This window comes from Haplochromis burtoni, unplaced genomic scaffold (genome assembly GCF_018398535.1).
Source record: "Haplochromis burtoni strain Fernald_Lab_line unplaced genomic scaffold, NCSU_Asbu1 Contig_278, whole genome shotgun sequence".
NCBI lineage: Eukaryota > Metazoa > Chordata > Actinopteri > Cichliformes > Cichlidae > Haplochromis > Haplochromis burtoni.
This window is the reverse complement of record NW_024582639.1, coordinates 74,622-145,472: the sequence shown is the minus strand read 5'-3', so window position 1 is coordinate 145,472 and position 70,851 is coordinate 74,622. Positions and strand designations below refer to the sequence as shown.

Sequence of the window (70,851 nt, the reverse complement as noted above, 5' to 3'; positions counted from 1 at the left end):
AGCTTTCCATTTTTCTTTGGCAATTGATGTGTTTGGTAAAAGCATCTTGCACAGCTCAGACAGCTCCGTTGCTATCGTGAAAAAATGAAGAAATACAGTTAGAACAATTACACCTTTTTGTCCAGCAAAAGCACCTAAGACAGAAACAGTTCAATCAGGTACTGTGAACACTCCAAAAAAACGAGACACTTGACTTTTTTTTATTATTATTATTATTAGGTTTGCAATCATAGCAGCAAAATGTGGTTCAGGCTGACATCTGCCTTGTTAGCGCTTATCAGCTAATCAGTAAATCAGAAGATATTTATGAAAGGCTCTGGCTGGAGATCATCTTTCGTGCACATCGATGTCACATTAGCTACATATTTAGAATAGGTGTGGTGAAGATAAACCAACTTAGTCATTTTACAGCAAATATTTCTTTGTTTCCCTGTCGCTACAGGCAAAAGACGTCAGGAAAAACAAACCATCTGTACCAGCTTTATTTTACACGTCACTGTTTTCTACAATCGGTGCTCATTTTTACTTCATTTGAAATTTTTGACATTATTACGTCTGTATTGATAGTTTAACTGTAAAGTTTTTACGCTATACTTTATGCATTTTTTTGTCTTTGAATCTTTTACATTTTTGGAGTGATAATAATTGTTATCAAGGCTGTATAAACAACCATATTATAGGACTTTTGTCATTTAATTTTTTTAGCCCAAGTTTCTTATTAACTATCCTCCAAAGGAGTGCCATTATATTTTTTTTAGTGACATGTGTTGGGGATGTTTCTGTATTTCCATGAAAGGACGTGTACACGTGCTGTCATCCACGCCATGTCCACTGCTGAGATCGGTGACTCTGATCTCTCAGACCGCTGACCAGAGTGAGCTAAACTGGGAAAGGGTGAGGGAAGTTCCCCTTTATGGGCAACGGATTTATATGAAAAGAGGATGTTTGTCGCGTTTGTGTGTGTGCGGTTGTACCGTGGGTGCATGACACTGCACGATTTTTATGGCTTGTGGTCTGACCTAGAGTATCACTTTGACTGGAAAACAGAAGATGACACACACAAACACACAGCTGGTTCCCGCCTATGTGGTATGTGTATCAACAAGCAAGGAGTGGGATCCCATTCCACCAAAACAAATCCCAATTGTCAGACCGCGCAACTTTTGACAATGTCACTTTGTTGCTGCCTACACGCACATTTCAGCCAACTCTCATCCGACACAGCCCGCCCTTCACAAGCCCTCAAAACCCATTCCACCCCTTCTTCACCTCTTCCTCTGCAGTGTTTCATCTAGATGTTTCTGGGCTGGACAGTGACATCGACCATTGTTGCCGTTTGCGTGCATCCTCCCCCAGCTGTGACAAAAGCTTTCCTGACTCACAGATGCTTTAAAAAAGACAAACAATTGGAACACCTTGCCTCTGAGACATCCTGTCTGCAAGACCTGCCAACTCAGCAAGAGATTGAGTCACACCTCAAAATAGAGCTGTCAATTTGCAATAAGGAATTACAAGGATGCACATCTTACCAGCACAGACTCAAAAGTAAAATGCAGGATGGAAAAAAAACAAAACATCTTCAGCTTTCTTGTTCTCATTCATACCATGCATATTTTAACTTGCACTGTGACTTTTATTGTTTTTCCCCTCTAAACACACCCTGAACTGACAGCCAGATGTCATCCGAGCCAGTGTGTCTGTGTGTGTCAGTCTACCGTGCATGGCGGCAGGCCTTTAGTTGTCTATCTGGGGTGTGAAAGAGTGTGTACAAGTGTGTGTCCGTACACTGCATCGGAGCAAAGTTGGGAAAACCCCAGAAACATTCCTGTAATTCCTCTCAGCACCACCCCATGCAGGAAGAAACTGGACAGGAATGGAAATTTAAAAAGGAAAAAAAAGGATTGAGGGAGGAAAGCTCGTGGTGTGACATATTCTGCGGTTGAGATTCAATCCCCCCCCCCCCCCCCCCCCCCACACACACACACACAAACCCATTAAATTTCTCCCTCACTTTCCCCATCCCTTGTCCTCTCTTCAGCTCGCTCCCTCCTTGTCTCTTTTCCCTCTCTGGTGCCACGTTGCCCTGCAAAATGCAGGCGACGCCGCTTCGTCCCGAGGCTGCTGAGGGTGAAGCTCGGTAAGCAAACACTCCCAGAGCAGAGGCTTTGGGTTCACACAGATGATCTCAAACTGCTTCCAGTCTCTTAGCTCTCACGCTAACAGAGTGGAGGTACACCCTTTGAGTTTGTATAAAGTGGATTTTGGGGGAGATTTAAACCACAAAGTTCATTAAGGTCATCATTAACTTATCAATAAGTGTCACAAATGCACTCCTAACTCCTCACAGTGTTGCAGAGCAGAACATTATGGGGATCTGACCTGAGTGTGTTTCTATTTTTAAAAATAATAATTCTGAAAGAAGACATTTTGGAGGTCTAACATTATCAACATGACATGGCAAAAAATATGACAATGTGATCTGTAAGTGTAGAGCCGAATGTAGTGCAAACTGTCTGGGCCATGGCCTTGAGGAGCAACACCCCTACCACCACCAGCAGCACCTTCAGGCTTTCCAGGGTTTCCAGCAGCTTAGTTGAGTCCATTCAACCGTGGCCAGAGGATGGGCTAGTTAGCTGTGCAGGAGCCTGGCTCACTGCACGAGAGGCCAGGTAAACATAAACAAGAACAACATAAACAACAACAGCAGCAGCAGACCCCGCGGCTGGACTCACCTACGTCGGCGTTGCAGAACGCCTGTTGCGGATGTACCGGAGCGCAGCTGCACGCTTCCGCGAGCTCCTCCGCCCGCCACAGGACCAGCAGCGCGAGCGTGCAAAGGATGCCGTTAACGGAAAACGGCATCGTGGTAAACACTGATGGCGATGTTTTTCAGCTCCTGCGTGGATGTTGTGCTCTGCGCAGATGCGTTGCAGTGTGGCTCCAGCGGCAGCGTCCCCTCTCCGTCGTTTTCCTAACGACACACACGTCAACGACAACACACGGGCGCGCGCTCAGCTCCAGGTAAAAAGGTGAAGTTACACGGTGCGTTTGGTGCCCTCCGGATTTCCCCCGACTTTCCGTTTTCTGCAGCTGTCTGTCTGTCTGGACTGTTTTTGTTTCAAGGCGTTTTATAAAGCTGGCCGTGCGACTCCTCCCCCCAGTGCAGGGTGGTCCTGCAGAGGGCGCTGAGTGCTCAGTCGGACCCACCGGACATTTGGATTTTTTTCTTAAAGAGGGTCCCAAAGGAAATTTGAAAAATATTGCCCCTGCGCCCTCATAATATCATAATACACGGTATTGGTTGAAAGGTGGGCCTGCACTCGAGTGTAAAGCTGAAAAATTGTTGCAACAAGTATTTAGACAGAAAGAAAATAATATAAAATCATTAAACTTGTATTACTGGATACAAAGTTGTGATAGTTCACACAAACTAATCTAAAAGTGACATGGAAAAAAATGTTTTACTTAAGTAGAGCTTATCAATTCCAAAAAGATTAAAAAAAAGGTTTGGGTGCTGTGGAAAATATCTATAATCTCACAAACTCATATTTTATGCACATAGGATTACAGAAAACATATCAAATGTCTCATGGAAAGTAGTAGCTCATTTTGATTCCGTTGGCAGTTGCCAATAAAAGGCTTAAAAACTAAGTGGGATTAAGAGGAAACTGTTGGAGGAATGCTTTGCAACTAATTAGGGTTGTTGGCAACAGGTCTCTAACATGACTGGGTATTAAAAAAAGCTTTACAGAGAGTTTCTCAGAATTAGAGGTGGACAGATGTTCACTGTTCTTCAAAAAACAAAATGTGGAGCACGTTCAGAATAATGCTCCTCAGTGCAAAATTGTGAAGACTTTAAATATCTCCTGATCTGAAGTGCAAAATATCATTCAGATTCAGAAAATCTGGAGAAATCTCTGTGCGCATCAGACGAGGCTAAAAATCAGTATTGGATGTCTGTACTGTTCAAGTCTATATGCAACAATAAATTAAAAACAGGGATGATTCTGTCATGCAAATCACTGCATGGGCTCAGGAACAGATGCAGGTTGGAGTCCTCACAAAGCTCATTTTAAATGGACTAAAGTGAAGTAGAAGTAGTTAATATTATTTCTGGTTTGTTAATAATGCTCAGTTCAAAAACCTGCATCTGTGATGGTATGGGGGTGCGTTAGTGCCCATGGAACTGGCATCTTACACATCTAGAAAGGCATCATCAGTGCTGAAAGGCTTATACAGATTTAAGAGTAACATATCCAGATGTCTGTTCCAGGGAAAGCTTTCCATCTTTCAGTATGACAATGCTAAAATGCATACTGCAGCCATAACAACAGCACAACTTCATAGTAGAAGAGTCAGAGAGCTGAACTTTACTGTCTCATTTTAAACGTGTGATGTTTTCTTTGTTCTGTTGTGAATAAAATACGGACTTATGAGTTTTTACAAACGGTATTTTGTTTTTATTTACATTTTACTGAGCGTCCCAAATGTTTGTAATAATACTTTTTGTAATAATTTTACTCTTTAGTCACAAAGATAGTTTTAGGCTTTGTGATTTTCAAACACAAACTAAACTGAAACAAATACACTGATTCTGTAAACTAAGGAGCTATGGAGGAGTCAGGCAGGAGAAAAGGGGAAAAACACAGAGAAGATTCATGGATGTAGTGAAGAAGGACGTGCACAGTGTTACAGACGAGTGACAGGGTGAGATGGAGGCTTACGATCCACTGCAGCGACACCTAAAGGCAGCAGCCGCAAGAAGAAGAAGTCTGTTTGTGTATCTTTGCACTCCTTGATCCTCTCTTTGCTTTCCCACCAACTCAATCGGCTCCCTTCCCTGAGGCCCAAATCTACACCCTCTTCCTCCCCACTTTCAATCTACCTGCCACATTAAGTGCTTTAAACCAGCTGTTTTAAACCAGCTAGTCTTAAGTGAAAGTGGATTATTAAACCTTCCTTAAATAAAACACGTAAAGGTGCAGAATCTGTTTTTCGTCTGATATGGAGGAAAAGCTGCAGGCTCACAGAAAGAAGTCCCAAGTGATTATTTCAGGACTGTCACAATGGAGCTGTTAATGTTTGATTTTTAATGTTACAGAGCAAGACAGTCAAAAGAGAGCAAAAAACGATTTTGAGATGTGGGAGCATTTTGGAAGTTTTACTATAAGTGCCTGAATGAAAATGAAGTGAAACAGGTAGATATTCAAAAAAGGGATGGACATGGCCTTAGTTCTATGTGACAGCAGTCACTGCAGATGCTGAAGGGTGAGGATTGGTGCTTTTCTATTCAGCCGCCCAACTCTTTATTTATCAGCGCCCCATTGCCATTTGTGTTCAAGAGAAAATGCAAATGATTCCTGAAAGATGAGATTATTTTGTAATTTTAGAGCAAAAATTATATATAAAAAAGGGGTCCTTTAGAGCTGTAGAAACCTGGGTGATAAATGGTTAATTAAGAGAGCTTGTAGACTCCATCAGAGGGGGAATGTGTAAAGGCCTGACTGGGATTGGCTCTGTCAGAGGTCTCGCACTTTTTCCATGTTAAATTCAGAATTACATTATATTACTCACATATAAAATCTTAAATTTGGGACAGTCATATGTTAAAGACCCCAAAGTACCTTATTATTCTAACAAAGCACTTCACTGTCAGACTGCAGGGTAAAAGCAGAATGGGAGGCAGAGCCTTCAGCTATGAGGCTTTTCTACTATGGCACAAACTCCCAGGTTGGATTTGGGAAAGACTTTTAGTTCTGTGGGTTCAGCCCACTGCAGGACTTCTTTTCTTTCATGTAGCTGCAGAAGAACATTTTTTATTAAAGCAGCACTGATACTGCTGAGACATGCAGTGAGTTCTGGCATTCACATAACTCACATAAATGTGTCACAGAAGCCACTGAGTTTGCCGTTTTTCCTCACATGCTCCGGGTGCAGCTGAAGTCATGAATAACTTTCTCCATAAAGTTTGTTAAAGTTTGAGCATCTTCCACACGATGAACGATCACTGGATTAAATAAACACCACTGTGAGGAGATGTGCTTCAATTGTGTGTAGTTTTATTCCAGCTTACAGAGGTCAGAGTTGACACGGTGAAGGGATCCAGCTGTCAAACATCTCAGATAAATCACAGAGACAGATCACACATTTACCTCTTTTCTGGCAGAAGAGGGCAGCAGCCTCCACTGAACAACCTCACTAGACTTGACTCATGCATAGAGGAACCTTTTCTCTTTTTTTAAGGTTTCACAGTTAAGCCATTAATGCCTTCAGTGTTGCTTCTCTCCTACCACTTTGTAAAAAGGCACAGACTGTAAGAAGGTTTGGGAGACCCCATTTTCCAACATTGAGACAGAAACAATGGAAGCAGCTACAGGAGAGCCACACTCCGACAAAAAAGCAAACAGATTTATTCTGACGTGCTGTTCCTGAGAGTAGATCATTTGGTTTCTCAGCAGGAATCCAGACTGTTGTGATTAGAGTAAGAATTAAGTGACAGCATTGATCAAAAGTCCCACAGCAAACATACAAAGACAAGCACCAGTTTGAAAATGTAATGAAAAAAAAAAGGAACAAAGAAGCATTTCATCGTGACTAATAATCACAGACTTAGGTCACGATATCGAAACACATGAGTCTTGTGCGTCGAATAGAAAACTCTAATCAACCCTCTTGACCTCAGAGGCCTTTGTTGAAGTAGACGTGTCGTATGCTGTCCCCATATTGAGACCTGATGGAGTCTCTCAGCTCAGGCTCCAGCTTTGAAACAGCCATAGAGCTGCAGGAGGAGGAAGAGAGGACAGAAAGGAAAAGAGGAGCACAGTCAAAGGTTTGTTTGCATATCAAGGCAAAACAAAGTGTTGTAGTCAATGCTAATGAAAGTGTAGAGGACAACACACATTTTTGTCAGTAAAAAAAATAATAAAATCTACTCGGGTAATTAGGAAAGCAAATTATTATTTGACATGTACTTAATATTCATTGTTATAACGTTGTTATTACAGCTCTTCAAGGCCTCAGTAAAGAGTTATAAATGAGTTTTACAATACAGGATGCAAAATACATTTTAAAATGAGCAACATATTAAAGTAAAAAAGTTGCACTATTCTACTGTAAGTTTATAAAATCTCGGCAGGTTTTATTAAAGATAACTAGACATGTGCCGGTCTTTAGCACCGTGTGTGAACACTTTACTTCCTGAACCTTAAGGACGAAAGAACAGGCGATTTTAGGTTTATTCTCTCGCTGAATCGTTCAAGTTCTGGCTTAATCTCAATATAAAGAAAAGTGAGTCTTATGCCCCCAAAATTTTTAAAATAAGAACTGCATTTTACTTTACTTTCTTTAGTGTAAACTTACATTAAACATGGACAACATTTCATATAGACAGCAGTGTGCATGCTTTTACTCGTGCAAAAGCTTAAAAAGAGAGTGAACGTAAAGGTGGAAGCCAGTTTATGAGCTAAGGCCCAGTTTAACATGACTGTGAACCGTGCACAGCTGCTCCAGTAGAAAATATAGAAGTGGTCAAGTAGAGAATAGATACTCTTTAAAGTTGAAATACTTCCAATGGGGGGAAAAAACATGCTCTCCAAACTGAAAATCCATGAGAAAGTTTTGTGTTTTTACCCTAAACACCAGCTAAACCATAAGTCACAGTGAACATCTGGAAAGCAGTTGTTAAGCGTCTTCATTCCACGCTCGCTGGTGCTGCGTTTTAATTCCACTCACCTCACTGACATTTCATTTTTTAGCTTTGCCTTCAGAGAACAATGAGTTATGGACTACTGATCTGATTGTAGACCATTAGAAGCACCTGTTAACCGCACACTCATCAATAATATTTTTCTTTTATAAGCATTTTATATTTTTATGAAACAAGAGCAGCGGAGAGAGATGAGAATTAAACAAAGGGAACGGCATGTGGTACGCATCCTCACCATTTTACTATCGGGTCACTCCCAAACCTAAAATTTAAGGCGGTAAGTCCAGACCTGGGCTGCACAATCAGACTAAACCAACATTTAAATCAATGATCATAAGTTCCCAAGAGGGCTTACATTATAATTTATATTTATAATTTGCTGGTAAGATGGAAATAAACTTGTAAAAATATGATTTGCCACATTTTATATGAGTCTTTCAAAACAAACTAACATACAGATAAGCTGCATCCTTATTTGAAAATCTAACTTCAGTTGAAATTTTTTCCCAAAAGTTAATTTTCTCTGTGAGTTTTAAACTGGATCTGAAGACTGAGATGATGAAATATGTCTGAGCGAGCTTGAGCGAACAACACGTTTGAAAGCTGATTAGAGGCCAAGACACTGCAGCAGGATTTATTGTAACTCCAGGAATTCCAGCATTGCAAATTAATCCACCAGCTGCACTAACACGGACATCTTTTATCGGACCAAAGCCACAAGACTTGAAAACCTGAGCTTTCTGCTTTGGATTTTTAACATCTAGTCGATTAGTGTGGACTAGTTTCTGTAGCAGAAGCTGATTGTGTGAAACAGCTACAACTTAACTTAGACACAGGTCTTGATAACCTGCCTCCTCTTATAGAGAAGGTTCTACAAAAACTCTTATATTTATGATTTATTCCTAAGTTTTGTCACACAGCACAATGTTTTACTTTGATTTTTGTCAATTCGAACATATGTGAGAGAGAGCATACCATCTGAAGCTGAAGACAATGTGTCTTAAAGTGTTTTAAGGGCTATTCTGAGGCAACTCTAATGAACTCTTTTGATTACAAATACTATATTTCTACAGTACGGAAACCAACTCCACTCCTCCCTTCATCTAGAACTTCTCTGAACACTTTTCAGATGAGTTGAAGATCAAAAATTTGAGTTGAGCTTCAAAAACAGAACCAACCAATGAGCATCTGCGCTGTAATCCTCCATCCTTTATATACAGTCAATGTTTATTTAAACAAAGGACTTTCTTTTTCCCTATTAATGTAATTGTGTGCAGTCCTATGAAAACTAAATACACCCTTACTGTTTCCACAGAAATTAAGAGAGTACGTAACAGCCAGGAGCTGCTAATCGTCAGCAGGTGTGGGAACCTCTATAAAAACAGAGGTTTTGGCAGTTTGCTGTTCTGGAACATTTGCCACAGTCCCAGCAAATTCATCCCAAAGTCAGTTTGTGCTCAAACAATCTGCAAAAAACCCAAGAGCTACATCACTGACTCTGCAGGCCTCAGTACAAAGAAAAAGACTGAACATGAAGGGCTTGTTTCTCAAGGTTGCCAGGAGAAAGCCCTTTCTCTCCAAAAGGAACGTGACAGCACAGCTTACTGTGAGCACGGCGGTGGAAGGCTGATGATGTGGGTTTATTTTGGAGCCACATGATCTCTACATCTTGTAGTCATTAAGTTAACCGTGAATGCCTCTGTATACCGAAGTATCCTCAAGTCAAATGTGAGGTCTGAGGCTAAAGCTTGGCTGAAACTCTGTCACGTCACAGGACAACGATCTTAAGCGCAACAGGCGGATAAAGAAAACAATTGAGGTGTTGCAATGGCCCAAAGTCCAGACCTCAACCTCATTTAAGAGAATAAATGAATGCTCACAAACTTCAACAAACTGTAAAGAAGAGTGGGTCACAATTCCTCCACAATGACCACCAAAGCACAGAGAAAATGTACATAAATACGCATGTCAAGAAACCAGGCTGACTAAAGCTAATTATTTCTTGATGCTCCTTAAAGTCCACAAACTTGTGTGAAAGTAAAGAAACAGTTTCATTACCATCTCTGAGGGAACAGGGAGCAGGCAGCCGGCACCATGAAGATCAAACTTTGGGAAAAAAGGACAAAAGTTACCACTGAAATACTCCAGAGGACATTATAGTACACCTGACCCTGTAAACTCTCTGTACTTACAACCCTCCCACCAGCATCACTTGAATTGGTCCATGGAGAAATGTGATTCTCTGTAAAAAGCGAGAAAAGCACAATGAGGACAAATGCACACATTTAGCAGGAGAACGGTAATGAAGACGAACATCATACCTGCATGAACTTGTATTTTTCCAGCCTTTGCATGATGATGGGGAGGACAACTGACAAAAGGAGAAGAACAAGAACATTAAGTGAAGAAGAGAGAGAGGATTTACCACATCTTCATGACATAACTTTCTCCGAAACACTTCTTTGCGTACTCATTCCTGGTGCGGCCATGGTAACCCGAGAAATGACCACCTGAGCGATGCCTTTTACTGCTGCTTTCTGCAAACAGAAAAAATGGAGACAATTTAAGACAAAAAAACACATTACAAAGTGCTTTAAAGTGCCTTAAAGTGTGTCCGGACCGTAGAGTGGCCCAGTTTGTTGCCATTTTCATCTGTGACGGCGATGCCATTCAGAATTTCCCTAAAAAAACAGAGAACATGAAGATGAAAAGACTAAAAACAAAGAAAAAGGAAACTGAACATGAATAAGTGTTTCTCTTACAGATAAGAGGGGAATGTGTTTATTGTGTTGTTTTACTCATTTATTTTGGATTTATTTTATAGCTTTATCTGTGCAGTATCAAGTACTGCACAGTTCACAGTAAACACTCTTTTATTGGGTCGCTATTCTGACTTCACTTCATCTTAAACCTTCAATACTGAAAACAAAAAAAACAAAAAGAAGTGTAATAATCTGTAACGAGAGAGGATCTGTACTAAAGGCCCCAGACCCTTCCCTGTGTCTCATTCACCTTCAGTCTCTCCCCACTTTCTTAATAAATGCCCCAAAGCACCAAAATTAAGCTTTAAAAGGATGAAAAGTGCTCTCTCCAAATCACGAATGTCACAAGCATCAAACTGGAGAACAAAATTGTGAAAATGAGCCAGCTCCTGTTTTTCTACCCGTGGAATGCAACGATCTCTGCTGAGATTTCCAGAAAAAAAACTAAACAAAAAACATTAAGAGTGTGTAGAGTAACATTAAAAGTATAGATTTCTTGTTTTTGCAAACACAGAAACTTATAAGCAGCTCAGAGATTACACAGATGCACACAGAAATCAAGGTAAGCTAGTTAAAGATGTTAACTTTATGATATTTCAGCAAAATGCTAATATCTTGAACTACGACTGCTGCGTCTGTTGTGCCAACTCTACACAAACACATACAGAAGTCCTAACCATCCCAGTTTAGCAAGTAAATATGCCAACTTTAAAAAATTTGTGCAACTGGTTTGGCAGGTAGTTAATTATTGCATAATGGCCATTCAAAGTAAAAGTTAAAAATAAGCTTTAAGGAGACGTGATGTTCCGAGAAACAAACACATTTACTGAAGTTAAAGCTGGAATTTTCTTTGCGTTTACGAGCCTTAATTAATCCTAAAAACTCAAAATCTCTGAAATTTAAACCACAAATTTAAGGAGAAAAAGCCAAATCTGCTTTCAATTTAATTTAACAAATGATATGACTTCACTTTGTGAGGGTGGATCATCAAACTGCAGGCAGATGGTAAACAATGACAGCACACATTAGTAAGAAGGTGCGACAGTAAATGACACCATCGGTACGCTGGAAAATCTTTCTTCTGATAATCTGGTGATTCAAAGTTAAAATAACAAGTATTTCCTTATTGCTTTAATTCCGGCACAAATAATTATTTAATTATACAATCGCTATAACATCTGCTAGTTGTTACTTTAAACCCTATTTTTCTTCTACTTTTTTTTTTTTAAATCTGTGTCATTAGTACCAAGGCTTTCTAGCCATTTTTATTTAGAAAAGCATTTGATTAATTTCTTCTTATGCTGTTTTTATAGTTTTATTGTTTTACATTGTTTTATTTACTGTTATATTGTTTTTATATTTCCATTTTCTGTGTTGTAAAGCACTTTGTGATTTTTATCTGTGAAAAGCGCTATATAAATAAATTTTACTTACTTACTTACTTACTTACTAAATCTGTTCTTTCCTTCTTATTTTAACTTCAATGGCCCAAATATGCTGTGATATAAAACAAAAGGGTGGAGACAGCTAAATTTCTGACTTCCCAGGGACCCTTGGTAGATAAAAAAGGTCTACCAAACTGAATAAATATAGTCGTGCTGCAAGCATGGACATGTGAACCAAATTTAATGAGATTCAGTGAAATAGTTGTTGAGATCACTGAGATAATTAGGATTCTGGTTGAGTATTGGTGCACTTAACCTTCCATCAAGAAGATGTTGAAATATAAAGTAGAAGTTTGTTTGAAAACGATGCTGGTGGAGCTAAAGGAAAACACGCAAAGACCGAAGGCTTCATCATCTGGAAACCATGAACATCTGTGCAAAATTTCACGGCAAATCATCCAATAGCTGTTGAAATATTTCGGCATGTACCAACTGACCTACATTACCATCCCCTGAGCCATAGCTAAAAGAGATTTACACATCACGCCACTATTTTAAGATCAGTAATTCTCCAGAACACCTTCTCTCAGGATCTAACACAGCAAACACTGCTCTGTGGTTGAGTATCCTCAGGAAGCCTGCCCTTACAGAGTCGCTGTGTTTCAGCAGACATGGCCAAAAAAAACCTGCAGTTCAAAGAAAAACGCAGGAGGACTCACTGCTGCCTCATCATGGGAATGTTAACACAGTTGGCAGCTGCCACAGCTACAAAAGGGACCCAGCGAGCCACGAGAGGAGGAGCTTTCTGTGGGAAAAAGCAGAGAAAAGTCATCATGAATATCATTGTAATACCTGTAAAGATCTGTGCAGCTGTGACTGGGTTAAAGGGACATTTTCAGCTTTTGTTCCTGTTGGTTTTTGTTCACCAACAGCAACAGGATATATATGACAGAAACCAAGAAAAAGCACAACAGGTCTGACCCAAACTATTATTTATAAGTTGGTTTGGCCACGATTTTAAACATAGGGCATAAAAGTGATCGCATCCAGATAAGTTTGACGACAAAACACTTCTTAAAAACAGTCAGCGCTGTATGAGTTCCTGCGTGCAGCATTTGTACCTTTGTGTAGAGGTTCAGTCCGACCGCTGTTGCTAAAGCTGTGCTGGTCGCTGTAATGTAGGCTACTCCAATCTGTCTGAGAGACACAACAAAGGCATCGAACAGCAGCTGCTATTAGAAAACTGTTTTTTTTTTATGTTTACATAAATAGGCATATAAAATAGCCAGCATTCAGTATGTGGAGCTCTCACACGTTTTGTTTTGCATCCAGATAAAATTAAGGTGTGTTTAAATGCACCCATGTTTATATTTATCCAAATACTGCAAGTGTGCATTTGGTTAAGCTTCCACTACATGCCATTTTTATGATACACTGTGGAAGGGGTCATTTCCTGCTTTGTGCTAAAGGTTGGAAAGGATAACTCTAGAAAATATCTCCCATAATTGTCCAAAGTTTATGTGTGAAAACTGCTTTACAGGTGCATGGCATGATATCCACCAGCACACACCATGCACCTGATGGCTGGATATGAAGAAAGCTACCTGTAAATCAATCCAAGAAGACAGGATCAAATCAGTTTGTTGTGCAGACCACTTTAGAAGCAAGTTTGAAACAATTATTACCGATAAGGTAAAAGTATCTGACGAGAAGTCTTTCCCCGTGGTAACCTAGTTACCATGGGGGAATGGAAAGTGGCAGTGAAACTTGCTACTGCTCTTTTTACCTCTACTGATGCCCTCAAAAATTTCTAGTTGCTCGCTGATGCTGTGAGAGTTCACTGCATTCTTATCTGGAGGATGTGAAATGACAAACTTAAAGTCTTAAGAGCGCTTACTTGGGAGTGATGGGGGAGGCAGCGTTGCGGTTGGTGTAGTTGACTAAAGCGTTGAAGGACTGATTTACCCACTGCCAGAACACCACAGCAGGAACTGTCCTAGAAACAGACATGAATTATGAAACCTGTAGAACTTCCTCTGCAAGAAAGTAGGATGTGGTAAAATGCAGCTCTGCCTGTTCGCTCTTCTCTACCTGTAGAACTGCAGCATGAAGCCGGTGATGGCCATGCCTCCGGGTACCTGGAATGACATGCGGCCGATGAGGTTCATGCGGTCTCCTGTGTCTGGGTGAAAAGCTGAGTCGTAGAGCTTCTTAGCATAGTAGAGCTGCTCTGCTGTGGTGCCGGGAGGGATGGATCCCGCTCTGCAAAGCAACAAAAAAACACACTCAATGACGCTGGCGGAGCCTTTCGTAACTACAACACAGATTTATAATAAAATCTGCAGAAGCACGGTTACATCACAGAGAACAGGGTATGAAGCAAAACGTTGAAGGTAAAATGGGAATTTCTACGATTTTGCCACAGACGTGACAGGTGGTTTCCTTCTTTACTTAAACTACTCTTCTGCCGTTAGTTTTGTGTTCTGCATGTGAATTGCAATTATTTGATTGCAGAATGCTCTTTTTTTTCCAGGATGAGTATTAGGACTGTCCTACTGTGGCTGTCTGCGGGGGGGTTTCAGGGTTTCCCCTCTATTCTGTGGAATAGAGGGGGAAACCAGAGCTCCTAAAACGAAACCCACTGGGAGAACATGCAAACTGCAAACAATCTTTCCATTTCCAGGTTTGAACCCAGGATAGAGCAAGCCAATGAGCCACTGTGCCCTGAATGTCTTTTATCAAAGGAAACTTGAGGATGGTCACATGACACGAGACATTTTAGAGCGTGTGCATTCATTATCTCACCTGCAGCTTTCTACTAAAGCTTTGGCCTCATCTAATCGCGAGTCAGGCAGGAGCGCTGTTCGGCAGTCGGTGATGTTGAAGAAATGTTTTAGTCTCCCCATGAACGTAGACTGATCCCATCGAGGTGCGTCGATGTCAAACGAGCTCAGAGCCATTGCGTCTGTTAAAATCCAGGTGCAGATTAATGCATCAAAAAGCCTCGCAGCTTGTGTTCGTGCGGGACGTCACTCAGCAGCTGCAGTCAGATCCTGAGGAAAAGAGGAAGAAAGACATTATTACAGGACAATCAAAGAGTTGGTGAATAGTTAATGCATGCTCTTGTCCTCCTTTGAGCTGATATAACATTAACAGATTTTTGTTTTTTTAGCTCAGCGGCTCAGAGACACTAGTTTTCTTTACCTTTGAACTCAACGTCCCACATGCAAAGGTGTATGTTTATAAAGCTGAGACACAACACAAAACTTATTTGGATAATTAACATCCAAACAGTCTCTTCGGTTTCCCTAATCTAAGAATTTCATAACACTCCCTTGGGTTTGAAAATAGATGTATCCATAACAAATCTGAAAAGCTGTGAGCTTTACTTTAGTTTCTAGTACCAGTCCAACGCTTCATTCCATTGTGGTTCTGGATGTAAGGAGTCCATGCGAACACGTAATCACCCTTTTAGCCTTTCTGCTTCCATAATGAAGGATTGACTGGACTCATGGGGTCACTTAATTAAATTTGCGAGAGCTTTGACAGTGATGTCAGTGTCTAGAGCACCAAACCTACAACAGCAGAGTGAACCCAGACAGCTGTTTGTTATATCAGCGTACATGCTGAATTTGATGCTCATGACGGTGATGTTTAAGAGAAGAAAACTGAGCAAATGTGCAAGATACAAAAACAGCTATTTTAATATTATTGATTGATTCATTAATAAGTTTTACAAGCCATCATTTCTTACAACAAATGAAGCAGATCACACATCCGGAGTTAATTCAAAGCCTTGAGTTTGTATTTGATAGCTTTTAACTGTAATTTTAAATATAAGGTCCAAAGGAATGCAAGTGCAAGTGAGAGAGACTTTCATTAGACTAAAAGAAATAAATAAATAAATAAACCCATCCAAGAGACAGCAAAAACTTCAGGAGTGGCCAAATCAAGAATCTGGTATATTTATAAGAAGGAATGAGACGGCCAGCTCAGCAACACCAAAAGGCCTAAAGACGTCAAAGTCTACCTAGATCACCTTGAAGGTGCAAGCCACTGGTTACACTGGTCTAGAAGTCCAGAATAGACTGTGCCAGAAAGCATCTAAAAGAGCCTGCATAGTTATGAAAAAAAAATTAAAAAACTGAAAATACTAATCAAGGTAGACGAGAATGATGGGAAGAGAAAAGTATGAAGAAGAAGAGAAACGGCTCATGATCTGAAGTGTAAATGGTGGAAGCGATGTTATGGCATGGACATGTATGGCTACCAGTGCAACCGGGTCACTGGTGTTTATTGATGACGTGACTGCTGATAAAAGTAGCAGGATGAACTCTGAAGCATGCATTACTCTCTGCTCAGATTCAGCCAAACTATTGGAACGGGCTTGCAAATAGATAATCACCCAAAGAACTGCAACAACATTCCTTTGCCTTGAGTTTCTCAAAGCAAAGAAATGAGATATCCTTTAACAGCTTTACCAGAGCAGGCTTTTCATTTATTAAACCAGAAAGGTACAAAGACCCAGAAAAGATCCTTGACTTCAAGCTGAAAGTCTGCACTTCAGTCACAGCTAAACTACTAAAATTGTATCTTTATCCAACAAATTACTGACCTGACAGTATAAAATGCTTTAAGTGCAAAGAATAAAACCTGTGATATAAATGTGGTTTGTATTGTACAAAGGGATTTCAGAGCTCAGCAACTTGCCTTCCTCATAAAATTATGGTGGTTATAGCCACAAAAGTAACATATTTAAATACTTTGCTCCACATCTCCTAGAGGAAACGGTGCCCATGTTGGCATTAAACACTGGTAAACATACTAACTTTCGTCTGTTCAGCATCATTCCTCCAACCCCTGCTGCGATATCGTTGCTCTGACTATCCTGTAGCTTTGTAGCTCAGGCTCTCTAAAGTTAGGCTGTTGGAAACATCTGCTCTTGGGTTTAAACCAAACACAAACTGCCTAAAAACCCTCAAAGCCCAAACGTCTACTAGAAATCATCAACCACCTCCTGTTAATGGGTCCTCGGGTAGTGATTTTGAGTTTTTTGCAACTGCACCATTGTGCTTGCTTTGAAGCAACCGGGGGATCCAAAACGTGCTGACTACAGCTCAGCCTATCCAAATGTCCCACAGTTCATCTCCATTAGGCACTTACTGTAAGTTTTAGGTAAGTTTTGAAACAGGTGAAATGTAAGGGCGAGGAGAAGAGGATATCAGCGGTCTCTGAAGGTTCAGCCTGGTTGGAACTGGATTATTTCTGAAGCTGTTTGTTTACAAAATAGGTCAAAGGTCTGTGGAACATGGTCGAGAATAAGTCAACGTAGGTCCTATTACCAGGACATATAAATAATAATATTAAAGAACATATGTAGGACTGCATCTGAAAAAAATTATTACACCTTCATAACTCTTTATTTTGTTTGATTAAAGATTCAGTTTACAGTTAATTTAAAACAGAGAGAACAACAAATCTTCACATTTAAAAGCTAAAACTAGAAAAGACTGACCTTTTTTTCATGACAAATTATTAAACACTTAAAAAAAGGTGATGAGGACAAAAAGCCTTAGCAGCAGAGCACGTATCCCGAAAATCTTGATGTAGTGCTTTAACTACATTTTTAAACAACTTATCAAGCCTTTATCAAATATTTCCACCTGGACCAAACCAAATAATGAAACTGTCACCTGTAGTGAAGGTCAGCAGGGTGCTAATCAATTTGGCCACGGTCACGAAGAACATGATTGATTTGTTCATTGATAAATCAATAGGGAGGCTGACTGATTATATTGTGAATAATAATAATGGATTGCATTTATATAGCGCTTTTCAGGGCCCTCAAAGCGCTGTACAATTCCACTATTCATTCACTCTCACATTCACACACTGGTGGAGGCAAGCTACAGTTGTAGCCACAGACTGACAGAAGCAAGGCTGCCATATCGCGCCATTGGCCCCTCTGGCCATCACCAGTAGGCGGTAGGTGAAGTGTCTTGCCCAAGGACACAACGACCGAGACTGTCCGAGCCGGGGCTCGAACCGGCAACCTTCCAACCTGCCAACTCTTTGAGCCACGAATAAGACACAACATTGCAAGAAGACCTAAATGTTTGCTGCAGGGCAACAGCACAGCACAGATCCCATAAATTATTGATAAGAGGAGCAGTTACTTGGGTAAAACTGCAAGTATTGCACTTTAGTAATGCTCAATTACAAGTTCAACTCCCATAGATAAATCACTAAAAGTACTAAACGAAGCTAAATAATCCCTGACAGATATGATTATGTAATAAAATGATAATAAGCAATGTTTTGCTGTAAAGCAACATTTCACTGCTGTAGCTGGCTAAGACGAGGCTTGGTTAAAGTGGACCAACTATTGAAACAAATGAAATATTCACATATAAGGGGCTGGAACTGTATGGGTTTTTTTTTGTTGTTGTTTTGTTTGTATATTTTGAATGAAAAATCAGTGATTATTAGTGAAGTAGTAGAGTCAACTGATCGATCAACCAATGATTACTATTTCTTCATCCATATGGTGGAGTAAACGAAATAAGAGATGTAACGTGCAGAGTACTGCAGTACAGGTAGTTACTACTGCTGACTAGCAGAAGGTTGCCAAACTGGATCTGTAGGCCAGAGCCCTCGTAACATCTGGATAAGTAGTAGCACGTGGCTGCTAATGGTTGAAATGTTAAATTACTTACATGCAGTTTGTGGAGAAGAGAAATGTGTGGAGACCTGTGTGAAGACAACCGACCAGAGTGCTGTGAAAAGAGTGAAAACATGTCAGTTGGGGCTCACTGACTGATGCAACTCAGTCCTCGCGTTACCAGCTGGGTCTGACGGGGGGGGGGGACCCCCAGCAAAGCACGAGCCAAAACACCGACACACCGGCTGCTAACACCGCCCTTTGAAACCGAAAATATACCTGTGTATACACCTCCAACGGACCAGCAGAGCACGAACCTGCCAGGTGGTCAGCTCAACTCCCGTGCAGGCACAGTAAAAGAAAAAAAAAAAATGCGCACGTGGCAGGTTGTCCTCCAATCAAAGGCTGGAGCAGATAGGGCAGATCCTTGCGTTTAAACCGGTGGAAACCGAACCTGATATTTGGCTGAAGACTAAAATTAAATCAGAAACTGGGGGCGGTTCCAGATGTTGAATCAACCCCCTCCAGTTTACAGCTACTGTTAGTAGCTAGCTAATTACTTCGGTGACATTATATCCGGTTTGTTATGGTAAAAAGTAGTAAAAATGTATGTCCGTTGACTTATTTTAACATTATGGACAAGAAGAGTGCACAAAATGAGATTTCAAAGTGTACTGTCTAAAGACAATTAAACATTTAGCAGGTAGCTAACTAAACTCGTCCACCTTAGGTTTGGGTTTAGCGATGCCTTCATGGTACTTTGTTTAAAACAAAATGTAAATAAGGAACACCCGTTTACCCTGGTCTGCTGCGATAATGACCACTTAGTCACGAGCCGCTACAAGAATGAATAACACAGGGAAATAAATGTTAATGAACAGAATGTATACACTTCGATTACAAAAGAAAAGCATATCCCATCAAAACAGTATCAGAGTCGGCATTTTTTATTTTACCCATTTAAAAAAATGTTTCATGAATGCAACACGACGCGGAATCTGTGCGTATCTCTGCGTCTGACGTCACTCCCCTTAGTAACCCTCGGCGGCGTCTCCAGGAGAGAAGGCAACAAGATGGTGAGTTTTAATTTATCGCAAACATTAGCGCATAACCTAACACAAACTTCCTCGAGTGCTCATACTTTTACACCTTATCGTCCATTTTTAGTTATATCAATTGTAATAAATTCCGTCACCACCAGGTTGACAAAGAAAAAAAATCGACTGCCTTGTTGCTTCGTTCAGTTATCAGGGGAGATTAGCTTAGCACGTTAGCTGTGTTTAGCTCCCATTTGCGTGCCGTTATCTAGCCCTGCCTGGGAAACAAATTAGCCGTAAGGATCAAGAAAGTCAAAGCACAAGATCTGACTTGCTGCTCAGAGGATCTGTTACCGTTAGACGAGTGCTTGTACATCATCAAAATCCATAGAGGGTGCTAGAAATGGCCTGTTGGTGGATGGAAAGAAGAGATGTGTTTTTGCAATGGTGGTTAGCTGCAGCAGTGCTCCCCCTGTCCCCCCGGAACAGTAACACCACGCTGCTGTTTTTAACTGCTTGTTGTAGGGATTGCTGTCCATCCTGCGCAAGCTAAAGAGCACACCAGACCAGGAGGTGAGGATACTGCTGCTGGGTCTGGACAACGGTGGGAAGACCACACTCCTTAAACAGTTGGCATCTGAGGACATCAGCCACATCACGCCCACGCAGGTAAGATACAAAGGATGTTTGTATACAAAGCGTAGTCGTGGAACTTTCATGCGTTTCACCTCCTCTTACCGTACTTATTTTATCTTCTTCCTGCAGGGATTCAACATTAAGAGCGTGCAGTCTCAGGGGTTTAAACTAAATGTCTGGGACATTGGAGGCCAGAGGAAGATCAGGCCGTACTGGAGGAACTACTTTGAAAACACAGATGTTCTGGTGAGGAGATGATGCACCAAATGAAGCAATATGACCTTAATTTCAGTAACATGCAACTCTTTCACACACTAACAAAGAAAACTTTTTGTTTCAGATTTATGTCATTGACAGCGCTGACAGAAAGAGGTTTGAGGAAACGGGTCAGGTATGTAACTGTGTATAAGGGTTTGGGCTCCTCACCAAAGAAGTTTCAGTTTCCTACCAAATGAACTTTGATTAAAAAAAAAGAAGAATGGGACTATATATAGTTATAAGTGAATTATAAGTAATTAGGGTTATTCCATTTCAGATCTTTGTAGGTCTTCTGCTCAACCTTGTACCATTCTTCGTTTCTGGATGGTTCTCTAATTATGACTGAAAAAAATAGTTAAATATATGCATATTTAAAAATTTTGAACCTTCCTTTACCTACCGTTTTGAGAAGTACTGCCCTGGAGGAGTCTTATAATTCAACTTTAATTTTTAATGTACTAAGAAGTGTTAAAAATGTCAAAAAGGATTCTACATGCTTTATTTTACAGTATTGTGAAACTCAACTCTATACCAGTAAATGTCACTAGTTGTCTTTCACATGTTTTTACTGGTGTGTGTTCAAATATGGGACTTTACACAACTGTTTGAATTTTGTTTTTAATATTTTAATTACCCAGTGCTCAGACATTTTTTTAATGTATCTGTCCCAGATTATACATACTGGTTCATTTTATGGCAATAAAGCCAATTATTTTATTTATTTTTTATTAAACAGCTGATTATTTCCCCCAAATCATTTGTAAATGATACCAAACCAATCCTAAAACTTTTAAATTAATAAGCAAGAAATACATTTTATTTATAGTTTTTTAATAATTACAGAAGCTGAGGATATAGTGTTTAAGGTGTTAGGCTATATAATATATATTTTATGTTAGAAATAGAGAAAACATGGATAATTCCATGTTTTGCTTCTGACTTTAAATGTGGCTAATGCGTTCACCTTACACATGAAAAATACCTGGTTTGATTCCGGGAGGAGACCCAAACCAGCCTCAGGATGTACAAGCTAGTGCAAGCCCCAACCCCGGATAAATTGAAAGGTTGTGTCAGGAAGGCCATAAAACATAAAATCATAAAATCTGACCCAAATCAAATATCCAATATATCCATGTGGCAAACTCCTGGGAAATAAAGTAGCAGCTTAAAGGTCTTCTTCTTCTTAAGGATCTGAACCCTAGAGCTGTTTTACATTACAGTACAGTTGAAGTCCCTTCTGGTTGTGTAAGTGTGTGTCTGTCATGTTGTGTAGCTGACAGATGTGTGTGTCTGTGTGTGCGCTGCAGGAGCTGGCTGAGCTGCTGGATGAGGAGAAGCTGAGCGGTGTTCCTGTGCTGATCTTTGCAAACAAACAGGACCTCCTGACCGCCGCCCCAGCCTCCGAGATCGCAGAGGGTCTCAATCTGCACACCATCCGGGATCGCATGTGGCAGATCCAGTCCTGCTCCGCCCTCACTGGCGAGGGGATTCAGGTGAGCAGATGAACTGTGCTTCACCTTTGTTGCATTTAAAAATTATACATATATCTATATTTTCCTTCTCACCCCACTGCTTCCCCTAAATTTAATACAGGAGGGCATGAACTGGGTCTGCAAGAGCGTCAACTCTAAGAAAAAATAGCTTTGCTTGTAGTCTTCTACTAATCAGGAGGACCAGCAGCAGCAACAGCAGCAGCACACACGCATACACTGACACACATTGCACCCTCCTGAGCCTTAGTACAAGGGATATACCTGTGAATGTACACACACTACTAATCCAACATGGACTTGGAGTTTTTAACCCCTTTGCATTCCCGCATCGCTGATGTTTACTAATCTCAGCACATCTTTCTGTGCTGGCCTCTACAACGAGGAGGGGCATTTGCCTTCAAAAGGGAACCCAAACCAGCATATCGACCCCTTCCACCCCTCCGCCGTCCACCCACGTCACCATCTCTGTCCAACCGCAGCCACCCATGCGCAGCCTGTCACAGCCTCAAACATTCCCATTAAACTGCTGTCTTTCACTGGAATTCCAACATGTTCTTTAAGCTCTTTCACACGCTGTCCTGGAAACCACCCCCCTCCCTCCATCTCACCCCTATGTCGTGACAGTTTTTGTTGTTTTTGGTTCTTCTTCATTCCACAAAAGGCTGTAACGCGCTTTTCCTGCTATGGCTCTGTTCAAAGTGACGTATATTTTTGTAATTGTCTTATTTATGGTGAAGTAGAGTGTAGAGTGCTTTTGAACAACAGCTCATGCAGCGTGTGTGTGTGTGTGCGTGTGTGTGATTTCAAGGATGTTTGAGAAACAGTCCAACTCCCCCCACTACAGATAAAATAATACTCTACATGTTAATATGTAAAAAGGAGGCTGAAATTAAATGGTTAAAGACATTTTTCGATCAACTGTAAATAGCTCAGCTCTGTGTTCATATGTTACGTTATGCACATGTTATAGAGTATTTGTTACCCTGCTGTAGTCTATAATGTTTGCATATCTAATGTATGCCTGCAGATCTGTAACAGAGGAATAGGTACTGTATGTCCCAGTGCATTTCTATGTGCAGGTAATTCGCTCCTTTTGATATTCTTGAATGTAATCTGTCCAGAGCTGAAGATACTGTATGTGAATAAAAACACGAGAAAAATGTTTCACAAGTCTTACATTTATTTAGTTTCTGGATGCAGTAACATACTTGGATACTGACGACTTGGTCACATAAGCAGGTGGAGTCGTGTGCTTAATGACAACAACCACCCTCTGTGGAGAGGCCGCTGTGGGAGCTGATGGGTGGGGCGCAGAGCATTGTTTTCACTATCAAAATGTGGATTTGACCTAGCAGTACGATACCCTACTTGTATGGAACTGCAGCACACATTTGTCCCTCTTGTGTGCTGGTATAAGCCTGCGTCACACAAGATTATTATACAGTGAGATAATAGGTGTGGAAAAAGCAAAGATTTTAGTTAACCAAAACAGAAATAACTAGACTTTTATGGGGGGGAGTGTTCACTGGGACAGTGTGCATGAGTGTGAGTCAACTGCCTTCATTTAGTGTTTGTGTTGAGAGTCATGACAATATAAAATCAAACAAATCTGTAAAAAGGCCTCCAGAACCTTTCAGAATGAGCTGATTGTTTTATATTAAGTTTAGTACATTTAATGACCCATGCAAAATTTTACCTTTCTTCTGGGATTTCCTTCTGAACTACCAGCCCTTGAATTATATAGGCATTGCTATAAGTGTTCTGCTTTTCAAGTTGCCTTATGTCTTCTAGCATATTTGAGCTGTCCTAATTTTTCAAATACAAAAGATATCCACATGAAATTTCCAGGGCTGAAAGACACATTTACTGAAAAACAGCAACCAAACCAGTTTTACACGTTCCCCATGTGTCACGATCTCATTTTTGTTCTATGGGGAAACTTGAGCACCAGTATCATGGGATATATGACAGCTTCAATAGCAAAACTGGACCACTTTAATGTCTAGGATGTTTTCTCTGTTTTCTGTTAATTCACTGGAAAAGTTCAAAAAGTATATATTGGGTAAACTTACAGGGGTTATATCACCATGTGTGGTCGATGACGGTTAAAACAAGGTTTAGCATATTATAAAGGTCTGATTTCTATCTATATTTTAATACTGGGATCATATTCTAGCCATGATTTGTTTCTAATATAGTCCAATTTTGCATGAATTAAATCCAAAACCTGAAATTCTATTTATTCAGACAATTAAAACCATGTTAATGTTGAATAAGTGAGCTTTAAACATATATTCAGCCATCAATCATCTCTTTAGCTTCTCTAGAATAAAAAATAAATGAATAAATAAATAAATAAATGCTGATGTTTAATAAAATATTCGTTCTAGATTTTCTTGAAATTCCATATTATTAACTAAAAACTCAGAGGTCTCCTGAAGGTATTTTCAAACTCTTTGCATAATATATAACATAAAATCATAAATGTTGCACTTGCATAGGTGTACAAGGTCAAACTGTGAAGGATAATATAACATTAAAAATTTGACACATCCACCAACCTGTTTGAAAATCAGTGAACTTGTCTGTAATTATGATTACAACTAAAAAAAAAAAATGTATAAAGGTAAATTTAACTTCTTGTATCTTGAAATAAAATCTTAACCTGTTTAAAATTAGGGGTAAGGTTTAGGTTTATTTTTAACTCCTTTATGTGCACGTTTCACCTAGTGCACACAGCACATACAAGTGGAAATGTTATAACTGATGTACTCAAGAGCTAAGATGCATGTGTAAAGGAACTGATCTGAAAGCTAACACCTTCTAGTTTTAGAAACCATGTTTGTTTAGCATGCAGCTAAAATGCACCCTCACCCACATAGAGCTCTGCCTGTGACCTAATGAATGATAAAGCTACAGTAGCTCAACCTATGACATGGAAAAAACATGTGCTTATGTTTCCAAATATCTACAGTTGTGGTAAGAAATTTTTATGCACGCATGAATGTCATGGTAATTTTAAGCGTTGAGTGATTTCTTTGAACTGCTCTTTTTACAGAATGGAATGACTGTACGCCATACACCTTTAATGATTCTAAAAGCAAAAATTGGGTTCATAAGTTTGAATCGACTCTCCTCCGCTTATCCAGTTCAGGGTCAACAACCTTCAGGCATACTTCCAGCTGTATATTTGACCGCTCTTCTTTGCAGAGTTGGTGGAATTGGTTGGCTTCCTGGTACACCCCCGGCTTAAGCATAAATTTTCAATAGGGTTGAGGATCAGGGCTTTGCAAAATCCCTACCAGAAGCATACTATTAACTTGCTTCATCCAATTCCAAACCACTTTTGATATGTGTTTGGGATCATTGTTGGAACACAATTGTGTTTGACATTTGAACCATCTAAGCTGCTGATTTGACCTGAAGTTAAAAAAATGTAATCTTCCAAACACTGTGGCCAAATAGCTCAATCTTTGTGTCTGACCATAAAACTTTTGTCCAGAAGCCATTTGGCTTGTCCAAGTAGGCAGCTGAAATTTCACTCACGCATGTCAATTTTGGAACAGGAGCTTTTTTATTGGTCAGCACCCTCTCAGTGCATGGTAGTATATGGTCGTTTCACTGTGGACACTGACACTGGTGTTCCAGTGAGTGTTGAAAAATAAATAACTTTTATGCTACCAAAGAGGAAACTGACTGTTATAGTCAGTCGTGATCACTAGTAGGAAGTGAATAGAAGCTTCAGCACCTTATTAAAATATTTAAATCAGTATATGTATATATTTGAGCTTGTATTTGATGCTGTGTAGATTAGAGAAAATCCAAAATAAATTCAACCTTGTTATCTAAATTGGGGTTTTTAAAGGCATTAAATATGCATGCTGTATAATCATTCCAACCTGGAAAAAGAACAATTCAAAGAAATAATTAAAACCTCAAAATTACCATGACATCATGCTCATGATGAGCGTATGCAAATACTGACCACAACTGAATGTTCTTTTCCGAGATGCTACAGGCTCAGCCTGTCCTAAAATGCAGAATGACAGCTGTAAGATACCATCGTGATACATCTGGAAAATTACTTCCACTGCTGACTTGTACAAATGACTTATAAATGTCTAATCACTTATAAGTCATCACTGATGATGCATGCCTGTGTTACTCCAGGTACTACTGGTGAAAACCAGACAGTACTACCTGGAGAGGATCAATGGCTTCCTGTGTTACAAAATATTGTGTCACAAAATCATGTCGTTCTTGTGAATATGTATTACAATATAACAGTTGCAGTGTCAAATCAAATCCTGACAGGTTGTCAGGTTTCAGGCAGGTGGTGCTGCATCCACCGGTCTGGGTAAGTGCCTGATGTCCTGGGGCTGCGCTTGAGGAACCGTTGAATCTTCTCCCCCGAGCTGTAGTGACAAATATCAGGAAACAAATACACCTCATCCACCCACAAAGGCCCCTGTTTAACTTGAGAGCACTTAACTGTTACAGACGTGAGCGATAAACAGTTGTATGACACTGCAGTCTTTCACCTCCACCCAGTAGTTTTAATATAACTACGCAAAACTATTTAACCTTCAAATGACTAAGTTGTATAATTGGAAAAAAATGTTTCATGTCATGAATTCTACTTCTACTTTTACATAACTTTTATAAGAACTGTTTTTTTTTAAACATTTGTTGTCATAAGTTTTGGTAGTGACAACTTTTTGATTGCTACAACTTTCAGATATTTCAGTGATCTCAATATTTGAAGAGTTTCAGGAGTTTTTCTGCCAAAGTAAATCACACGCCCACAAACATGATGTGTGCTTAGGTGTTGTTTGAAACAAACCTTGTATCAGGTCGATGGCTGAGTTTTAAATAATGAACAGGAAATAAACTGAGGCCCAGAGCTATGGAAGCTTGTTTCCACAAGTTAAAATATCTTTAATTTTTTTTGAAAGCCAGACCTAAGTTAAAATTTTGAGCTATTACCTCAAGATTTTGACTTACTGACTGAAACTTCTACACAAGTCAAAAATGTTAAGATAACCAAACTAGAATTTTGACTTATGGATATATTTATCTTTTTTCTTTTGTAAGCAGCAGAAACGACAACAAAATGCAATCTATTTGACTATTACCAAGTTATGCTACATTTCAGAGATAGTTTTCTTGCTTTTGTTTAGTTTCCACTGGTTTTTGCTGTTATAATAAGAAATCTTTTTATCAGAAAAGGGATTTAGAACAGGTATTACCACACAACCACAATACTTTGTTTGGCAGCTCACTGACAGTCATGCAGACATCTCAAGTCTCAGTAGACAAAGCCTCATCAGACTGAAACTACAGCAGACATTTCCTGTTTACTTTTATTTTATTTTAGTTATTGTTTCCGTTTTTTTATGCCTTGCAGCAAAAGTTTTGTTTTGTTTTTTTAATTTTTTTTTATTTCTGTTAACTAAAATTTTTCCACTCATAATTTTATTTTATTTTTTCTAGTTTGGTTTTAGTTAACCATGGCAACGTTGCTCGGTTACCCTGACCCTCTTTGATTTTACATAGAAAACCCATGAATGGCTCATATTTTCTGCTTAAGTGAAGGCAATCACTGACTGCAGGAACCTTAACTACAGCACTGAGTCCACTTACTATATAACTGATTACTCCCAACCCTGAGTCATTTCATTTTAAAGCTTAGAGAAGCAGCATGTGTTTGTTATTACTCAACCCTGAAGTACACTCAGATCCTTAATACTGACCCAGAAGAAGATATTTGGAGGTATTACATGTCTAATAGTGTGTTCCGGGTGCAGAAACAGTGTGCTATGTGTTTTACTTTATGCATAGCTTTGTATGTAACTGATTCAGAGGGCCTTGGAGGCCTGAAAACAGCCTCTTCTTGTCTTACAAAGATTCTCATTGTTCAGTCTTCCTCTCTGCTCACACAGACAGAATGTGCAAGTGTTGTTCCTCATTTCTGGCGCTTAAACACCCAGTTGCATTTAAATCTAACAAAGCACTGCGGAAAATGTGATACGCCGCGGGAGTCACATTTAGAAATATGAAGGCGTTGGGGGAAACAGTCTGGGAAAATATCTTTTTGCTCTTTGGTGGAGAGTTGGAGATAAGTTGGTCGCACTAAGACTGAAAACGCTGAAACAGCTAGCATGGCCTGACTAATTCACCTGCTCAGGCTTGTTAATTTGCACAAAGTGCTGCTTTAAGGGGGTTTGAGTGCTGGAGATTTTTTGCTGGGACCAGTTGTCAGGCAGCTGTGAACACAGACATGTCCCGGCAAACTGAATTACTGGTATTGAATAAATAAACCTGATGAAATGTAATTTAGTGAGCATGCCAGATGTTCCCAGTGTTTATGAAACCTTTCTGTGGCACCGTTAAACTAATATACATAGTGCTATCAGTATTTTAATCTACTACTTCTTTAGCTGGCACAAAAATGGTTTTGGTCTCTACGGTGAGTGTCTTTGAGTCTTTGAATGTTGTGAATTACAGATGCACCTGATTAAGCAAGCCAGTTAGCAACTACACATTATCATATCCAGTATACAAGATGGCAGTGTGCTTCCTGATATGAAAACCAAAGTTAAGAGTCTATGTGTCTAAGTCTGTTGGTTCAATTGCTGATTTTTGAGCACGACTAATAAATGATGGTACTTTTAGAGGCAGAAAGGCTAATGTAAGTCAACCACAAGTTATTAGCTAATGAGGATCCTGGATATTGTTAGTCAGATCTTGGCCAGTTACAAAACACTAAGATGTTGACAGCAAAAATGCTCAAGTCAAGGCTTCCTAACAGGAGTTTAAATTAAAGTAGGTATGCCCATCCTTTATACTTTCTAGCATCCAACCAAAGACAAGATTTTTAAAGTTTAGCACCTTTACAGCCGCTGGTTTTTGTAAAGCCAGAAGTTGCCTTAACATCCATTTAGGATGTTTTTGCATTTTAGGGCGACCAAGTAAATAAGGCCCAGTCATGCAGGCCTAATGACCAATCAACCACCTGTCAAGTAGGAATAATGAGTATTCCCCAACAAACTGTGGGGAATACTCACTGTTGCTGGAGGTTGGTGGGAAAATGATTATTAACAACTGGAACTATGGATGAGACCTGGCAGACTCCAAGTCAGTTATCCAGATGGGTAAGTTACTAAATAATTGTTATGTAAGGAAAAAAATCCACAGGAGCCAAAACCACTTTTAAAGTTAACCATTTTTTATGGGGAAGATTGACTCCACTTAACAGCCAACCTCAAGCATCACCTAGGGGAAGTGCAGTTTTTGCCACTTAAGCTGCATATGTCTATGGACCACCTTCCCACCTAAAAATGGTGTCAGGGACCAAGCAGTAAAGCACAGAGGACACGTCGCATTCAAAAAGGTAGGTTTTTATTGATCTAAAAATATGAAAATGACAAACAAATCCAAAACTTATACAGGCAGACCAATAAAAGAGGTCAATTCAATAAACTCAACTCCAAACAACAACTAAGAAAACGAGACATCAGGGAACTTAAATACTGGCTTAGCTAAACAATATGACACACCAGGGGAAGACAAAATGGCTGCCATATAGCAAACTAACACAAAACAATGAAACAAACTCCAAACACCCCCCGGGCAATGAAACATGTGGTTCAGTCCAATGAGGCTCTAATCACTACTTTAGATCCCTCAGCCCTTAGCCACACCTTTTGCAACCAGGAAGGAGAAGCCATGTGCCCCGGGTAACTCAAGCAAAGGAAGATGTATTAATACAACATTAAAACATGTTTTGTAACGTGTGATGGAAAAATAAACCAATTTAATTTAATAATGAAAAAATATATTTTAAGGACTGACTGCAAAGTGAAGTAAACTAGTGGTGAGGTGTGGCTTGCCATCACATGTGGTCACGCCTAATTAAAAAATATCAAATTTAAGGCTCAAAAACATCCAAAAACAAATTTAATTCTACTTTTTCTATGGTTTGTATGACAAGTTTTGTTGCCTTTGCCCTGTTAAACATAGCGCTGCAGATTTACTGCACATCCACTGTAGGCAGCATTTTTTAACACCCACAAACAAAGTCAAATAACTGACAAATGAGAGAAATTTCCTTTTAATCACTATAAAAATAGAACACACAGACAGAAAAAAAATAAACAGAGGATTTTCAATATCAGCAAGCTAAGAGCTTAAATAGTAGGTTTTGGTAGCTGGTTGTTTTGCATTATTTTAAACTCAACAAATCTGTGTGTATAAATGATAAGTTTTATCAAGATTCCTTTTATAATAATTACATTTTTTAAGCTCTAAAGTGACCATAGAAACATGAAATCAATAATACTTAAATGACAAATATATCAAAGAGTCTGCTTTCTTTTAATGCCATATTTTTAGAGTTATATCTGTCTTTTATGTGTCTGTTGAAGCTTCAAATGAGAGTACAAAAAGTTCTGTGGCTGTTTTATTGGTGAATAAAAAACCCTGCTGTGTGTGGTGGTAATTCTAAAGTGGCTCACAGTGTATGCATGTGTGTGTGTGTGTGTGTGTGTGTGTGTGTGTGTGTCATAGATGCATATCTGAGAGGTAGGCGACCGGATTCTTCTTGTTTCTCCTTGTGGATCAAGCAGCTGTTCGGCAGCTGTGTGCGCAAGTGTGAGAAAATGTGTGTCAGGAGAGAAAGAGGGGAGTGTTTGCTAATGTGTGTGTGTGTGTCAGCAAGAGAGAAAGACTGAAAAGCAGCGCTGTAATTTATGCTGCACCTCCGACCCCACAGCTCTTGGCTGCCTGTCTCTGCTGAGGTTTGCTGACGTGAGAAAAAGAAGCAGCACATCAGACCTCTGCTTAAGCTTGAAAGGGAGAAGAAGTGGGAGGAAGACGAGGGTGGAGCAAGAAGCAATGTGATTTTAAATGTTTGTTTTTACGTGTATGTTAACCGCTGACTGCTGCTGGAGGGAAAGAAATGGCATTCAGACATTGAAACTGACATATAATGAGTAAATATCTCATAAAACTGTGAAGAGAGTTCAAAATGTAGGTTTATTCTTTACCTTGGAAGCTGTAGTTGACAAAACAACCTCAACGTGATGTTGATTTTGTAGCTTTAGTTGTTTTATGAATAAGACGGGTGCCACTCATACACAGTAGCATGGCATGGGGTAAACTTTTGAGGAAGCCAACAGGACCTGCAGGCACCTTGTTGCAACTGATGCAAGACTTTACAGCTCACAGCTCTCTCATAATGAATAAAAAGAAACCTTCATTTCTAACGTAGTCAGGGCATGTTTAAATTTTCACTTTCACATCATTAAGTATCTGTAGGCTACATATTTAAATTGCTTGATAAACAAAAATGCTGTCAGTAGTTCCTTGGTGTTTCAAACTTGGTCACATATTCAGTTCTCATCACAACGGACTGAAAGCAGAACCAAGTGGTTAACGACCACAATCTTACCTGGTAACTTGCACCTTATGTCCACTGTTCTCATTTTCTGTTTGGAAACATTGCAATAAAACTACTCCTTCTGTGGACTGACACATGCAGTTACAGTCAGTCATGTAAAGTTCAAATATGCAATTCAGTCACATTAATAATGAATGTGCAGTCGTGGTCATGATGTTTCCATGACACTCGTAATGTACGGGATTTCTTTGAGCTTTTCTTTGTCTTGTACCGGATACATAATGACTTTTTAAAATAAGAATTGTGTGCACATTTGAATTTATTTTGGATTTTCTCTAATCCACAAAGAGTCAAACGTGTGCATACAGGTTCAAATATAGACACCTCCACTAACATTTAATTTCCTTTAGCAGGCTGCACCTGGACCAGACACTTTTGGTAGCTACTGACAGCCTTCAGGCATACTCGTGATTGGACGTTTGACAGTTCTTGGCAGATATAAGTTGGTTTCCTGGCCGGACTTTAAGTGTAATTAACAAATTTGTAATAGAGTTGAGGTGAGGGCTGTATTTGAGACAAATGTCCTGTTGTGGACACCCAATTGTGTCCAAGTTTCAAGTGTCTAGCTGTTCATTTCAGGTGGAGCTGAAGACTTTGGTAGTTCTCCTTCATTACTCCATCCACCTTGTGCAATTTACGAGTAACCCTGGCAGTAAAACAGCCCCAGAGCACGAGGCTACCACCACCATGCTTGACAGCTTGAAAAACCTCATCTTAAATCCTCAAAACATCATTCTACCCTGGAAAATAGAAGAGTTTAAAGAAATCATTAAAAGACCAAAATTACCATGGCATTCATGCTCCTGATTGAGTGTATGTAAACTTCTGACCACCACTGCAGCTTAGCACAGAGCCTAGAAGAAAGAAGCATTTAGTCCAGAACAACAAAATCAGCCAAAACCAGCACCTCTGCAGATGTCTCATTCGTAAACTCTACATAAAAGATCATTGTAGCTGCCACAACAACACCCAGAGGTTTAAACTAGCCTGTAGCTTTTTATTTTATACGTTACAGTCCTGTGGAGTTATCAGTTAATGCTGTTGCGAGTTCGCTAGCAGCAACGTAGATCTGTAACTGCCTGTGATATAATTTGATGCCAGAATTAATATAAAGTGTGGCCAGTTGCTGGATTAACATTGAAAACATGTAAAGTAGTGAAACTAAACTACCCTTTGTTTACGGTCTATATGCTAAACAAAGATAACTTTATTGATGGAAGTGTCCTCATCTAGGAAATTATTAGCGTCAGTCTACTCCTTTGAGTAACTTTCAATCGAATCATGTGATCTTCATAACTGAAATATTCAAAATTTTCTTTCCTTCTTTCCGCTCTGCACTCACTGTTTTTCTAAGACACAGGTGGATCATCTCTGCTGTGTGAATGGGATTGAGGCTCAAAGTGCTGGGTAGGGGAAAGCAGTAATGCAACAGCTTAATCGGGCTGAGGGGAACGCACACATGCACTCACTCAAAGACACACACACACACACTCTCTCTGCATCTCTGTCTCGCGCGTCTAGTCATCTCAAGACTCGTTTTCTCCATCCTGTTTTCTCTCTGCAGGCCTCCACCCACACATACTCATGAGCCGTTTTGTACTCAGTGGACACAGAGATAGTTGTTAAGTTCTGTTTAAATGGGTTTTTCCTTTACTGACACGTCCATTAAGACAGATAAGTACACTAATAGATTATATATAAAACCGATACAAGGCGGACTGATTAGGTTTTTTTTGGGGGGAGGTCTGTTGGAGCAGAGATTGTGTAATGTTAAGGGTATAGGTGGGGAGGATGTCAGTTTGTTTTAAGGTTGAATGGTTGAGTATGCAGATGACTGTTTAGGGGTAGCTGTGTTTGCAAAACTGCACAAAATGCCAGTGGAAAATTTTATGAGAAATACAATCCACAAAATAGCAAAACCATCAAAGAATTCGTGCTTCCAATAAGCATTGTCTTTATAAGGTCATCTATTTTGCTGCTCTTTTAGGCTATACAGTCAATTTGAACTTCTTTGTACTTGACAACAGACTTTGGTTAAAGAAAGATTTTCATATTTGTTTAGGTCACATGTAACATGGCTTGAAATATTCTTTAACTCGAGGCCCAAAACCCAGAGTTGGCTCCCTGAAAGAAATATTTGGCACCATGAGTCAATGTGGTATTTCACATCTAATGGTGTCGAAGAACTGTTACGCAACGCTGATGACACGGACACCTTTTCTCACACACAACAGTGGAAACCCAGATCTATGACTCAGCCTAATTTTTAAATAATTAAAATAAATAAATCAAAGCAAAGTGTAAATAAAATAAGTATCCACCACATCTGGAAAACTTTGGGTCCTCTTCTGAACTACACTGTAAACTGGACCCTTAATTAAAGTAGTACAAACTTAAATATGGCAGCCCTTTAGTGCTATGAAATTGCCCCCCACGATTTTTAAAAGGATAAAAGAGTTAGTCTCGGGAAAGCTCAGCTAAAGCTAGTGTGTGATTTTACTGTGTACCAGAGAGGAAGATGAAAAACTCTATGCAAAGAGCCAGACCTCGTGCAAATTTTGAAAGTGGTCTTGAGGAAAGGCTCCCTGAGCTTTCAGAATTTTTCTTTGTACCTTACCATTTTCAGAAAAAATGCTTTTTGTTTGTTAAGCTACCTAACACTTAGCAAAGTTGACACAGAAACTAAGAAATGCATTTGCACCTTCATCAACTGCTCAATGAAGCCTCGTCAGAAATGGTGTCAGTGGAAGGGTGGCTGTCAAGAAGCCATTCTTAAGGAAGGGAAACAGACTGAAGTGTGTCAAATTACACAAGAACTGAAAATCAAAAGGTCTTCAATGTGTATGGAAGAGTTCAGGAGAGAGGTCCTACAGTAAAATACAGTGAAGGCACTGTCATGGTTTGGAGCTGCATGTCAACCAGTGGTGTTCGAGATCTTGTAAAAATTAATGGCAGTATGAAGTCAGATTTTTATCCAACATGCAATACCAACTGGAAAGCATCTGATTAGCAACAGCTTCATTTTTCAGCATCACAATGATCCCAAATACAATGCTAGGCTAGGATAGAAGGCCATACAACGGAACAAAATCAGTCAAGGATTGACCTCCCCGGACGTCAACATTACTGAAACAGTGCGGGATCATTTTGACAGAGTGCGTAACACAAGCAGCCAACATCCAAGGAAGAGCTTTGAATGCCCTTCAAGAAGCCTAGAGAACGATTCCTGATGGATATTTAAATGACAAGAAAGCTGCCTAAGAGAGTTCAAACTATGTCGAAGAATAAAGGCGGTCAGACCAAATATTGTCTGGATATTAAAACAGACTGTTTTTGTTTTATATACTGTATTTCTATGTATCTATGTATGAACTTTAAATAAATAGATCCAACCATTTTCCCAGCCAAAATAAATATTATATATATTTAATTGCAGGTGCTAACAATTTCTTGCAAGTTTAGTAAACCCTGGGCAGGTGAATCATTTGCTATATTAATCTCGCTTTAGCTAGCTGTTAGTATAAAAAAAACCATCCTAACTGCCTCTACAAGTGTACAAAAGCACTTTCACGACAGTTTTGTTGAATTTTTATATCGGCCGGATTGAAAATAAGAGTTTTTAAATAAACTAATGCATAAATTTGTTACCTGTTTACATCTCTAGTTGGAGTAAACAAGCTGCTGCTATGTATGGACATGACGGGGAAGTGGAAACGTATTTGAATACTAACACACAGCTGTTTTTTGTCTTTTTATGGGATTTATTTACAGTAACAAAAATATAGAATATCACCAACCTTATCCTTTAAACATGAGATGTTTCGCACATACACAGTTGACAGCAGAGACTGGTTTAAACTTGTTTATTTGGATCCTTTCTCCAAATCACGTCTGTAATTTTTCCATTTCACAAAATATTTACAAAAAAAGATACTTTTAGGTTGTTTTTTTTCCTCTCTCTTTATCGTGGCTGTTGTAACAGCTACTTTTAAGGATGATGAACCATTGCTTACATCTTGCAGTCCAGTCTTTTAGAAAAAGTTCATGAAAAAAAAAAGAAGCTCCTCCCACCCTTCGTTTCTTTCGTACACTCATTTTAAAACAGCATACAGTTTCTTTTCCCCCATTGTTCTTCTTCTGAGTGCTTTTAGAAAAACAAACAAACAAAAAACTAAACCTCTTCCTTGCATGCTTTCAGCTGCAAACAGGAAGCCAAGAGCTTGTGTGCTTATTGAGAGGAAGTGACATCTTTGCCCTGCAGGAAGTACAATTACAGCATCATCAGATCGTCCAGATGCCTGATTAGTTTGGTCTCCCCAGTCTTGCCCTTTTCTCTAAAATAGTAGAGTCTCTGTAGGCAAGCGTTAAACGTACAAGTGTACCAAATAACACAAAGTCATTCATCACTAAATGGAAACAGTCTGTAATATTTTCTGTCCTGTGGCAGCAGGAAGGGAGTGCTAAGGATGCGGGCCGAATTCTCAAAAATGCAGAGGGCTGGGGTCAGCCGGCCCTTTAGACGCTGCTCTATTGTCCCTCTGTGGGTCAGCATCTGTAGTCCAGGCATAGCAAGGCGTCCACAAGTGCATTGTGGGTGTTCCATGGAAGAGCTTTTTGTGTTCAAGCTGTACGATCCATCCCTGAACTCAGCAAAGAAAGGAAGAAGTGCCATGACAATAAAAATAAAACGGACACGCAGGAACCGCAGTCCCTTTTTAAAGGATCTATCAAACAAAGTCAGCTATGTGGAGAAAAATATGTTTGCTAATAACATAAGGCAATTGACCTCAGTACAACTGGAGGGGTGATTATATCAGAGAAACATGAGCTGAACGTGGAAAGCTCAACACTGCACGGTATAATCTCTTTTCCCTTTAGCCTCAGTGAGAAGCCTTGAAGAAGCATGAGAAGATTCTCTACTAAAAGTTAATTTCCTACCAATCCATCTCCTACTCTATAAATAAAAAAAGATGCATCTCCTCGTCTCCTCTTCAGGCTTCTCTTCCTTGTTTCTGTGTAAAATGCTGAGCTGAGTTTCACCAGCCTGTTTATGCATTTTACGTATAATACACTACATGAAAACACGGACCAAAATTAAAGAAAGGAAGAAAATAAAAACAAAGAGATCAACCCTGCCCCCGAATATGTGTGTGCGTATGTGTGTAGATATAAACAATTATTTTAATATGTGTATAGTATAATCGTATTGTGTTTATTCCCGTTAGTAAGTCGGTAAAGGTGTGCTATTTTGGTGCCTGTCTCTATATCTGTGTGTGTGTGTGTGTGTGTGTTTGCTCTGTTAACTGGTGACGTAGTGCTTTGTAGAGGGCTGCCCATACAGCCCGTAGAAATCTGCATGTCTGTGTGTCTGTGAGGCGTCTATCCAGTCCCTCACTGCCAAGCCCTGCATGGACGGACCTCCGGAAGCCAGGCCAGGAGGAGGGGGGTAGTCCTGGGCACTGACCCAGGGAAAAGAGCCCGAGCGTGGGTACGGAGGGTGGCTGCGGTGGCCTGACACAGAGGGCACTCCAGAGCAGTAGCAGTTATCCATCGTGCACACCAGAATCTTGCGACCGCCATACTGAGGGAGCACTGCCTGCTGGGAGGAGTGCGAGGAACTGCTGCCTCCAGGAGGGAAGTGAGAGGAGCCGAATACAGAGCCTGAATGGTGATTAGTCAACGAGCCACTCCCGCTTCCCGTCCCGCCGCTCTCGCTGATGTGAGGCGGGCCACAGGGTCCGAGAGCCTGCTGATTGGTGGACTGGCCTTCTCCAGAGGCAGAGCTGGACCCCAGGTAGGGCTGTTTGGCTAACGACGAGGAAGAAGATGAGGAAGAGGAGGACGAGTCTTTGAAACCCGGTGCGGCATTTTTTCCGCCGTTCCCATTTCCCTCTGGGAAAGCAGTGGAATGTTTCCGTTTCTCTGCACCAGAGCCAGAGCTCTGACCGCTGGGATAGGCGGGAACAGACTGCAGGAAGGTCGAGGGAGGGGTGAGGGGAGCTAAGAGACGAGAGAGAGAAAGTGCGAAATGAGAAGAGGCAAGTGGTAATTAAAAGAAAAACACTTCCATGACGGTCGTGCCCTGCATTAAAAGCTAACAGGTGTATTTCATTTTCTCACCTTCAAGTGTTCTTTTCAAGCTCTTCTCTCTTTTTGAGATCTCAGAAAGGAAAAGTTTAGAGTTGAGATTCCCAACTTTGTAAGGAGGGAGACTGCTGCCCACACATGCCTGAGATCTGCAACAAGTGCGAGGAGACGGGGTTCATGATAAGGTGTTTGCTTGGAAACATCTCCAAAATAATTCAATAAATAAAAATCATTGTATGAAGACCGTTTGCTCACCTGTCTGTGAGGATTTTAACAGGCTTGGTGTTTTTCATGAAGCTCAGCTCCTCCGCCTTCCCGAAGGCAGTCTGGATGGAACTCAGCAGCTTCTGGGCCTCGTGGCGCTGCTCCCCGAGAGCTAAAACCTGGGCTGCGTTCTCCTGACAAAACCGAGCCTGAGCCCGATCCAGAGCCTCCAGTGTCCGACCGAGATCCTCCTCCAGGAGCTGGTGCATCCGCTGGTACTGCAGGCGCACCTCCTCTTTCAGCTCACATACCCTGTCCTGTAAAATAAACACACGCACACCAATCAAAATTTCCTAAAGATTTTATAGAGCCATAAAAAAGAAAACGCGCCCACGGAGTGACGTGCAAAAACATACCTCCACCACACACTTGTCTGAGTCGAGTTTGCAAAGCTGTTCCTCAATCTCCTGCACTCGCTCCTCCACGCGTTCCTGCTGTCTTAACAGGTTTTGCTGTGAGGTGAGAAGGACAGAAAATAAATAAAGAACGCCTTGTGGCCTTGGAAACTTGTGACCTCGGTCAGCTACTAGCATCCCCTCCCCAAGCCTGAGATATTAGGATCCGGGAGTGGGCTAATTTAGTCTCCATCGAACACACAATCCCTGTGGGGGAGGAAGGAGGGGGATGCAGTCATAGCAACCAGCAGCTATTTTGTGTTTGCATTAGCGAGTGAAGACTAATGTTGGGGGAGCCGGGGGCAGCGAGCAGAGATAGATAAATGGGCAGAAAAAGCTCCGGCAGCTTCGCTCTCCCCTTGGTGCAACTCCTCATCCTCTATTCTGCCTTTTCTTTCTAAAAGACACACACTCAAACAGAGGAGGCTGCTCTGCGAGCTATGGCAATGTTGTGGCAACAGCGTCTGTTTTTTCTGGGATGATGATGATGATGAAGATGATGGCATGTGAAGAAATAAAGGCCGAGCTCAGTTTTATCCGGCTCAGCTTGTGGCCAAAATTTACAGAAAAGAAGGAATAAATGGCTCCGTGCGAGACCAACAATCCTTTGCATAAATTTTGGATAGCGGGAATGCCATTGACACAGATTTGATGATCCCTTCGTGTTGCTAATATTTAATGGGAAATATAAATAACCCTCACTCAACATTTAATGGAGCGTATTGATAAGATGCTGCTGACATGGCTACAGCCCTTTTTGCTAAGTGCCGGTTTCAGCTACATGCCAACATGCTCGCAATGACAATGCTAGAATAGTTATCCTATGCAGGTGTATTGTTTGGCAAGTCGATCATTTAGTGAACTGTGTGACCAGGGGGGCACAGGTTTGTGAAATTCAGGGCTGACACCTGTGTTTAAAAGAACAATTTGACCGACATTTTTCTGTTCTTGTTTTGAATCGTCATTTTCTGTCTGAGAAAATAAAAGTACTGCTAGTGTTTAAGCTTTTCACCACACCATCTTTGAATAAAAATAAATACATGGCATTAATGTTGGTAAATGTTGTCCTGCTTACTGGCGATAGTTCACGATGCATTTGTGCATTCAACTTTTACTCATTAGTGTTAAAAATGTGTAAGTAAAATCAAATGAATTTCAATAGTAGAATTTTTTTTAAGTCTATAAATTATTCATAAATAGGTTAAATCTTGCCCAAGGTGGTTCAACCTAGTAAGAGAATAAAGCCAAAGATTTCCCCCAATTAACCACCAAAATTTTCACTTTTGGCTCCATAGTGTAGTGGTTGACACGTTACCCTTACATATTAAAGATCCCCAATTTGAAACCATAATTTTAGGGCACAGGTGTCAAACTCTAGGCCTTGAGGGCCACTGTCCTGCTTGTTTTCCAACTAGCCTGCCCTTGTAGCTTCTTATTGGCAAAAGCACACCTGATCCAGGTAATCAGCAGCAGGTAGGGCAGGGATATCTCAAAAACAAGCAGGATACTGGCTCCAGTGTGAGTTAGAGGCCACCACTGGATGAAGCCAACAGAACCACGTCATCTGCAAAAAGCAGAGATAAGATTCTGAGACCACCCAATTAGAAGCCTTCCGTCACTTGGCTATGCCTAGAAATACTGTCCTTAAAATTATGAACGGAATCCCACATCCCATACTCCTGAAGCACCTCCTACAGAAAACTCCAAGGGACACAGTCGAATGTCTTTCTCTAGGTCCACAAAACACATGTAGACTGGTTGGGCAAACTCCCATGCACCCTGAAGTATTCTCGAGAGGGTAAAGAGGTGGTCCACTGTTCCGTGATCGGTATGAAAACTGCATTGTTCCACCTTTATCTGATGTTTGACTTTCTGACGAACTCTGCTTTCCAGAGTTCTGGCATAGACTTTACCAGGGAGGCTGAGGAGTGTGATCCCCCTATATTTGGAGCACACCCTCTATTGCCCCTTCATCAAGATGGGAACCACCATCTCCAGTCTGCCAACTCAGATGCACTATCCCTGATTGCCATGCAATATTGTAGAGGCGTGTCAACCAAGATAACCCTACAACATCCAGAGCCTTCAGGAACTCGGGGCAAACCTCATCCATCCCATGGGCCCTGTTTAACTGCCTCAGTGACTCCACCCCCTTGTCCCCAGACTCTTCTTCCTCTACGGAAGATCTGGCAGTGGGATAAGGCCCTCAAAGTATTCCCTCCACTGCCCGACAATCCATTTTTTTCAAAGCCCAAGCCATGTGTTGAGGTGACCCTGATTATAGTTAGCCAATACCTCTCAACCTCACGCACTAGCTCAGGCTCCTTCCCCATCAGACAGGTGACATTCCATGTCCCAATCGCTAGACTCGGTAGCTGGGATCAGTCCACCAGGGTCTCTGCCCCTGGCTGCCACCCTGCACACATTGCACCCCATAAGCTAACATTTGTTAATTAGTACTAAATTTAGCAGTGTAATCAAATAATGATACCAATGGACGTCAGTAACACACTAAATGAGTCTGTGTTATGTTGTCCTTCAAATTCTCCTACCTTGGCTCAGGGGTAAATCTTAGGCCTCTGGAAGTTCTTATATATCTGATATCATGATGTGTAGCAATGGGCTATGCATCTAGAACCTGTTACACATCACTTAAAATTCATTGGAAGAACAAGTCATGGATATGCATAAAAAGTGTATTATACACTGTGCCGAGCAACCACTGGGCAACAGCCTAAAGTAACCCATTTTCAGCATATATACCCCCCCCCGGCTTTATTCTTTATTACTTTGTAACTTTTTTCAGTGGGATTAACATTATCACTTTGCTTTTTTTTGTCTACCAACTTACTATGACACAATCTCTAAACCTAAAAAAAATAATAAAATAAAATTTGAATAACTGGGAAATGATATCTGTAGACATAATCTCATTTTCTGATTGGCTCATCAGACAACAATTTGGGATGATAAAATGTATGATGCACTCACAAATGTATGAGCTAAGCACTAGCTCATACATTTGTGAGTGCCATCCATGAATAAATAAGCAAATATATGTTTAATATAAGACTGGTTAATAAAAAAATGCTTTGAGGTACAGCATAAAGAGAGAAATAACAAATACAACCAAATTGGGGACGGGACTAGGATAAAAGCATGTCTAAAGAGACTTTAAGGTATTAAATGATCACCAAATGAATGACATTCAACCTAAAATGTGTATGCACCCAAGGATTAGCAAACCTCATGGTGGTCACTATAATGCTTAGGATTCATCCTCTGGTGAGCATGAATAACTTTCAGTATTCAACAGTCAGACAGCCTTAATTAAAGGATGAGTCTGTCATTAGCTTGGCATGCCATTAATCATTTGTTTTTCCTCAGGCTGAAGGTTTATTCACATACAACCACCACAATCATCGTCGTCACTGCGCAGTCATTCTAGCCAACAGCAGCTGCTTTTATCATTAGTGATCAGCTGCTGTAGAGGCTGATAGGAATGAAAACCTGCATACTCCTGGGCCTCAGCAGCACATGGTTGGGAATTGCTGCCCTAGATATCTCTCTCCCTCTCTCACACACACTCACACACACACACACTCACACACAGTTGGCATGGTTAGATCCAGGACGGTGACCTGGTTGTGCTGACTGATTGAGTTAGGCTCTGAGCAGAAGCCAGAGGGGGAAAAACAGGGTCGAAGAAGCTGAGGCTTTGCAGAGAACCTCTCAGGGAGGAAGGGAGGGAGGAAACGGGGGGTATTGAAGAGGGGAGGGGGCTTTTTAGTTGTCATTTCACCACAGTGTCTTTTCCATCAGAACCACCAGAGCAGGAGAACGGGGCCAGAGGGAAGGTCGGTCCTCACCGGGAGTGACTGGTGGATGGTGTTAGGGAGGTGAATTTGTTGGAGGGGGACTGACGGAGGTGAAGAGCAGGGTGGGGCCTGTAGGGTTGTGTGTATGTGTGAAAGGGAGGGGTGGTTCCTCTCTGCAAGCCTTAAATCACATTCAACATGGAGGATCTGCTAGTAGTTAATACATGTAGACAAATATCTAAAATATTTATGGACTGGGGCTGTGAATGAGCTCAGTGACATTAGATTTTTTTTTTCCTGTTTGCATCATCTTAAAAACATGGTCAACCACCCAGATGAGATACAATTTACCTCGTGGTCTATTTATTCAGAGACAGCTTCTGCTCTTTTATTTCATAAAATATAAATTTTTAATGAGGTTAAAGTCTGGTTGATGCTGTATTTTTAAAGCGGCTAGTGAGACATTTTACAGTGTAACAAGAAGAGAGTTTGTAATTGACTTCTAACCTAGTGCAGCATTTTTTTTACTGTAGGGTTTTTTCCGGGCTCAGAACTGTTCATTTATAGTAAGGGCCAAGACATTTCTGACCGTTTATATAATAAAGATGTGCAATTATATTTGATTAAATTAAACGTGGTCAACAGAAAGTTGGCAGGAAAAATAATTTGACTATACTGGAGATCTTTTTGTTTAGATCTGGCTAAAATGTGTTTGAGGGCCCAAAAAACATGAGCACAGGAACCAGTTTCGGCAGGCCTTACAATCAAACTCGGCCCCAATCCTGGCAGATCAGCTAATCTAAATGCCAGCCCACATCAGCTGATATCCTTTACACATCCAGGTGGTAAATCTCATATAAGACGCTCTATTAAAGCTGCTTTAGCCCTGCATCTGCAAGCCGCTTTGCAACCCTTCTTCACCCCAGCTCCTTCATATATTTAGTATCATATCTGTTGTTACTGAAGGTCTTGCTTGAATGCAAACCTTCCAAAAAACCTTCTACAATTATAGGAGCCAACAAGCAGTGGGTGTCGGGAGCCCTGTACTTGTAAATGCCAAGGCAGGTGAATGGCTGAGCCATCTCTTGTGAATTCAAAGACTTAAACTGGTTTTCCCTGTAGTTCTGGACTGTTGGCTAAGGAAAATAAAGCATATGAAGCCACCGCCATGTGGGTATTTTCACCTTATCTGTATATTTTACACTCCATGCAATTTGTAGATTAATGGACTGACAATCTATTAACCTATTATTAGTGAAGCTATTTCTAAATAGAGTATCACACCTATGGGATCACTGACAAATTAGCATCTACTTGGTTCATTTACAGCTAGCAGTAGTACGACTAAAAAAAAAAAAAAAAAGTGTGAAACAAACCCGAAACGTTAGGCTACCATTTTCCATTGTTTTACTACAGCTTGGAGAGTAAACAGCAAATATTTGCAGACCACTCTGTGCTCCATGGAAACTATGGACTACTAATGGGGCAATCTGCTTGCAGGACCCTCTTTGTTACCCAATTCGCCTAAAAACTACCACCAACCAACTGGCAACCAGTTGGGGAACAAACCTCATATGGTTGCCTTTGGTTTGCTGACCGGTCTCTAGACCAGTGTGACTGAGGCCTTAGAGATTCATGTGTGATGGGTTATTCAACTGTGTATTTTATGCTGCACATCCATGAATTTGTCTAAAGCCCATCTAAACCACAGATCTTGTTTCTCGTCGGTAACCCACGCTAACCCTTTTCATCATCCAACATCATGTAATGAGCGCCATGTTTTGTGTCGCTGCCCAGAAACCTTGGATGTAAATTGGCTTGTAGCTAAATCTGGTACAAAGCATCTTTTCTCTTATAGGATTAATGTTTTTGTGCATGGTCCCACGAATGAAACTAAACAGAATGCTTGTGTGTTTTTTTCTTAATCTGTAAGACGTTTCCTTCTTCACATATTCAGGTCACTGACACAGATTAAAGGTCAATAAACATCAGGCCACAATAGTGTATTTTAGTAAAAATGCAAATATGACAGATTTTAACAGTACAACTTCTAAATTTAGCCCACCTGAGAGTCATTTGTGCGCTACAGGTGACTGATTTACTATACGTAAAGCTGAGTCATAGCATTACCAGCAGGAAAAATGCCCAACCATAACACGGTTGCCACCTAAACAGGGTGTTGGGTGAACTAAATGAGTCAGATGGAATTGGTTTTCACTCTGACTGGACGCGCCTGTCAACCACCCCTTCAAAAGAAAGAACAGAGGCTAGGAAACTCGCCCAGCCTCCGCTAGAACGAGCTGCAGTAAGCACCAACCCCTCAGGAAAGGAAGAGGTTAATAAAAAACCCCAAGTAGACCGCAGAATCAAGTGACGAATCACTTTAATCCCCCTTCCCCTCGTCTCTACTCCCACCCCTGCCGCACACAACTGGCGATCCCTGAGCTCGGATGCACCTGTGCTGGGGAGATAAGGCCCTCTGAGGGCCCCTCATTGTTCCACTCTCGACCACATTGTTTGTCATTCCAGCAGATGAGAACGGAGGCTGGAATGGATCACCACTGAAAAAATGCGAGATAGACCTGAAACACTTGAAATGCAACCATTTCTTAAAATGGGAAAGTGTTCTGTTATTGAAGACGGGATTGTGTAACGAGGTAAACGATCAACAACTTATTGTGGCAGCAGAAATCTCCACTTTAGGTCTTAAATGTGGCACGGGAAGGCATTAAATATGCTCTTTGTTCTGCTGATGTTTGCTTGAAAGCTACAAAGTGGATGAAAAATGAGCTTGCAGGATGGTGTGATGCTGTTATAAAAGCCAGCACTTATTGATCTCTGATGAGCAGAGAGCAGTAAGTAGGGCTGAAACTATTGATTATTTTTTTGATTAATTGTTGTAGTCTATCAGCAAAATGTAGAAAATATTCGACAGACGATCCAATGTGACACCACTGATTTTTAAAAAAAAAAATCATAGTTAAATAGATTTTACAGATTTTACTAGCAAAAGTGCTTTTTTCCAGTAATTTTTGACCCCAAAATATATTCTAGCTTTATAATGTCCACTTAGTATAAATTAACCTATTACAATTTCTTCAAAGTCTTACAGCATTTATGAACTAAAATACTAAAAATTAGTTGCTTTTATCATTACTAACAACAAAACAAATAAAAAAAAATAAAAAATTGTCAACTGAAGGAATCGGGGCTGTTATAAAGCAACTATTATTCATTTCTATGTTTACAATCATCTAGGTCTGGCCACAGGAAGCCACTGGAGATGGCAGAAAGAGCTGCATATGACTCTGAAGCCACAGGTTCAATACTCCTACTGGTTTCCTTTTAAATATCTTATCAACCAATCTGAGTAACGTACAAGACGTCAGTAGTTTTCTTTCCCCTGTTCTTATTCGAGTCACTTGAGCACATATAAGAAATGGAAAAAACAAGTGTTTAAAGTAAGCACACTGTATTCGTTTTCCCTTACTCTGATGTCATTGCGTCGCAGCTCCACATCAGTGACGGCGTGGCCGTGGCTGGGATGGCAACGGGCGAAGCAGCAGTACTGACACACAGCCGTCTGCTCGGCCTCGCAGTGGTACAGCCTGTACTCGTCGTGCTGGGGGCAGGTCCAGGCCTTCACCGCCTCCGCCTCCACCAACAGGTGCCCGAGGGCTGAGCACGGCTGCTGCAGGTGTGTCTGGACGTGTGACTGGCAGCACGGGGCGTTGCAGCGCAGGCAGACCTTCACGGCGGGGAGTGGGGGACCCCGGCGGCAGAGAATGCACTGCAGTGTCGGCGTGGTGGCCTTCTCCACGCTCAGGGCGTTGTACTTCTCAACTATGTTGGATAGTTTGTGGTTCTTCTCCAGGCTGGGCTTCTGGGTGTAAGCATGATTGCACTCGGGGCAGCGAGCCAGCGAGGAGTCTTTGGCCCAGGCCTCGCTGATGCAGCCCCGGCAGAAGTTGTGCTTGCAGGGCAGCTGGATGGGATCTGAGAACACGTGTAGGCAGATGGGGCAGATAAGCTCCTCCTCAAAACAGTTCCTCCATGTCTCAGCCATGTCAGAGGCCATCATGGTGCAGGCAGGCATACACTGGTTTCCACTCCTTTCAGACCTCTGTCTCTCTCACAGGAAACCTGACACTCTCAAACTGAGTCTCGCGAAAAAAAAGAAAGAAGATAAAACCAGACCCAATGCCGCCCCTGAAAGATCAGTCTGTGTAGGCCGACCTTTGTGACCAAATTAGAGGAGACTCCCTGACAGATGACGAGTATTGCTTATTACTGCAGCATGAAGGCAAAATTCCAGAAACCTGACCAGAGAAGGCTTCAGGCAAAAATGACAACACCTTGGTGATTTCAACACATGCAACAGGGGCTGACGTTATGCAGATTACAGTAAACGGTGCTTTCCTTTCCCCTAAATCACACACTCACACATACACACAAGCACTGGGCCTGCCTTCACTTCACAGCTTCTGTGTGTGTCTGTTTAAAGGCCTGCTGCAGGAAGCCAACAGCCTGTCTGCTACAGGTAAACCACGAAATGCAAACAAGGCACAGAGAATTAAGATCTACACAATTACCTGTACGACGAGGGAGAGACTCAATCTCTGTGTAGCACGGGAATAGACACTTGATCCTTTTCTGCCCTTACCTTCACAGCTCTCTTCCACTTAAACGCCGGATTATGACTGACTGTGGACAATTCAGACCAACAAACCATGCATGAAAACATGAAAAGCACGAGAAAGGACTGCTGGAGCCCACACCCTGATTACTATTCCCACACAGAAAGCTTTACAGAGAGAGAGAGAAAAAAAAATAGCTGAACCTGTTTTATCGGGATCTCAAGGACGCTTGATTTCCTCTATAATCACAACGCAGCGCAATGCTTTTGTCCGCTGAATCATAAATAAGTATCCGAGTAGCCTCTACCAGCAATTTAATTATACATACAACCAGCGATGGTTTGGCAGTAGGCAGAAAAAGCTGTTTCAAAGGTCAGATGGAAAAACACAGGTACCTCCAGCCCTTCAATTTGACATAAAAGCGACATTTCCATTTGATGAATAACGCCTGCTATGTGGCACAGCTCGCATATCTGAACACAAGGCCGCAGCTTTTCTACCAGTTTTCAGTCGACAACAAAGGCCTTATAATCTCATTAAAAAGGAAATCATACCCGGGCCATCACATCGAGGCTGTTTACTGCATAGTTAATCGTTTTAATAGTCGAGTCCAGCTCTTGCGCACAAAACAAAGGGGTTTCTAGGATCCGCAGGAATGTTGGGCTGCTGTTGCAGAGCCAGAAACATCTATCAAATATCTCCTCACACAAAGATTACTAGCTCTCAGCTGTGGAGCCCTTCATTTTATTTTATTTTACTTTGGTTTGTACCATTTCCCCCCCTACAGCCTTCAGCCAACAACATATTTATGTACTTCCTTATCTCGATTAAATCGCGTAAATTACCTCAGACGTCACCTCACCATTTTCTACCATAGCACAGGTACAGATAAACACTACATCCACTCCGCTTTCACACGAGGACAGTCGCTGCTAATATAACCTATGGTCATTATTTTTAGAAGCAGCCATATTTATATATTTAACTAAAAAAAATTACAAAAAAAATACAAAAATATACCCTCCTGATCTTAAAGGGGACGTCGCGTTTCTGTCCTTGTTAGGGCTAGCTGTCATCAGCCATCTTGCAAATCCTCATTTAAAAAAAAGAAAGAAAAAAGTAGATATCCGCTGTGGAAACGCTGTAGGCTGTTTCACCAAAGCTGCTTTTCGATAGCTGTCCTACACAGACTCATCAACGCCACAGTCCCCTTTTCAGTAAAGAAAAATACGCATTTTCTCGGTATTGTACGTCCGAAGGAGCCGTCTGGCAGGAGTAATTTTCGTGGCTTGATGTGTCCCGTATGAGTCGACTCCGGGTTTCATAAAAATCCAACACGGTTGTGAATAATAATTTGTGTTTTCTGCCCCCCTCCTGCTCCTCCTTTCTTTCTCTGTCTCTATCGGCCAGGGTTTAGAGAGAGGAGGAATGCAGGCGAGCTGAACTGAAGCAAAGTCAAGATAGCCATTACCTCGGGCAGCTTCCGGTGGTGATTTTCAAACTAAAAACAAGTTTCAGTGTAGTCGAAAATCACCACTAGGACCTTTTTCCTCGGAATTCTACCCTGGCCATTTTGGCATATTGGCCCTAATCCTCTTCTGCATTTTGAGAATAAAGTCTAACTTTCGATCTAAAAGTCAAAATATTATTTTCAGGATAAAGTCTAAATAACATTCTGAGGATGAAGTCGAAATGTAAAGATTAAAGTTATATTTTCAACACTAATAACTGCCATGGCTGGTAGATGAGTTAGTCAAATGATTTGATCAGCCATCTTATTGTGTCTAATAGAACATCTATTTTCCACCAAAGCGTAACTTTTGGGGTCCTTGCATCTATCCACTGCCAGTCATTTTTTTTTAAGTACACATGTTTTTAAGTAGACTTTATTTAGTTTTTTTGGGTTCTATAGCATAAATTTGGTCATTTAATTTGGTCCACTATGGAAAATAACTTGATCTTTATTTTCAGAAAAAGATCTTTTTTCTTCAGTCTGAAGAAGAAGAACAGAATGATTCTTTATTGACAATTACTGAACATAGATTAAGTCAATTCAGTAAACCAATAAACCCATAATAGCTTCGTGCTGCCAGGTATTTTTATTTATTTATTTTTTTCGTTTTTGGTACCAGGCTGCAAACGTGCTCTTTTAACACTGTTTGGTTGGGCATTTTAATATTGGAGTTTGGGGACTGACTGACTTTTGGAACCAGCCTCAAGTGACCATTAGATGAACTGCAGAGTTTTTATCATTTCTTTGTTGGTTTCATTTTTCAGTCATGGGTGATTTTTTTTTCTCTCTTTAAGCTCCTTGATGTTTATTTTGAAACCTCCTCGCACAGGCTTCCGTTCTGTTACACGCGCTCTCTGGCTGACCTGACGCATTTTCAATCCCCTTCTACTCTCCCTTCCTCCCGCTACTCAACCCGCTCCCCTCCATCCCTCCCTCCTTCCGGATCAACGCTACGGCCATCACGTGACCTGTCACTGAAGTGTGTCACGTTTTAACCGGGAGGAGATGAGGGACGAGCCGGGGAGGAAGGGCCGGGGATCGTACATACTAAAGGGCTTACAGCATTTGTTAAAGGCCTGGACTCTCTATTACCCGCTTGTGTGTGTTTTATTCCTCACAGAGTAAAGGGACATTTAGGCGGAAACGGGATTTAAATAGTGATTTGTTCACTTTATTAATAAGTAACATGTGAGTATAATAGTAGCAGTCTATAGTCAGTAAATGAAGGTTGCAATATTTGCCTGATGTTAAGTCCTGCTTTTAAAAATTTGAGTAAGGGTAGCTACAGAGGTATGCTCAGCGTATATTCATATGTTCATGAATAAGAAGTAGGCTAAAAGTCTATTTATAGGATTAACGCTGGAACAATTAGTGACTAATAAGTTACAGTAATCTGGTTTTAGTACTATAGTCATTTTTAAAGAAAAGAATACCATCTTCTCCAGAGTGAATTTTACTCTTGTTGGTTTTGTTTATGTTCGAACGTTTGATATCATTAAAACCGCTTCGCTTTAAATATTTCAAAGCGTTCAAAGGCGCCCTCTTGTGCTCGGGTAGATTACAGCACTCTTTTCATTACTTTTTAAGTAAGTATATAAATGTATTTAAATAGCACCTTTTAAGAAAAGCAAGCAAACAAATACAAAATATAATATAAGTGTTAAAACAACAACATTATCCACTAGTTTAAAGCAAGCCTATACTAAAAACTCTTTAACAGCTCTTTAAAAGTTTCAATAGCCACAGATCTCATATGCAATGGTAGTAGATTTCATAGTTTAGAAGTTGTAAATTCAAATCTACAGTCTAACCAAAACACTGGCAGGTTTTGATTAACCTGTGGATGCAAAGAACATAATAATCCATCCATCTATCCGTTCTCTTCCACTTATCCTTGTCAGGGTTGTCGGGGGACTGGAGCCTATTCCAGCTATTATAGAGCGAGAGGCGGGGTACACCCTGGACAGGTTGCCAGTCATTTGCTGGCCTAACACAGAGAGACAGACAACCATTCACACTCATGTTCACACCGAAGGGCAATTTATCAGTTAACCTAACCCCTCTAATTTCATGTCTTTGGGCGTTGGGAGGAAGCTGGACTTGCAGAGAACCCGCACAAATACAGGACGTACAAACTCTACACAGAAAGGCCCTGGCCAGATGGTGCAGTCGAACGTTGCTGTGAGGCAACAGTACTAACTACTGCACCACTGTGTGCTGCCTAGGACTTAATAATGACGCCTTAAAAAATATGTAATTACATGTCAGCAACTCAGTGCATTTAAGCACAGAGACATAGTCAAGATAACCTGCAAATTGAGCAACAAACTGAAGAAGAAAAGTGATTTTAGTGACTTTCAATGTGGCATTCTTCTTGGTGCCAGATGGGCTGCTCTGAGTATTTCAGAAACTGCTGATCTGCTGGGATTTTCCCACTCAACTAACTCTAGGGTTTATAGAGAGCAGTCTAAAAAAGAGAAAATATCCAGTCTGTGGCAGTTCTGTAGGCTTGTTGATGCTAGAGGTCAGATGAGGATGACCAGATTCAGATTGCTTCAAGCTGATAGGAAGGCAACAGTAACTCAGACAACTGAACGTTACAACCAAAGTATGCAGAAGATCATCTCTGAACGTAAAACCCTGACACAAATGGGCTTTGGCAGCAGAAGACCACGCTGGGTGCCACTAAAAATTTACACAGGATCTTTAAAACTGGACAGAAGACTGAACCCTCCCCCAACAAAACAAAAAACATTGCTTGTTGGATGAGTCTGTTTTGTGACATACAGGTAGTATTTGACCTAAACAACATGAAAGCATGGCTTCATCCTACCTTGTTTAAATGGTTCGTACTGGTAGTTGAGGTGTAATATGGTGGGGGATACTGAAGATACATAGCATAATGTATAATCAGGGATCATGCCTTAGAAAAATGGGACTTTTGCATCTATATTGCACATTTTACCCCACTACATTCAAGTCTTTTACTATTTGTAATCCGTGGCTGATTTGGTTATGTCTTATTCCAATAAATCAACACTCACCTTCTTGTTTTAATAACAGCCTCATCAGTGATAATGGGTAACCAGAATTACAACACAGGAGATTTCTATAAATTATATAAAGATTTAACATCTTTCTTGAGCAAACAACAAACAAACAGCTCAACAGTAGTCCAATAAAATTAATTAAACCTAAAATATGTTTTTCAATTGTAAAATACTTAAGAGCAGGAACTAAACACCCTTAAGTACTGATTTGTTGGAGCACATCTAACACGGTTTAATAGGTTGTTGAACACAAAAAGTATGAGCTTCTCCAACAGTTTTAATGGAAACCTGGAATATAACCAGGCAGCTTGATCTAGATGACCTAAGAGGTCAAGCAGGTTTGCAGCTTAGGTGCACGTCAGGGAAATACTTTGATGCCAGATCATGTGTGAGGCGTTAAAAACAAAAATCCACATTTAAAATCTACTCTAAACAAAACTAAAAAAGTTAAATACTACTGTTAAAAAAATAATAACTAAATATACATTCACCACTGGTTAGCACTGTTGCCTCACAGCAAGAAGGTCCCGAGTTCAATTCCACCATCTGGCCGGGGTCTGTGTGGAGTTTGCATGTGCTCCCCGTGATTGTGTGGGTTCTCTCCAGGTACTCTGGCTTCCTCCCACAGTCCAAAGACATGCAGTTAGTGGCGTTAGGTTAATTGGAAACACTAAATTGCCCATATATGTGAATGTTTGTCTCTGTCTATGTGTTAGCCCTGTGATAGACTGGAGACCTGTCCAGGGTGTACCCTGCCTCTTGCCCAAAGACAGCTGGGATAGGCTTCAGCGCCCCCGTGACCTTAAAAAGGATAAGTGGAAGCGATGAATGAACATTCATCAAGTAAACATGATGTTGAATAAAATAAAAATATTTTGGAAATGTCCTTAATTTTACTCTTTTGCATTGTTCTGAACTCCAATTAGAAAAAGACTAACAAACTAACATATAAATAAATAAAACGAATAGAAACATTTTTAAAAAAAAATAAAATCTTAATGTGAATAAATGAAAAAAAACGTAAAATATGAAAATATTAACTGTGATAAATTGCTATAGTTCAGCGTGCTCACTATGATAATATATACTGTAACAACAATAACGGGTACATGAAAAATGAAAACATTACATGACAGGCTACATTTGAAGATGTTGCAATACTAACATTGTTTGCGATTGCGCTACCAGGGCATTGTTTCTTTTGAACACAGTTAACAAGCCCCGCGAAATACAGGGCATCAAAAAATTGGGTGAAACTCTTATTGTTCCTCTCCACGGAAATCTTTAGTAAAAGGCGAAAGATTTATACGATCTGAAGAGAAACAAGAGTGTACTAAATCATAGCAACACCGCAACAGGACCCCATTGACAACAAAGCCGTGTAAAGTGACGGTTCACTGGGAAAGAGCATTTATAAATGACAAAGACCACTCATTGTCACACAATGCAGTAGTGAATAAAACAATATAAATGCACAGGGTAAGATTTTTAATGTGAACGCTATAAGTTTATTCACATTAGATTAACCGTCAACAGTAAGCGCAATGCATGATGGGATTCCGTGGGGTTTTCCGGGTTGTTAAAAAGTTAAAATCTAACGCAGAGCTCTTATTTATTCGCGTAAGATTTTGTCCTATAATCGCGTTTACCTCGCAAAGCATGGTGAAGTATTGCGCTAATGTTTTTGAACGCTTTTAAATGTTTAACCGTATCATTTATTTTCGGAAGTCACGCCCCATGTAAACGTAACCGTCGTGACGTCACGCATTTGTTCCGTATTCCACATTTCAAAGCTTTAGCTTTAGCTGTGTTGCCGCCATGTTGACTTTCGGAGCCAGAACTGATGGGTTAAAGGGTGGAGCGTAAAGTTATCAGGTAACACACATACGTGTCTGCTAATGTGCGGGAAGTCACAAATTCGTTAAAGACCAGAATTTCACTCACCAGAAACTCAAGCACAAACTTCTCGGATGCTCTGTGCCACACACACAAAAAAACGTAGTTAAAAAAAAAAACAAAGACAAAAAACAGAAAACAAAAACGGGAACAAGGCCACATAACAGGAAACCCAGCAGTAAACACTGACACCCACATAACCACTCACAGCCCCACGCGGACCAAGGAGGGACGGGGAAAGCTGGAAAGACAAACGCACAAATACAGAGACCACATAAAATGGACCGGGACACAGTATACGATGGAGGAGCAGTTTTAAATATAAAAGGGACAATGCACACTAGTTAATATGAGCAATTAGGATTTAGCCTAAGATGCCCATCTGAAGTAATGCATTAAAAGCCAGTGCAGAATAAAATTAACTGTCAATAATAGCTCAATAACTGCTGAAATAATAAATAAATAAATAATGTGAGTGAGTGATGTAGGTGTCTTTAAACTTTTAACTTGATTGTTGGTGTCAGATGGGCTCGTTGCAGTGTCTCAGAAACTGCTGATCTACTCGAAGTGTCCACGGTTTATAGAGAAAGCTGTGAAAAGGAATTAAAATAAATAAAACAAGTGGCTTGATGATTCCAGAAATCAGAGGAGAATGTGCCAGGTGACAGAAGGGTGGCAGTATATGGAGAAGAACATGTCGAATCTTAAAGCAGGTGTGCTACAGCAGCAGAGGCCCACAGGGGGTGCCACTGCTTTCTGGAACTGGAGAGTGCACAATGCTATCATTTCAACATGGACCAAAATCTCCAAGGAATGTTTCCATCACTGTGTTGAATCTTTACCATAAAGAATTAAAGTAGCACTGAAGGCCAGAGTACAACTCAATACTAGTAAAGTATACCCAACATAATATTTGTATGAAATAAGAAAAGAAATAATGAAAAAAGTATTGAAGTACAGTGTCTGTGTAGAATTGGGTGACACGGTTAATTTACAAGATACAAAATCATCAATAGGAAAGAAGATAAAAACATCACAACATGCAAAACCCCACTCACCTAATTATTATTATTATGTTAAAACAGTAACGCTACGTTATATTACTGCAATACTGATATATAGTACAAAGTAAGTCAAAGGCGTACTAAAGTACAGCACTTGGATAAAGTCCTGCTCTGAAAAAGCTGCAGGTGGTGCTGTTTACTGCAGGAGCTCATCTCAGAGCCCATACTGCAACTGTCTGAGATAGATACAGATTGGAAAAACAATTTAACCACCCATGGGCCAAAATAAATAATTTATAGCCTTTATATCTCATCTGTAGTAGTTTTAACAGTCAAAAAACATCACATCACTTCATTTAAGTTTAATACCAGCAGCCACATCCTGGCTACTTTTAATACTTTACATATACATTCTTTTACAGAAACGAATTGACAATCACCAAAGCATTAAAACTAAATAATACATTATTACTACATTACATGCCTAATAACACTTGTAATCTGCATTTTAAAGGAGTGGTGTTGACTGTTGGATTGTTATTTGTAAGAACTGGTAGGCCTTGCATGTGCCCCCAGAATGCATTACTATGTGTGCAGATAGCATTATTTAATCCTGTCATACCTATTGAGTTGTCTCATTATGTTCTATTGAAGCCTTGTCCTTATTTTTATAGATCGAGGCCAGAGTAACCCAAGCTTAAAGTGTTCATTAAGGTATTTTGTCACTTAGAAATAAAAATTAGGTAAGAGATTAAGTGGCTGTTAACCACAGGTTGCTTAGTTTATGTAAAAATGTAGTTTGTTGTTGTTTTGGTTTATGTGTTGAAATTGTTTTATGTGTATGTTTATGTGCTGTATATGAGTATATACTTATATATAGTTAAACACGTATGGATCATTCTGAATAAATTCTGAATATTGATTTGTAAGAAATGAAATTTGATTACGGGGCTAGAAACAGAAAAAGTGTAAATTTCATCCTAGATTGCACTGACTTACTCAAATGTGTGGTTATAATACCGGATCTTAACTGGAAGAGAACAGAATCAACTTGATTGTGGAGAAGATGTTTATGGTGCGCTCTTATCTGAACCTTATCTGTTTGACTTGTAATAATCGGTAAATAACAGTCTCTTCCTTATCCCATTGCTTTTATTCTTGCCGTTGCAGCATTGCTGCAGATCTTACAGTCCTGGGTTTACTTACACTCCCTGGTACAGATTTAATATTTTGCTGTTGTGAAGGTTTTTCCATGTGTTCTTCTCTTGAATGTAGTCGTGGTTGGAATAGAAAACGACCCTGGTTTTAACATACTTGTCATAATAGTAGTTGGAGTATTTCTTGAATTCTTCACTCATGAATCCGTATGCATCCACCTGAAGATGAAGTAGTGAGAAATAAAAAGGGGACTGAATTACACTGAAATAATAAATGATAAAAATGACAACTGCTTTTGGAATTAGTAAAACACCTGGGGAGCCACTTTAACAAGCCCAGTTTATTAGTTTACCTTTAACTCATTCTTTAACAGCAACAGCTAATGTTAAATAAAAATATAAATATACCTTTATCTTCACTATCTTCTCTAATGATAATTATTACTTTTATCATTAGAGAAGCAACATATTAAAGGGAGAACAAGTATGGAAATTCAAATTTTCACGATTTCAGGTTTTTTAAGAATTGGTTTCTGTTTGGTTTCATGGTATTTCTAGAGCTCAAAGAGCCAGTTCCCCCCTTTCTTTTTTCTCCTTTCGCTACAGATACTTGTATTATCGTGTGGTCTTTAACTTACAATATAATGCACCTTGAGGCGACTGGCTTAGATCAGTATTCTTTTTGGATTTACACATCTGAATTCAACAAGTTGCAAGCAGATGTTACGTGAGCTATCACTGCTTTCCACCTCGCCTAGACAGCATAAAGCTGGTGCAAATGTATTTAGGCTGCATTTGAACCCAGGAGCTTCTTGCTGTGAGGCAACAGTGCTAATCACGGTGCAATCCGAGGACATTCTAGATCTTTAAATATGCAGTTTATCAAATACAGTGGCTTGCAAAAGCATTCGCCCCCCTTGAACTTTTCCACATTTTGTCACATTACAGCCACAAACATGAATCAATTTTATTGGAATTCCACGTGAAAGACCAACACAAAGTGGTGTACACGTGAGAAGTGGAACGAAAATCATACATGATTCCAAACATTTTTTACAAATAAATAACTGCAAAGTGGGGTGTGCTGTAATTATTCAGCCCCCTGAGTCAATACTTTGTAGAACCACCTTTTGCTGCAATTACAGCTGCCAGTCTTTTAGGGTCTGTCTCTACCAGCTTTGCACATCTAGCAGACTGAAATCTTTGCCCATTCTTCTTTGCAAAACAGCTCCAGCTCAGTCAGATTAGATGGACAGCGTTTGTGAACAGCAGTTTTCAGATCTTGCCACAGATTCTCGATTGGATTTAGATCTGGACTTTGACTGGGCCATTCTAACACATGGATATGTTTTGTTTTAAACCATTCCATTGTTGCCCTGGCTTTATGTTTAGGGTCGTTGTCCTGCTGGAAGGTGAACCTCCGCCCCAGTCTCAAGTCTTTTGCAGACTCCAAGAGGTTTTCTTCCAAGATTGCCCTGTATTTGGCTCCATCCATCTTCCCATCAACTCTGACCAGCTTCCCTGTCCCTGCTGAAGAGAAGCACCCCCAGAGCATGATGCTGCCACCACCATATTTGACAGTGGGGATGGTGTGTTCAGAGTGATGTGCAGTGTTAGTTTTCCGCCACACATAGCGTTTTGCATTTTGGCCAGTGGCAAACTGCAAACGGGACTTCTTATGGTTTTCTGTTAACAATGGCTTTCTTCTTGCCACTCTTACATAAAGGCCGACTTTGTGCAGTGCACGACTAATAGTTGTCCTATGGACAGATTCTGCAGCTCGTCCAGAGTCACCATGGGCCTCTTGGCTGCATTTCTGATCAGCGCTCTCCTTGTTCGGCCTGTGAGTTTAGGTGGACGGCCTTGTCTTGGTAGGTTTACAGTTGTGCCATACTCCTTCCATTTCTGAATGATCGCTTGAATTCGCTTAAATTTCTCAATAACTTTATTCCTGACCTGTCTGGTGTGTTCTTTGGACTTCATGGTGTTGTTGCTCCCAATATTCTCTTAGACAACCGCTGAGGCCGTCACAGAGCAGCTGTATTTGTACTGACATTAGATTACACACAGGTGCACTCTATTTAGTCATTAGCACTCATCAGGCAATGTCTATGGGCAACTGACTGCACTCAGACCAAAGGGGGCTGAATAATTACACACACCCCACTTTGCAGTTATTTATTTGTAAACAATGTTTGGAATCATGTATGATTTCCGTTCCACTTCTCACGTGTACACCACTTTGTGTTGGTCTTTCACGTGGAATTCCAATAAAATTGATTCATGTTTGTGGCTGTAATGTGACAAAATGTGGAAAAGTTCAAGGGGGCCGAATACTTTTGCAAGCCACTGTATCCCTTAGCATTTCTATTCTTTGAATGTTTGCTTTGTCTCCTGTCCTGTCTTTCCATCTCTGAGTGAAGTTCTCACATTCTTTGCTGTCCTTGAGAAATAAAGAAACTGTACCTTTAACTAGCACTGATCACTGTGTGATAAGTCTCGGTTTTTGTTTTACTCTGAATCTTGGTCCATCTTTGAACCCTAACACAATTAGCCTGTTGTGAGAATGTAAAAAAGAAAAATCACCCCAAAAAAGGCCTTTAAAAAAAGAAAACTCTTGACAATAGTAACACATCAGACTTTGGCTAACAGCTAATAAAAAGTGTCCAAAAAAAGAAAGCTGTTAAGAGGAACTGCCAATAATTCAAAGTAAATGATAAAGTTACCATTGTGAAATTTATATAAATGCATGAAGCTCTTGAGTTGGGTCATGTTATAGACACTTGATGAATCTGTTTGACAAGTTTATTAAATAGCTGTGTAAAACAAGGTGTGACATCAGTTTTATCGATGCTGTCCAGCTGGTCTGTGTTCACACATTGGAACAGTTCAATAAAACTGGTGACACACCTTATTTTACAGTTTTAATTTAAACATCTTATCTTATTTTCCTAGGAGGGTACACAAAAAGTCAGTGTTCCTTCAGCTTATCCCTGACAGTGGTTCAGAGCTTTAATACAACTTTATTATATGATTGCTGGGAAGGTCTTTCCACGTTGAAATATGCTGCTAAAACAGTAATAAGATAGTTTGACGTTAATATGCTTTTAATACAAAGTTAATGTACACATGGTGTGCTGCATTCTTCCAAAGGTGTGGTTAGAAGTAGTTGTAATGTTAAGAAGTTAAAATCAAGTGTTAACTCACTGTGTCACAGGTGTGCAGAGCCAGGAAGAGAGTGAATGCTCCGTTGGTTGGTCTGACCCTCGCCCAGTATCTCTTATTCAGATTTCGTGACTTCAAGAACCTGTAATGCAATGATATAATAGGTTGTAGCAACAATAACTTGAAGTAATAATTATTTTCTGTATTACTAACGGTCTCTCACTTTGTTGTGGAAGAATGTTTCTGTACAACATTGCTTAAGTTCAGTATTTGTAGGCATTTGTTTATGCACAGGTGTCTTAATTTCTCACCTCACATTTCCATTGAGTTGTGGTCTGGACTTTGAATGGGACATTGCAGCACCTTGATTCCACAGCAATTCTGTTGTACGCTTGCTGCTTGATTTGGAATCATTGTCCTATTAAATGACTCAGTTTGGCTGGCTTTAGTTGTTCTACAGGCGGCCTCACATTTGGCTGTAGAACACTTTGATATACAGACAAGTGTATGTTTAACTCTTCGACTATAAAATGTCCATTTGCTATGGCTAGAAAACAAGTCCAACTCATCATCTTTCCTCTCGCACTGTGGTTTCAGTCAATATGAGGCGTTTGAGCTGATATGCTGTATTTGGTTCTCTATAAATGTGGTGCTGTGCATTATGGGCAGTCATTTCCACTTTGGGCTTATCTGTCCAAAGGACATTGTTCTAGAAGTCCTGCGGTTTGTTCAGATAGAACTCTTCAAACCTAAACGGTGCTGCATTTCTTTTTTAGAGAGTAGAGGCTTTTTCATTTTCCTCATTGTAATGTCATGATCTTTAACAATTAACATGCTAACTAAGACTGTTAGAATCTAAGGTGTAGCTATTGCGGTTTTTGCAATTTCTTTGACCATCACACACCCACTGTTGGGAAGACTGTAGCATGGTGTTAGCACACATCTGCATGGTCTGGAGCAATGACTGCAGAAAACTTCCCCTTGATTAGCAGCACCTGGCTGCTACTCACTCAATGTAAGCAGAAAGAACTGAAAAATGTCTGTTTGTATTTGTGTACATATTGTTACAATGGGAAAAGTTAACTTGGACTATGCATAAAATCTGTACTTCAATATTGTTTGGATCATTTGATTAAAAAAAAAAAATCAAACATTATGGACCTTCAACTTATTTAACAACTTTTATCAACATTTTTTTATTTTATTTAACTTAGCAACTTTTAATATTGTAATTAAGAGAAGGCTTTAAATAATTTAAGGCTTTAAATAAAATTAAAAAAAAATAGAATAAATAGTCTGCACTGTTTAAAAATAAATGTTCTGGAGTGGATGGTGAAAGAAGGCTGACCTGTTCCGCACATATCGGAGGAAATCCTGATGCAGAACGTAGAAGCGGCTCTCGTTGTACTGCCCTGAATAGTAGGTCCTTGGCCTGGGGGGGTTGAACAATAGGAGTAATGAAAGGATGATGAGATATTTTAGTTTCTCAAATGCTATTAAATTTATTTGCTGGAGTGAACAGCTGGAAACATATGCTTATGTGCCTGCAGTCCATTTTAGACCAAAAAACTTTTACCTGAATATCAGTCTGAGTGTGCATGTATGACACAAAATTTAGATGGTCTGCAGAACAGCCGTGTAGTTGTTAAAAAAAAGTGTGCATTTACTTAAGTGAAAGAAAAGTTTACACTTCTCCGTAGTAAACTATCTCAATTAATTGTCTGCAAATGAAATTTAATTGACATAAACAATTCTGCTTTAAAGAGTCTTTTAAATTCAAGTGGCAATACACGTCTTACGGTTTGACTTATCAGTATAAAGTAAATGTTGATTATTCCCCTAAAAGCTCACTTTCACCAAAATGAAGGCTTGATTTGCACAAACAGAAAGCAGATGTTTCTCAACAGTAACTGAACCGGCAAAATACTTAAAAAGTAAAAAAGCAAAGCAAAAAAGAAATGAAGTGGCTTATGGTGCTTTTCTTATCTGACCATCACTCAAACAATTTTCACAAATGTTTATATAGCACTTTACATGCATGTCTATTTCACCTACAATAAGACTAATTTAGAATCGCCATCAACAGAATGCATGTTTTTGGACTGAGGGAACAGCAAGGGAATAACCACATGACCACACAGAGAACACGGAAACTCCACAGAGGAAGGTCCCAGAAAGTTGCTTGAGCAAGAGATAAATGATTTGTAAAATTATTATTAAATTTAAGGCAAAACACTTATTACAAAGTTCTATTTTTTAAATGTACAGTTTTAATAGACACTTAATAAAATGTATGTTATAGCATTTGAATAAAAATGTCACAGATTCTGAATTTATTTTAATTTAACACCACAAAAAGCCATAAATACTGCAGCAGCACATAACATTTAGTTGATACTCACAGTCTGTTGCGGTATGGACCAGCAGAGACCTTTTCTCCTTTGAGAAGGCCCTCAAGCCATTGGTAATCCCTCATCCCCTCAGGAATCATCACATATTTTATTCCCTGCCAGAAGGAAAATGACGACAGAGAAGCCATCTTTACTCTAGTGAAATAAAACAAAAATCAAGGGCCAATGAAAAGCTTCATTACCTCATCATGAGGAGCAGCTTTGTATCCGTGTTTTTTAAGGATGTAACGAGATGAAGTGATGGAGTGGGCTGTGTGGACATAGACCGATGTTTTGTTTCCTACATCTTCTTCAAAGCCCTTGGTGATGGCACCATTCATCCTGCCACACAGGCAGAAGCAGGTGTTGCAGATCAATTGAGAAGCAATCGTTGCTTTCATTTTGGGAGAATGGTTTTCTTGTGGAATCAACCACCTTCAGCAATACCACTGAAGTGTTGGCCCAAAACATTTCAGAACATACTCTTACTGAAGCTTAATTCACTTAACACGCTTTCCATTCTGACTCTATGACGACACTGATGTTTGAAAGAGAACAATACATTTTGGAGTTTCTACACCACAAGCAGGTGAGCTATCAGATACAGTACCACATTTTTACTGTCAAAGAATTTGCTGATCAGCAACCGTTCTCATGTTTTTTTTTATATCTTTTTTAGCGTTCTTATGTTTTAAAGCTAACTTTAGTAAAAGATACACCTTAATAGTTGATAGTGTTGTTCTGTTTTTCCTTTCCTACCGAAAAACATAATCATGCGCATCAATCTCTACACCCATTCTGGTGAATCAGAATCAAATAGGTTCTAGAAATCAGTGACGATACCCAGCCCTATATGAAAGTCACAGAGAAAGATAAAGCAGGGTATGCTTTACACTGCTTTATCTTTTCTACACTGGGCCTAGTGCCTGTCGAACAAAGCCAAGAGGTTTGCTTGGGGGTTTGTCTTACCGAAAAACGTAATCATGGCCATCGATCTCCACCCCCTTCTTTGAGCCGTTCAGGATTCCTCCAGTACCTACCACAGCACAGCGCACACAACCGTCACCACCGGGTTTTGGGAGGAGCAACGGCTCTTTTGGCTTTGGAATCAATTTCACTGATTTCATCACATCTGCAAACCAAAAGAAAAATTCAAAAATGTGTTTACTCTGAGTGCTGTAGTTCCAGCACAGTAATGTATCCTGTATATGAAAACAATGAAGCAAGATGAAGGCCATAACTCTTATTCATGCATTAACAGCTGTTTCTTCAGCTTTACCTGACTCACCTGCTCATGTTTACTAAAAGGGACGAGAGCTTTCAGTGAGCAGAACTAGAGTAAATATGTTATGGTCTGTGTGGAGGGAGGCATGAAAGGACCTAAATTGCAGACTAAAACACAGAGGCCAAGCTGAAACTGAAAATGGTAGTTCTATTTTCTCCAGTGTTTAGCAATAAACTAAACTTGGTGATACAAAATAAACTGGTCAGGCTTGGCAAACAGACATATGAGGGAGGATGCAACACTGAACACAGGAAGGACTTAAATACAGACATGAGGTGATCAGGAGAAGTGGCAACACATGAGGAAACAGCTGACACACATGAACATAACGACGTCACAGGGGAAACTTAAAACTAAACTGGGGACCTCTTTCAAAATATAACAGGAAACATAATGAAATGCAGACAAGAACTTAAAGTTGATGTTGTCATGAACTGACCAGAGCTAGAACAAAAGTGCAACAAGAAAACCTGGAGCTCCTGAAGTAGTCCAAAACAAAAGACTATGAAAGGCACTTAGTCTGGGTTGACAAATCAAAAAAGCAACCTCAAACAAACAAACTTAAGATCTTTTTTTTATTTTTTATAGCTGCTCCCCTCATTCCTTGTGAACTCAGCTGTTGCTAACTTCATTGTTTTAGCCCCTTGTCAGCCAATCAGCATTCAACTAACACATGGGGTCATTAATGTAGAGCAACATGCAGCTAGGATTTTGGAGGACTGAAAGTGCTGGTTTGAAACCACTCTCAGAAAGCAAAGACACACAGCTGGACACAAGCTTGGTACCATAAATTCACAGCAAGCCTGGGTTTGAATTCAGCCCTGGTCTTTCTGCGTAGAGTCTGCATATTGCAGGTGGTAACCTATAGCAACACCATGTGACCCTGAATTGGATAAGCATAGGAAAATGGATAGGGGAACATTGATTTGAGAAGTAGCCTCAAGTCGCCTATTCATGTGCCAAAAAGTTGCTTGAGGATGTGTCATAACAAAAGAAAATAGGTGTGTCACTAAAAGACCTACCGTCGTACTTGAACTCCATAAAACCGAAAGGATTGTTAAAATGTGAGAGCCGATTCCACTCGCTCATGTTGATGTTGTCCTTGTGTAGAAACAAACGTATGTTTGGAAGAAAAGCCTTCTTAAAGTTTTCATCGTCAGAGTTTCGCAGAGACTGGGCACATGCCTGAAAATCATAAAACTATTAAATACAGGAAATTAGCCAAAGACTGAATTTGCTGTGATATAATTATCCAACTCTATTAAATAACAGCCTTGAATAATTCAAAACGGGGAGAACCAAATGACAGAAAAAATGTAATAAAGCAAGAGTAAAATAAGTGTTAGCATTAGCCATGTGCCAGATAGTTATTTTTAAACATCTGTATTGGTTTCAACAGAGAATTTCATAATTGGTGCATCACTGCAGGAAAGAGTGAAGGCAGACATATGCGAAGCCACAAAGGTAGAAAAACAGCTCCACAAAATGAAAATAATGAATTTAAAGGGGGAAACAAGGTACATGTATAGGTCACAAGGAAAACGATTGACTGCTTGGCTGAGCAGAATTCAGTGCTGCCTATACCCAAACACAGAAAAGTTAGGAACTGCATTTATATTACTTCTCTCATATCTTAGTATGCTTACTGTCGGTCTAGGTGGTGCATCCTGGTTATAAACATCATCAAAATCCCACTGAGGAAGCTTTGTGAAATTTATTTTGTAGAGGATAGGCATAGGAGTCTCAGCCATGGCTCCGCGTGTAGGGGTTTTAGATTTTGTCACTGGGTTCATTTTTGTTGAAATAACTTTTGCTATGCCAGCTGTGGTACACACAAAGGGTGGTGCAGATGTGTTTTTGATTTTTCCCAAAAATGTAATGACACTGTCAAGAGAAAATTTTTCCCATTTGTGTCCATTTTTTCCTGAGAAAGTTGTCCTCCTGAATCAGGAATTAGGCAGAAATGCAACAGAGGTAACAAATGACAAACAAATAGCAAAGTACAAATAACAGAACTAGCAAATCAGTTCACAGTTCCCTTTTTAATGATTCTTTATATCAACACAAAATATTAAAAAACAAAGAAAAAAAACCCAACTGACCTTTTTGATAAATGTTCCTGTGACAGAATAAACACCAGAAAACCAACAGTTACAAAAACGAGCAAAAAAAAAATCCTGAACTTTTGGACCGCCATCACTGCTGAGTGAAGGCTTTGCTGTTTAATTAAAAAGAAAAGTATTTTCTCTTTCTTCTGAGATTTGCTCGAAAAACCACCTGGAGTATTTAACAACTTGATGTGACTGCTGAGAAGTCACAAAGACACAAGTGAGATAGCACTAGTTCAAGATAGCAGCCAACCAAACCAGTTGTGCAACTGCTGATTTTCACAAAGACACAAGTAAGATGGCACTAGTTCAAGATAGTGGCCAACCAAACCAGTTGTGTGACTGCTGAGAGTTCACAAAGACACAAGTAAGATGGCACTAGTTCAAGATGACACCCGGTTTGACCGGTTTCGTGCGTGTGCGCATGCGCATTCAGGTGTGCTACCCATGCCACAGCCACTCTAGGTATGTCTTCAGGAGTATGCAGTCGGGGTCCTCAACGTAAAAAGCAACGCTGTGGAAACCCCGTAGATGGGACTGTATTTAAGTTAGAATATCGAGGCGCCGAAGGGTATGTGTATGCCATTAAATATACCGAAGGGGCAGTTGTGCTTAGTGTAGATTGTGGCGAGGGATTGTTTTGGGGGGAACCCCAAGTCATGTCTACTAAAAACTGGAAGCTCTTCCGCACCGTAGTGTGTGCGGACCTGGACAATGTGGGCTTCCCAGAGCTGCTGTATGTTTCCCAGTGGAACAGTGCATCAGGCCCTGAGCTTTACAGGGTTGAGGCTGATCGTTTCAATCGCAACCCTGACGACTTTATTTTTCTCAGTGTATGTGATGACAGGGATAGTCTTATTGCTTCCAGAGGGCTTGAAAACTGGAGGTTAAATCCTTACCCTCTAAACCTCGAAGAGTGCACAAGATAGTTTAACGACTTGTTTTTTATACAGTGGTGCGACTGGAGAGGTTTGTCGCGTCTGTTTAGCCAGATTGATGACACGATCAAGAGGGACAGACTCAACACTGCGTACGAGAGTATTAGAAAACGCCTTGTTTTTGACGATCTGGCGAGTTGTCCGAAGACTGGTTTGCCTGCTACCCTGTGCAAACCTAAAATCATAAGACCTTCCGACAACTAAACAATAAACTGGTAGGTTTAATGTGCGGGTGTGTAGGGTTGCGTGTGTATCTATGTGACAAATTAAGAGCTTGTGGTTTTCATTTTACAGAGCATGACATGCAGTCATGGGACCTGTCAGAGTCACCATCAACAGCGCTGCTAATCCCGACCCCCCAGACTCCACCAACTTCACCACAATGCTCGCAAGACCCCCTCATATCAGACCTGTGGGAGGAAACTGTAATCGACATCAAACTCGCAACTCTCCACCTGTTGATGTTGGCGTTGAATGAGTTTCTACAAGAGACATGTTACGGATGCCAAACAGGCCACCCCAGTCAGGTGCAACACAACTGCTTGCAGGAATTGTCTGAGTATTTCTTCGACACCTACTATGATGATGTGATGATAAGGCTCCAGACTGACCGATTCATCCCAGCCATCCGGCTGTTTGTACGCTCATACACTGTAGATGGGACTGGAACACAAATCCGCAGAGTTGCAGAACACATCATGTGTGAACTGAGATCAGAGCGACATATAGTATGCGCCATTAATGACAACATTGCTCATGCTCCGCATGATTGGAAACTACTGGGCTGGGAAACACCTGGTTTAATGTGTGCTGTTCAAGTATCCATTGTCTGTGTTTGTGTATGTGTGAAAATTAAATAAAAAGACGTGTTAACATCAACATCTTAGTCATTTGTGGTTTGTAAATCATGGAAAGCACATTGCATAAAATATATCATGATCCAGCATCAGGTGTAACACCTCCACTATCTCAGGTCAAACATTATTTAGAACAAGACGACACTTACACACTCCATAAACCTGCGAGGATCCACTTCCCCAGAAATAGAGTATTGGTGACAGGGGTCGACAAACAGTTTCAAGCCGATCTGGTTGACATGTGTGAATATGTGGCAGATAATGATAATGTGAGATATCTGCTAACATGTATAGATGTATTCTCAAAATACGCATGGGTTAGATGCCTAACAAACAAGACAGGGACTGCTGTATCAGCTGCTTTTGAGGATATACTTAGTGAGGGTAGGATCCCTGTGAAACTACAAACAGATGAAGGCAAAGAGTTTTATAATACAACCTTTAAACAGCTAATGAAGCGATATAATGTCAAGCATTTCTCAACAGCTAGCGAGGTTAAATGCAGTATTGTCGAGAGATTCAGTCGTAGCTTCAAGGGTAGAATGTGGAAGTACTTAACCTCAGCCAACTCCCGGAGATATGTAGATGTCATACCAGATCTCACACAAGCATATAACAATGCTTATCACAGATCTATCCAAATGGCTCCGGCAGAGGTGAATAAGGATAATGAGAAGTTGCTGTACAAAACGAGGCCTAAGAGGGACCTGCGCTTTAAATTTAATATTGGTGACACTGTACGAATATCAAAACTGAGAGGAAAGTTTCGAAAAGGATACGAGCAGACCTACACCGATGAGATTTTCACAGTCAAGGAACGTATAGGGAGACAGCCCCCAGTGTACAGACTAGTGGATCTAGCAGGAGAGGTATTGAAAGGGTCATTTTATGAGCCTGAGATACAACGTGTGGTTGTTGATGAAAACAAAACATTTAAAATTGAAAACATATTGGCTAGAAAAAAAGTGGGTCGGAAAAAGCAGGTGCTAGTGAAATGGCTAGGATGGCCCAACAGCTTTAATTCGTGGATTCCAGAAAAAGACATCGTTGAGGCGTAATTAACTCAGATGACGCAGCTCTACACACATTCATTCAACACTGAGCATAGACTGAGAAAGCATGAATAAAAAGAACAACAATGCAGGCTTCTATGTAAGCCTCTTCTCGAATGCTTCAGCACATGTTTACCCGGGTAATAAGATATCTAATTTTAGAACAAAGCTAGCAAAACCTATTGTTTTGGATCAGCCGTATGAGGTCGCTGTTATAGAGATACAGTACCCACGCATATGGCGGACTTTTCCACAATCAGATTCGGAAGTGGAAATTCATGACCCAGTCAAAGATGGAACCATAGCCGTAACCATGATCGAACTGTCTGTGGGCCATTATGCATCTGTGGAACAGATAATAAAAGAATTTAATTTTAAATGTCAGCAGCACCAAGCCACTGGTGACATTAAAATGCAGTACAACGCAGTTAGTAACCATGCCTGTGTTATGGGGCCTAGGGGGACTATTCTCACATTCAGAGGGAGACTGGCGGAAATCCTAGGATTCAAAACAGGAGACCCGTTTGTACTTCATTATAAAAACACATATGCTCCGCACCCCGCAGACATATACGGGGGAAAATATAACATCTTTATTTATGCAGATATCGTTGATTACCAGCTTGTGGGTGACGCCCACGCGAGGTTATTAAGAGCTATAAATATTACAGACGATGACCGCCGCTTGCCTATTCTACAATTTGACAGCCCACACTACACACCTGTGTCAAAGACATTAATCGACGACATAGAAATTGATTTGAAAGACGATTGAAATCAACACATACACTTTTTATACGGCAAAGTGTTTGTCAAGTTACACTTCCGACCGATAACCCAGCATTTTTGAAAAAAAAGGATGGCCGTCTACAACACTGATGACTCAAAATATGTAAAATACTACTTATCACAGGCTGGTGGAGAGCTCGGAGGGTATGTTGGGACCAGTACACAATATGGGACAGGTCTGGGTGGGTTGTTCCGTAGCTTGTTTAGATTTGCAGTACCGCTGTTTAAAAAAGGAGTCAGCATAGTCAAACCACACCTAAAAACAGCCGCATCGGGCATAGTGTCTGATGTCATAACCAACATAACCAGACCCTCAACCACTAAGCAGGACGGTAACGGCTTGTATGTGTATACGCCCAAACCATCTAAGACCCCACCCCCAGGGCAGCCGTTGTCTAAAAAGCGTAAAACCACAAAACCTAGCAGGAGAGCCACCAAACGGACACCGTCACGCAGAGTGAAAAGACCAACCCGTTCTCACTCCCAAAGCGTAACATTTTACGCTAGGTGACAAATCGTCAACATATTACGTTTTCGGCTACCCACCACGTTCCTAAATGACGACCTCGGAAAAAGAGGAAATATGAGAACCGTCTGGACTGAACCTACACATGTTCGCTCTTTTTCTTCAAATCGCTTAGAAACACGCTATTTAACATCATTAAAGTCCTGGTTAAGGTCAGGAATAAGGTTATGGTCAGGGCTAGGGATAAGGTTAGGTTTAGGGCTGGAATACAGGGCTGGAACGTCTATTACCGCGGGAGCGTCATTGCACTGGATTCCAGCCATAACCCGCCGCGTACCATAAGAACGCCGAAGGTCTCCTTTCGCGTTCCTCAGGAACGCCGCGGGACGTGACAAAACGTCGACATGTTACGCCTCGGGAGTGAGAACGCTCTGAAAAGACCCAGAACCAGTCGTTCAACATATTCTAAATGGCTCTGTTACACAGTCATTCTGGAGAATGTGTAAAAACAGAGCTCGATCTTTTTACTGTCCCATACACACAGACTAGCATTGAGAAAAGTACATTTATTGAAATCCCACCTGTATCTGCAATCACTGATGGAGGGCCGATCGAGTTTTACATCTCATCTTCGGGTGAAGATTACCTGGATCTAAATGACTCATATATCTACACACGGGTGAGAATCACAAACGCTGATGGCTCAAACCTGGCTAGGGACGCTAATGTAGGATTTATTAATTATCCTGGATGCAGCATATTTAGTCAAGTCGATATTAATTTGGGAGACCGGCTCATTAGTCAATCATCCAATACATATCCATACAGAGGTGTGATAGAATGTCTTATCAATTATAATAAGGACACTTTAGACACACAGTTCAGCACCGGGTTATTCTGTAAGGATACATCATCACACATGAATGACACATCTATAGAAGGAGAGAAGACCTGTCGCTGAAATTTATGCGCTCTAAAGACGAATTTGCTCTCATGACAGCGGATGCCAATGCATACAGAGTTAAAATTGTCTCAGCCAGTCTCTTTGTCAAGAAAGTTAGTGTATCACCAAGCGTCAGACTTGCACACAGCAAGGCATTGCACCATGCAAACGCAAAATACACGGTAGACAGAGTGTCTTTAAAGACCTTCTCCATACCTGCAGGGGCTAGAATATCAACAAATGACAATTTATTTATGGGTAGGATACCTAAATTTGTCATCATTGCATTCATAGACAATGAAGCATACACCGGCTCCTACCAGCGTAATCCATTTCATTTTGAAAACTGCGATATAGAATTTATGTCTTTATATGCTGATAGTCAGGCTTATCCTGCTAAACCATTCCAACCAAATTTCCAGAGAAAACACTATATCAGAGAATTTTACCAGCTGATACAAACCACAGGAAGACATTTAAAGGACAGATCCTTGGCCATAACACGTGCAGACTTTGGTAACGGCTACACTTTATTCTGTTTCAATCTGGAAGCTGACGAAGGACATTCAGGGAATGTGTCGTTAATTAAAACTGGGAACGTGAGATTGGAAACCCGTTTCAGAAACCCACTACCCCGTACAGTGAACCTCTTGTGTTATTCTGTATTTGATTCAGTCATTGAAATATCTAACATGAGACAGGTGCTCTTGGACTACTATTGAGACAAAAACGGTCATGAACACTATAGAACTATCAGCCGTGGTCGGCGGCATTATCAATAAAAACACACATTTCCTAGGCGTGTTAGCCTATGATCAGCTAACCACAGAACGGCTTCAAAGACTCCCCGCTATGGGTATTGTAAACACCCACCCTTCTACGATGCCAGGGGAACATTGGCTTGCTGTTTATATTTCGAGAGACAGACGCGGTTATTTTTTTGATAGTTTTGGTCACTCGTTAGACAGTTTTCCCCCAGCAATAAAGATGTTTCTTCTAAAAAACTGTTCCACTGTTTTATATTCAGGAAAACAAGTGCAGAACGACTTCTCCATCACATGCGGTCAACATTGTGTATTTTTTTTATATCATATGCAAAATGGTGTATCTTATGCCCGCCTGCTTAACATGTATGGGTGTGATTTAATTTGTAATGATGCTATGGTGTGTCGATTTGTCAACAACATACAACCTGTTGCTGTATGCAGTGATTATGTGTGTGTGCAATGTGGACACTGATATGTACTAATGAGAATAATAATAAAAACAACATGAGAGCATGATTTAATCGTGTCAATGGTATTTATTATCAAATCTCGTATATATATATATAGATTCATAACATACTTTGTTTAAACATAAAAAAGAAATCAAACATTAACCAGTATAAAAGACATAAAATTTCAAATTCAAATCAAATTCAAATTTTATTTGTCACGTACACAGTCATACACAGTACGATATGCAGTGAAATGCTTAGACAACTGCTCGTGACCTAAAGAAAAAAAGAAAAGGCTATGAATAAGATAGGAAATAAATATGAAAATTAAAAAGGGTAAATTTAACTAGGAAGGAATAAAATAAAATATAAAAATTAAAGTTAAAAATGAAATAACTGTACAACACAAATTAGAATGAAG

General features: G+C 40.3%; 5 protein-coding genes and 1 non-coding gene across 9 annotated transcripts in view; 1 reads left to right on the top strand and 5 right to left on the bottom strand.

Annotated features, from left to right (window-relative positions):
* The window catches only part of timp2a (TIMP metallopeptidase inhibitor 2a), a 17,342-nt gene extending 14,178 nt beyond the window's left edge, over window positions 1-3,164 (bottom strand). Inside the window, exon 1 of the mRNA XM_005949868.3 lies at window positions 2,733-3,164. Coding sequence (XP_005949930.1) covers window positions 2,733-2,862 — 130 coding nt within the window. The 5' untranslated portion in view covers window positions 2,863-3,164. The remainder of the gene's footprint in view (window positions 1-2,732) is intronic.
* A 2,878-nt stretch (window positions 3,165-6,042) lies between these two features.
* sfxn2 (sideroflexin 2) lies at window positions 6,043-20,012 on the bottom strand. 3 transcript variants are annotated; one of them, XM_014330155.2, is made up of 13 exons: window positions 19,905-20,012; window positions 18,569-18,628; window positions 14,658-14,905; window positions 13,944-14,114; window positions 13,750-13,848; window positions 12,974-13,049; window positions 12,572-12,657; window positions 10,326-10,386; window positions 10,176-10,242; window positions 10,027-10,076; window positions 9,898-9,947; window positions 9,764-9,811; window positions 6,043-6,778 (listed from the first exon to the last, which is right to left on the bottom strand). In XM_014330155.2, exons 3-13 carry the CDS (start codon window positions 14,810-14,812, stop codon window positions 6,679-6,681), a joined length of 963 nt encoding a protein of 320 aa, XP_014185641.1. In that variant the 5' UTR covers window positions 14,813-14,905; window positions 18,569-18,628; window positions 19,905-20,012; the 3' UTR covers window positions 6,043-6,678. The 3 variants fall into 3 exon arrangements, with proteins under 3 accessions (XP_014185641.1, XP_005949936.1, XP_005949937.1); XM_005949874.3 differs by lacking the exon at window positions 19,905-20,012 and adding an exon at window positions 18,793-19,278; XM_005949875.3 differs by lacking the exon at window positions 19,905-20,012 and adding an exon at window positions 18,831-19,278.
* arl3b (ADP ribosylation factor like GTPase 3b) lies at window positions 19,467-23,101 on the top strand. The gene is made up of 6 exons (XM_005949876.3): window positions 19,467-19,589; window positions 20,076-20,219; window positions 20,316-20,432; window positions 20,527-20,577; window positions 21,752-21,937; window positions 22,038-23,101. Exons 1-6 carry the CDS (start codon window positions 19,482-19,484, stop codon window positions 22,083-22,085), a joined length of 654 nt encoding a protein of 217 aa, XP_005949938.1. The 5' UTR covers window positions 19,467-19,481; the 3' UTR covers window positions 22,086-23,101.
* Window positions 23,102-35,245: 12,144 nt separating this feature from the next.
* On the bottom strand, window positions 35,246-48,074 carry trim8b (tripartite motif containing 8b). The gene is made up of 5 exons (XM_005949877.3): window positions 45,452-48,074; window positions 38,105-38,200; window positions 37,740-38,005; window positions 37,518-37,633; window positions 35,246-37,397 (listed from the first exon to the last, which is right to left on the bottom strand). The coding sequence occupies exons 1-5, from the start codon at window positions 46,055-46,057 to the stop codon at window positions 36,697-36,699; spliced, it is 1,785 nt and encodes a 594-aa protein (XP_005949939.1). The 5' UTR covers window positions 46,058-48,074; the 3' UTR covers window positions 35,246-36,696.
* A 4,304-nt stretch (window positions 48,075-52,378) lies between these two features.
* LOC121815707 lies at window positions 52,379-52,493 on the bottom strand. The gene has a single exon (XR_006055305.1). It is a non-coding gene; the product is annotated as a U5 spliceosomal RNA (small nuclear RNA).
* A 969-nt stretch (window positions 52,494-53,462) lies between these two features.
* LOC102301022 (alpha-N-acetylgalactosaminide alpha-2,6-sialyltransferase 1) lies at window positions 53,463-64,391 on the bottom strand. Of its 2 annotated transcripts, XM_014330154.2 has the most exons (9): window positions 64,161-64,391; window positions 63,705-63,999; window positions 63,081-63,243; window positions 61,743-61,905; window positions 60,977-61,115; window positions 60,786-60,889; window positions 59,732-59,815; window positions 58,426-58,525; window positions 53,466-55,437 (listed from the first exon to the last, which is right to left on the bottom strand). In XM_014330154.2, the coding sequence occupies exons 1-9, from the start codon at window positions 64,253-64,255 to the stop codon at window positions 55,264-55,266; spliced, it is 1,317 nt and encodes a 438-aa protein (XP_014185640.1). In that variant the 5' UTR covers window positions 64,256-64,391; the 3' UTR covers window positions 53,466-55,263. The 2 variants fall into 2 exon arrangements, with proteins under 2 accessions (XP_042083675.1, XP_014185640.1); XM_042227741.1 differs by lacking the exon at window positions 63,705-63,999 and having other exon boundaries at window positions 53,463-55,437.
* Window positions 64,392-70,851: the final 6,460 nt, after the last annotated feature.

Coding starts and splice junctions, on each gene's coding strand:
- sfxn2 (XM_014330155.2), bottom strand. CDS start 14,812: ATGGCTCTGAGCTCGTTTGACATCGACGCACCTCGATGGGATCAGTCT. Junction 13,050..13,749: donor GCCTCCCCCATCACTCCCAA/GTAAGCGCTCTT, acceptor TGTGTCTCTCAG/ACAGATTGGAGTAGCCTACA. Junction 12,658..12,973: donor GACTGAACCTCTACACAAAG/GTACAAATGCTG, acceptor TTTTTCCCACAG/AAAGCTCCTCCTCTCGTGGC.
- arl3b (XM_005949876.3), top strand. CDS start 19,482: ATGTTTCATGAATGCAACACGACGCGGAATCTGTGCGTATCTCTGCGT. Junction 20,578..21,751: donor GGTTTGAGGAAACGGGTCAG/GTATGTAACTGT, acceptor TGTGCGCTGCAG/GAGCTGGCTGAGCTGCTGGA. Junction 21,938..22,037: donor TCACTGGCGAGGGGATTCAG/GTGAGCAGATGA, acceptor AATTTAATACAG/GAGGGCATGAACTGGGTCTG.
- trim8b (XM_005949877.3), bottom strand. CDS start 46,057: ATGCCTGCCTGCACCATGATGGCCTCTGACATGGCTGAGACATGGAGG. Junction 38,006..38,104: donor CAGACAAGTGTGTGGTGGAG/GTATGTTTTTGC, acceptor TTTATTTTACAG/GACAGGGTATGTGAGCTGAA. Junction 37,398..37,517: donor CTTGAAAAGAACACTTGAAG/GTGAGAAAATGA, acceptor CTCGTCTCTTAG/CTCCCCTCACCCCTCCCTCG.
- LOC102301022 (XM_014330154.2), bottom strand. CDS start 64,255: ATGGCGGTCCAAAAGTTCAGGATTTTTTTTTTGCTCGTTTTTGTAACT. Junction 60,890..60,976: donor AAGCTGCTCCTCATGATGAG/GTAATGAAGCTT, acceptor TCCTTCTGGCAG/GGAATAAAATATGTGATGAT. Junction 58,526..59,731: donor CTCCGATATGTGCGGAACAG/GTCAGCCTTCTT, acceptor ATTGCATTACAG/GTTCTTGAAGTCACGAAATC.